Source organism: Carassius carassius, chromosome 31, assembly GCF_963082965.1.
Source record: "Carassius carassius chromosome 31, fCarCar2.1, whole genome shotgun sequence".
In the NCBI taxonomy this organism is placed as follows: domain Eukaryota; kingdom Metazoa; phylum Chordata; class Actinopteri; order Cypriniformes; family Cyprinidae; genus Carassius; species Carassius carassius.
In genome coordinates this window covers 8,665,888-8,723,560 of record NC_081785.1, presented here as the reverse complement: position 1 = coordinate 8,723,560, position 57,673 = coordinate 8,665,888, and the positions used below count along the sequence as shown (strand labels likewise).

General features: G+C 35.5%; 3 protein-coding genes across 6 annotated transcripts; 1 reads left to right on the top strand and 2 right to left on the bottom strand.

Annotated features, from left to right (window-relative positions):
• The first annotated feature begins 1,710 nt into the window (after positions 1-1,710).
• On the top strand, positions 1,711-21,908 carry LOC132111471 (lysophosphatidylserine lipase ABHD12-like). Of its 2 annotated transcripts, XM_059518804.1 has the most exons (14): positions 1,711-1,835; positions 2,891-3,050; positions 13,352-13,473; positions 14,845-14,950; positions 15,758-15,877; positions 16,316-16,346; positions 16,951-16,996; positions 17,097-17,226; positions 17,409-17,446; positions 19,210-19,289; positions 19,389-19,471; positions 19,888-19,966; positions 20,299-20,426; positions 21,497-21,908. In XM_059518804.1, the coding sequence occupies exons 2-14, from the start codon at positions 2,899-2,901 to the stop codon at positions 21,528-21,530; spliced, it is 1,149 nt and encodes a 382-aa protein (XP_059374787.1). In that variant the 5' UTR covers positions 1,711-1,835; positions 2,891-2,898; the 3' UTR covers positions 21,531-21,908. The 2 variants fall into 2 exon arrangements, with proteins under 2 accessions (XP_059374787.1, XP_059374786.1); XM_059518803.1 differs by lacking the exon at positions 1,711-1,835 and having other exon boundaries at positions 2,605-3,050.
• Positions 21,909-24,853: 2,945 nt separating this feature from the next.
• LOC132111470 (glycogen phosphorylase, brain form-like) lies at positions 24,854-35,753 on the bottom strand. The gene is made up of 20 exons (XM_059518802.1): positions 35,398-35,753; positions 33,566-33,667; positions 33,116-33,194; positions 32,929-33,032; positions 32,725-32,856; positions 32,188-32,299; positions 31,372-31,454; positions 30,752-30,895; positions 30,557-30,649; positions 29,749-29,895; positions 29,505-29,668; positions 29,073-29,187; positions 28,891-28,992; positions 28,625-28,772; positions 27,639-27,697; positions 27,122-27,263; positions 26,756-26,963; positions 26,338-26,472; positions 26,046-26,112; positions 24,854-25,597 (listed from the first exon to the last, which is right to left on the bottom strand). The coding sequence occupies exons 1-20, from the start codon at positions 35,638-35,640 to the stop codon at positions 25,445-25,447; spliced, it is 2,532 nt and encodes an 843-aa protein (XP_059374785.1). The 5' UTR covers positions 35,641-35,753; the 3' UTR covers positions 24,854-25,444.
• A 1,170-nt stretch (positions 35,754-36,923) lies between these two features.
• LOC132111469 (ectonucleoside triphosphate diphosphohydrolase 6-like) lies at positions 36,924-47,518 on the bottom strand. 3 transcript variants are annotated; one of them, XM_059518799.1, is made up of 14 exons: positions 47,200-47,518; positions 46,394-46,716; positions 45,183-45,259; positions 44,936-45,079; positions 44,432-44,507; positions 41,742-41,777; positions 41,472-41,560; positions 40,886-40,965; positions 39,896-39,960; positions 39,351-39,449; positions 38,924-39,064; positions 38,735-38,791; positions 37,727-37,842; positions 36,924-37,550 (listed from the first exon to the last, which is right to left on the bottom strand). In XM_059518799.1, the coding sequence occupies exons 1-14, from the start codon at positions 47,220-47,222 to the stop codon at positions 37,458-37,460; spliced, it is 1,419 nt and encodes a 472-aa protein (XP_059374782.1). In that variant the 5' UTR covers positions 47,223-47,518; the 3' UTR covers positions 36,924-37,457. The 3 variants fall into 3 exon arrangements, with proteins under 3 accessions (XP_059374782.1, XP_059374781.1, XP_059374784.1); XM_059518798.1 differs by having other exon boundaries at positions 39,351-39,452; positions 47,200-47,517; XM_059518801.1 differs by having other exon boundaries at positions 39,351-39,452; positions 46,394-46,720; positions 47,200-47,514.
• Between the last annotated feature and the right edge of the window lie 10,155 nt (positions 47,519-57,673).

Here is a 57,673-nt window from a genome sequence, read left to right as displayed (position 1 = left end):
GATGGGCATTGTAAGTTTTGATGGCTTAAATGAGTAAAATGTCAGTGTGAATGCAAATGTACTTTGTTAGTGTCACCATGAAAATGGCAGCATGCCTTTTTAATGCCTTATTTTTACAGCTCTGATTATAGGTTGGGTATTCAAACAAGTGAATGAGAAAACAATGAGCAGGCAATCAGGACTTCATAAAGCAGAGAGCAGCATGAGACAGATTAATGAGAGTGCGTCACACACAAACGCACTCAAGCAGCCTTTAGAAATGACTCTCATGCGTGTGACATATTAAAAGAGGGCTTGCACTTTGAGCGGAGATGTGAAAAGGATCAGAGGACCATTAACATGTAATTTAGAGCCCAATCTGACTGCTGTTTGCACAAAAGCAACAAAAATTCTGTCAGCATCAATGTGAGGAGAAGTTTTGCAAGTCACGTCGACCCTACAGAGCAGGAGAGGCTTCGACGGACGTGAAGGGCTCATACACCCACATGTCACACACAGTAGCATTCAGATGAACAACAGTAACTGCTTTTATTTTGAGTGTTAAAAACAGTCTCAATGAGAAGAGTGGCTTCAGGAGAGAAAAGCACTAGAGCTAATGGATGGGAGACATATTTTGCTTGTCAGACTGCAGTGTTAGATAAATAAACTAAAAAAAACTATAAATCATAAAATCATTCAAACTCTTTTTTTCAACTTGGTTCTGTTTTTTTTCTTTCTTTTTTTGGTGGGCTTACATAGAAACCAATTGTAGCCATTAGTAGAAGCAGTGTGAAGCTGATCACCATATGATATTGTACATTTGGTACATAATCATAAAAAAAGGTACCCTAAGCAGGGTGCAAATTACACAGTGACCCTATTAAAAATATTTTTTATGTTTTAAATAGGCCTGTCAATTGATTATTATTTTTTTAATCCATTTGATTACTTAATGTTCCAATTAATATAATTTCAAATTAATAAGATTAATTAATTAACATGCGCATCATGTGCCGATTAAAAAGACCCCCCCCCCCCCCCTTTAATTCGCATCCTGACCCTAAGGTACAAAAGCTACAAAGTATTTTTATTTTTTTTGCCAGCACAAAACTAACTTTGCAACAGTGACAGTGTTGTACCTTTTTTTGTTTATCTTGTTTGTGTTATAAAAGTCTTCCTTGACATTTTAAGTGTGAGATATTAAACCAAATCAAGCCAGACAGTTGAGCTACTGGTAAATATGTGAAAAGGCACAGAAGAGGTATGTCTTGAAAGTATTGTGTCGTTAAACGCCACACTTTTGGTGTGTAATTTTGTGAAAGTGGTCGGGTGAAAGGATTGCCCTGCTTCATTGTGAATCTGCAGACAGAAGTGATGGTATACTGCCACCTTTTGTCCAAAACAACTCAAAACAGAAAATGTAAGCCGTGCTGGTGTCCCAAAACTCTAATCTACCTGAAGTAGTAGTTTAATCTGTTACAACATGGGTAAAACATTTTCCATGTTATTATTTTTAATCCAATAACTTTATTTTTTTGTGTGTCATAATAAACACATTCAATTTTTAAATGCACATCTAAATAATACAGTATTTATAGTAATGTGTTTTCTTTGACATATACTTAACCAAAATAATTTAATAATCTTCATATACACCGTCATTCATTTGAAATAAATAAATAAATAAATGCCACTAGACAGTGGAAACAGAGATCTCATTCTTAGGACCTCTGGCTCCTTCCGCTTCATTTATTGTTGGGTTAGTCACGTGAGAGGAAATTCATGGAAAAACTCTGGGTAGTCCACGCGTCCTGTCAAAACAACACCTCTACAATGAAATCCATCAGAAAGAACAGGTTGGGCTTTATGATTCATATAATTACTGAATTCATGACAACAGCTTCATATGCATGGACTCGGATACTTATGTTTTTATTAGTTCGATCGTGCTGTCATGTTGACGCAAACGAGACTGTTTTGTACGTAATTCTTCTCTAATATGTGCATTTATATTTTAAACTTAAAACACCGTTTATTGAATCCCGTCGTAGTTTACCATGCACAGTGTGTGTTTGATTATTTTGATATGGACGAAGGTGCGACGGTTTTGCTGCTCGATAGTTAAACATGTTATTAGATTCTTAGCGCATCTTATACATTACACCAAAACAGACGAAACCTAAGACTTATTTGTTAAAACGTGACAAGACCACTTAGTCTTTTTGTCTATGGCACTGGGGCTGACATGTTTTAAGCATAGACTGTATAAAAAGGTTTTAAGTCACCGAGCGGCCTGAGCAAGTTGGTCTGTACGTACGGAAGTCTGTGTAGGACAAATTTGATGTTGCCAGATCTTTTTAAATAATTCACTCTATGTGCTTTGTAGAGCAACATAACATGAAAAAAGCGTGCAGCGCTCTCTGGCGCTAATGCTGCATACTTACACAGATGTAAAGAAAAAGTATATAAGATTAACGTTACATGTTACAAATGATCCGGTTAACCTACACTACACTGAACGAGAGAGGGCGCTACGACTCTTGTGATTGGCCGTTGGTGGAACAGAGCGGTATGTGATTGGCTGGTGCAGCGTCGGAGTGAACTGAGCGCTGTGTGTGATTGGTTAAGCGCAGGGACGGAAGGGGGAAAGGCTAAGCTGATCAGCTGGTCTCTGCAGAGATATCGGACTCCTGCAAAACAATTTAACGGTAGAGAAAGAAAGGTGCTCAATGTCACAATCGCCGGGAAGAGAAACACCGGATCACACACACACAGTCGCGGGAGCAAACGGATCCAGCTCTGCTGCAAGATTTTTTATAAGCATTGCCGTCTGATTCAGTGAGGATACGCTCGGGACTGCGGTATAATATCTACAGTCTCATCTGTGTGTGTTTACCTTTGCTGTTTCAAGTTTCAGTAATGCGAAAGCGAAAAGGCAGCGCAGACAATGACAGCTCGTTCACGGGTACAGTACTGGAAGATATCTCCGATCTAAAGCAGTGCCACGAAAAGACAGACACTGCTCCTGAGCCAGGAGGACCGGGGACCGCGATGGGGAGACGCTACAGGAGGTGAGGACTGCTGCTGCTCCTGCACATGTGCCACTGGTGCTCTATGCCTCTGTGTATGTTTTTACCAGTAGAAAGCTTACTCAAAACTTTTTTCAACCTGTACAGAGTCCAGTATTAAAAAAACAATCTGACCGTGTAATAACTTTTAAAAGTTCTACATTAGTTCAAAATCAGTTAATAGGTAAAAATGGCAGGAAACTGTTTACCTGCAAATAACATGATTACCTGGTTAAAAACCATGGTTCTGTGTTGATTTTAAGTTATGGGTTTTCATCATTATCTTATGTATTTTCAGCATCAAAGTCCAGTTTGATGCTTTTTAATATGATATTACATGCACTATTATCTGTCAACTCAAATCTTAGTTGGCTTTAAACTCTTTTGAGGCATGAAGCCACATAGATGATTCTCTATGATTGAATCAGAGTCCCACGTGACTCTCTTGAGACGCTAAGCAGTATTTAGGCTGTCCTGTCACAAAACTAGATCAGCAACTTCTGGGTGGGGTGTGAAGTGATTGTTTCAGTATGGCAGTGCTATGGCAGATGCTTGTAAGTCTGGGATATTTGTGCAAAGTTTAAAAATTATGTATAGAGACAAGGTTTTTGCGAATGATGATGTTGCATTTTTTTAGACATTGTTTTAGCTATGAATCAAATTCTATTTCTGATGGCAATCCTTGAAATATGGTTTTACATTACCGTTGTATATATATTTGAGGCACAATTGTGGCACAAGTATTGTTGTCTTTGGGAAGTTATTTCTATTTTTGTCACTAATCACAATCTTCACCATTTTGTTAATTGCATTGACCTTGTACATGGTAGCTCTTTTGCTTAAAATAGAGTATTCTGTTGAGTGGAAGAACCTGGAAAGCCAGATTTAAAGCCCATCATAGGTCCCTTACTCACAGGAGAGAGTTATTTTACTAATGCGTGCTTAAATGCTTCAGTGGATGCAAGGTGATATCTTTTTAGATTTCCTCAAAGCAGAGCTGAGTCATACAGTTTATGTTTTTCTGCTAAATTTAAAATAATGTAAGATTGCATCACTGTAGGAGGATGCATGGTGGGAATAGTCGTGTTCAGCTGTTGTCTAGGCATATCTCTGTACATGACTCACATTATCAGGCATAATATTAGGCCTTATGTGCAAATGTTCTAGAAATTTCTCCTGTTTGTTTGGTCTTGTGATGCCTGAGTTTTAAACAGTAAAAAAAATTAAGGTGTAGGCCTATGTGTAGTGGCGTCATTCTTCTCAGCCAGGACTTGCTCTGCAGATCAAAGTGTGAGGAAGATGGATGTTTTGGTCCAGCAATATGGTAGTAAAAAATTGTACACTCAGCAAAGAAACAATTAAGTACTGCCAGAACATGTTGCAAGTTGGGATCCTGGAGGATTTCCCACAGATCACAGCTTCTCAGCAGGTGCGTTGCAACCCCAAAATGCTTTTAAGATAACAGGATTGTATTAGGTTTCATGGTTGCGATGTCACATGAAAATACTATCTGGCTTTGAATGAATTGCCTGTGACCTTTGATCCTGGAGATCAGTTAGAGACCTGTGCCTCAAGTTTGCTATTGTTTCCTTGTTTCACTACTATTCAAAAGAATTTGGGGCATTAATACATTTTTTTTTTTACAAAGATTGAAAAATTTGATTTTTTTTAAGCAAGGACGCATTAAGTTGATAAAAAGTGATAGTAAAGGCATAGGAGATTTCTATTTCAAATACATGCAGTTCTTTTAAACTTTCCATTCATTAAATAATCCTGAAAACAAAATGTATCACAGCCTTCCACAAAAAAACAAACAAAAAAAAAACAGCAAAACATAACCAAAGGATCATGTGATACTGTAGACTGGATTAAATAACAAATAATAAATAAATAACATTTTAAAATGTATGCAAATAGAAAACAATTATTTTAAATAGTGATATTTGACTATATTTTTGATCAGATGAATGCATCCTTAGTAAGCATATGAGACTTATTTTTAATAAATGAGCTTGTAATGTTATATGGTCTGATTAATTTGATTTATAGTGTGATTTAGCTGTATGTGGAAACACTTACAGCTCTTAACTATAATAATGTTACGAACAATGATGTTATGTCAGGCAGTTGCAACTGAGCTGATGTTATGAAGGATTCCAGTATAACAAACCTGGAAAATGTCCTGTTTTAAAAGATGTTGTCTGCCAAATTAGCATGAAACACTAGCAGGAAATGGTACTGTAAACTTCTACCATCACATCTCATTTGAACTGTAATGCTATCTGATGGCACAGTAATCGGACTCTCCTCCGGTGCTGTATGGGTCTGGGGTATTGTGTGCTGGAGCCGGTCATGTGTCCGACACAAGAGCTGCCGCTTGTTAGTCTGGTTGCAGTGACCTTGACGTGGCAGGCCGGGTTCAAGGTGAAAAGGGTAGCTTTAGTTCACAAGATCTATGAAATGAAATTAGCTGAAATCCCCTGTAAAAATTGCACATGGATTTCAAAGTGAAAGACCCGATTAAACTGTTTAAGAGCACAGTGTTCTTTCCTGTGTTGACTTATTTGTTAATAGAAAGAGGAAATTTGGGTGTCAGTTTTTCTTCCAGGAAGATGGTAGTGATGATTAATTTTTTACTTTACTATTTAATGAAAATTCACCGTGTCTTTTTTTCTAAATGTTACTTATCTTATTGCGCATGATGAATTTTTACTTTATTTTTGACCTCATAAGTTATTTAAAAAGATATTAACTCGATCTTCTTGCGAAACGACAGACTTCTATCTCTCTCCTCTCTCTCCACCTTACATTTTTTATTTCCAGTCATCAGTTTTACCTGAATGTGACAATATGGAAGAAAAGATCGGTTGCTATTTCTGTTCCATCATGATTTTAAGAGCTGAAACACTGAAAAAGTCACAAAACGTCAGTTTGATTTGATGGGGTCTTTTAAAATAAATGTCTTGGTTGCATTCCCTTGTTCGTAAAGACATTCATCTAAAGGAGGTGTGGACTAGCCTTCAACCTAAATAATGAACCCCTGCTTCTCTCTAAACCATCAATTATTCACACTGCACATTTCAACCTGAAATTCTGGTCTGTTCTTGCGTCGTGCAAAAAATGAAGAACTGCATTGTGCATTTCTTGCAAAAAAAAAAAACACTTTTCAAAATCCCAACATTAGGTGAACCTGAAACCAACCTTTAAAAGCTTCTTTAAGACTGACTAGACATTGAGGCAGCAATCCCATTTCTTAATATTGAATATATGTAGTTTTGCAACTCCTCATTCTGGGTTGGTCAAATAGTGTTGGTGGTCCTTCCTGAGGCCATTTAAAGGAGCCTAATCTTGGGTCAAACAGAGCCATAACTAATTCTGGCATCTCTGTCAACACTTCTCTTCCGAGCTCCGCTGAAGGGTCAGAGACACTCAGTTTGGCGAGTGAAAGAAGAGAAGAGTGAAAGTGAAGACGGAAGGAGTGAGGGAGGAAGTAGAGAGCTTGAGATGTAGCACGCTTCTATCTCTTTTTCAGCCTTCGGAGTGCAGCGTCTACAGTTTCACATATCCTTCGTATATGTGTTTTGCTTGATCTCATCCCATTTGTGCTATCGTGTGGCATGCAATTCTTCATCAGCTGTTGTTTAAAGGAAATCAAAACTTGACACATTTACTTCCTTCAAAAAGTCCTTGTTCTTGTTTGTGGAGATTATTTGAAACTTTATGTTGTTTTCAGTTTCAGGTGCCGTTATAGAAAAGCTCATGCCTTGATTCATTTATTCCAAGAATCAAAGTATTCAGTAAGTGTGGAATTACCATCGTAAAGCTAGTTTCTTCTGAAAACACGTCACATTACTGAAGTTAAATGCATTATGAATGCCATTTAATTTTGTCTAATGAGGGAAGCTAGCAGATAACTTCCTGCATCATGTTACCAGAAGACAGGTTTTTTTTTTTTTTTTTGCTGTGCTAAAAGCAGGAAGCATTACAGTCCTCTTCCTACCCCAAGCTGTTTTACCAGACCTCGGTTTCTCAATGTCACCTCAGTATCTCTCAGAGAGTCCGGTCCGTCAGACCTGTCATAATCTATCAAATGTAGCTGTAGCTGCAGGTTTTTTAAAGTGCTCCTCTTTTCTCTACTTCCACTGTTTTCTTTTTTATGAACATATTCATGTTGCACAGATTTAAAGTCTGTCCAAATCTCATGTCTAGTCCTTTTTTTATATATATCTGTTCTGAAAATCGGACATTTTCTGAAATAAAGATTTCTTTAGTTTGTTGGGGTGCATTGAGGCATGTCTGGTTCACAATACATCATTAAGAAAAGCTATCTTTATGGACAAACATGTTGCCCTCTCCTTGTGGTGGCTTTGAATTCCAATGAAAAATGGATATATGTTTAGACAAAGGTCAGATGTCCAGATATTGTATGTGTATATGATTCACTGTAAAACCACAACTGGAAGTGGCTCAGAACAGATATAAAATAATCTGATCTTTTGTTGACATGTGCATTATCCAGTATAATGTAAAAAAGTATATATGTTCTTAACCCCCTCCACTTTGACTGCTAATCGATCATGGTCACTGATAGTGGTAGTATTTGGCAGTCAGTGCTCTATAACCATACCAGGATATTTAGGACATTGATCTAGACAGCTGCAGCTGAGATGTCTCATGCCACTTAGGGAGCTGTTGTCTGGTACCTGCAGACATGAGACGAGCCTTTGGTGTCTGACAGAGAAGGAAGAGACAAAAAGTTTTCCTGAGACATTTTCAAACTGACTTCTTAAGAATCGAGAGGAAGTGATCTAACTGGCTTTCAAGATCACTGTTTGAGGTTGGAGGAGGGGTTAAGCTGGTTTGATTTGGGCTTAGAAGATACGTTTGAATCTGAAGCCCACGAGATCCATCAAAAACAAGTCAGCCTGCATAACTTTCTTTTGTTCTGTGGAATACAAAAGAAGATTCATTGATAAATGTCTCAGTATTTTCTCAGTAGTGCTGTATTGTAGAATGGGTATGATGAAATGTTGTTCAGGTTGTTTCTTGCATACTTCAGTGTTCTTGTGTAGTTTTTAATCCTAAACTAGGTTTATCATTTCGGTACAGCAGGATGTAAGTACCTGTCTGCTCTGGTAATACACAATTATACATCTGTTCTTTGCCAAATACGGTGACCTGAAAATGACTCAATCATTTATTCATGTAGAATCAGACGTGCATTTAGGCTCTCACTTTTCCTGCATGGTTAATGCCCACTATATACAATTACACTAAAATGGCTAAATAATAGTCAAACAACTGCTTAGTTTTATTTTTTGAGCATTGCTGATATCACAGTAGATTTTAGATTGACCAAGAAATGTGGTAAGTGAGGAACTTTCTACTATGAATTCTCAATTAATAACTAATTAGTTATTAATAGGTTATTGGGTAACAGAGTTAATCTGCGACTTCTGAATAAACTAACTAGTGGTTTTTCAAGTTTAAAATCTCATCTCTATTTTAAGATGCATGCTCTTGACTTGGTGATTTCAGAGTGTGAAGTGTTGTGGTGTATGAGTGTTGGGGTGTGTAGGAGTAGTGTGTTGGAGGTTATCATTTTAAGAGAGTGGCATTCTGTCAAACGGAGAGACTGACACACACACACACACACACACACACACACACACAAATTGAAGTAAATTACTAAAGTGGTGCACTAGAACAGAACCAAAACTGTCTAATTACAGATCAGTAAGCAGTTAAAATATGAATCAATGCAGGGATTCATGATTCATGTTATGCTCTATATAATATACAAAAATGTAGAAATTACTGAGATACCGTATATTGTGATTCAGCCAAAAAGTACAGAGATGAATGTTATATGTGCATTATATATACATGTTGTGACACTTAATTTAATATATGAATAAGCTTTCTGTTATCCTATCTGTTAAATATATTTCTGTTTATATTTTTGGCCAAGATTTTCAGCCTATTTTTTTTTATTTCTTCCTGTCTTTTTGCTCCGTGCACTACTCAGAAACACTCTGTCCCAGTGCAGTCTGGACTCCTGATGTCCAGACAGCCGTAATAACGCCCATATGGCACTGGATCAGCATGACTTAACATATTAGTGTTACCCTGAAGGTGTTGAAGCTCTGGTTTGGATGTTCTGTGCAGACATGCACCTGCAAAAATGGTGTGTACAAGCAGAACTGCATCTTTTAACCTAACCAACCACATAGACAAATAAATGGCTAGTTCTAACGGATACTATTGCGTATATAATCAATAACATCAATAAATTTTGTACACACGGGCACACACACACAAACAGCTCCTTGTTAGTATTTGTGCAAGCACTGTTCAGTAATGAGTCTCTGAATAGTGCTGTTGTTGCACAATAGTCTTGCTCTTCATCACAGTCAACTTGCACTCTCACACACAAGCAAAACACGCACCACATGGACACACACACTCAGATCAAACCTTCTTTGACTCACTGCCAAGTGACCACACCGTCTTATCTCTGCAGGGAACACAAGATCAGCTGCCTGCTGCATTAATCACCTGGAATAAGTATAATATGGTTAGAGCTGTGGCTTATTGTTTATTTGCGTGCTGACACATTGATAGGTGGCTTCGAATTCTCCAATTTCTTCTTCCATCATTTCCTGTAATCCTTTCCATAAATGCAGAACAAAAATATTATTTTATTCAGGTTGTTCAAATTTGTTTACATTGTAAATTGAAATTCTAAACTGTCTTTGTTCTTCATACTAGCTAGTCGAGTGCAGAGGAAAGGTCGTAGTAGATGCCATTGTGGAATTGATCCAGGGTCAGCCGGATCAAACCGGATGCTCTGCTGCTTCCTGGATTATTGCTTTTTCTCTTTTTTTTTCACCCTGTCTGGGACATTCTCTCACTTCTTCATGTCCTGCCTTTGCTCACTCTCTCTCAGTTCTGCATTATTAATAGTTTTAGGAATATCCTTGAGGTTTCATATGACTGCATCTTTATGTATGCATTTACTGTGAAGAAGGTAAAATGTATTCATTATAAACGGAGCTGTTAAAAAATCTTTTTTTTTTTTTTTTTTTTTTTTTGAAAGAAGTCTATTATGCTCAACAAGAATGCATTTATTATATTAAAATATAATAACTGAAATATTAAATATTATTACAATCAACTGTTGTCTGTTTTAGTGTATTTTGAAATGCCATTAGTCTTGTGTCACATAATCCTTCAGAAATCATTTAAATATGCTAATTGTGTGCTGCTTTATATTCTTGTGGAAACGATAATGAAGTTTTACATATGTATAATGTGTATGAGAGAGCTTGCGTGTGTGTGTGTGTGTATGCGTGTTAGTATTTGAGTGTTTAAGTAATCCCCTGGTCATGAGTTGGGTAGGAAAATACCTTTCAGAGTTTAAGGAAATGAAACAAGCTCGATTAAAGCAGCTTTTCACCACAAACCTCCTAGAATCATAAAGTCACATTTTAAAGGGGTCAATTGATGTTGATAAAAAAGTACATTATTTTGTGTATTTGGTGTAATTTGTTTGTGGTTTATGGTAAAAAAAAAAAAAAACCGTATTTTCCAGATACTGTACATTTATTGTTTCTACTCTATGCCCCGTCTTTCTGAAACGAGTAGTTTTTTTTACAAAGCTCATCAGTCTGAAAAGCGAGGTGTGCTCTGATTGGCCAGCTATCCTATGCGTTGTGATTGGCCGAATGCCTCAAGCGTGTGACGGAAATGTTACGCCCCTTATCATACTGTGATGTGTGTCCCGGTCAAAACACCGGAACAACAAGACAAAAACAATAAAACCCATTACAGACGCATTTGTAGCATCCAGTGGGGACATGATTACAGATTACAATGACTTCTAATGTCTTTTTATGCATTGCGTTGTATTGCGCCATGAAAACATAAAAGTGAAAGTGAAGTGACATTCAGCCAAGTATGGTGACCCATACTCAGAATTCGTGCTCTGCATTTAACCCACCCAAAGTGCACACACACAGCAGTGAACACACACACACCCCTGGGGAGCAGTTGGGGTTCAGTGCCTTGCTCAAGGGCACCTAAGTCGTGGTATTGCCAGCCCGAGATTCGAACCCACAACCCTAGGGTTAGGAATCAAACTCTCTAATAACTAGGCCACGACTTCCCCTTAACCATGTCTGCATTTGTGATCGGAGAAACGACAAACAACAAGCTCTACTCTCAAAACTCACATTTGAATCATCAGTGACAAATCCTTTAAAAATGTAAACCTACTTACAGACTGTGACTCAGAACAGCCGACATTGTAGTCTTCTCTCCCAGGATCAGGAAATAGTCCTCCATAAAATGTGCTGCACACATCTGAATATTTGAGTTGTTGTATGTTGAACATACAACTTAACCACTGATTTCTAGTTGTGTCCTCTTTTGGAAGGCAAAACAAAGTAGTTTCTTTTTCATATTTGGATCTGACATGGCGCCGGGGGCAACAGCAAGGAATTAAAGTTAGTTGTTCATAAATGCGGAGTTATGCAAATCTTCCCACACAGTGACATAGACATGTGGGGGCATATTTAAAACAAGGTATTTTAGTAGGGCATGGACAAGTCTTAACTTTTATAAAGAATATCTCTTTGGATTTGAGACTAGTCTTTGCAACTTAAGGGATCGTATCTATTCACAAACAGCTTATAACACTCCAAAGAGAAAGGAAAACTTGAAATTGCATCATATGACCCCATTTAATTTGCATATAAGGCACACAAACACACAAAGTAGAGATCAGGGCTGTAAGTCAGACAGGGTGAGTTTGTTCCTCTTGCTTTCTCCTGTAATTTGAATCATGACACTTTATACTCCCTGGCACAATTTAGAGGTCACCGCTGGCCACTAATGCCACGTTTCCACCGAAATTACCCGGAACATTTGTACCAGGAACTTTTTTTCCCAGGAACTTTTTTCCCCCCAGACCTGTTGTTTTCTGCATTTCCACCGCGGTGTAAAGTACCGGGAAGATTAGGCAAATAGACTGGTGATGTAGGTCTGCGCGCGTTTCTCAATACAAAGTATGCTGATTTTGGACGTGCATCCTCGGTAGTTCAGACTTTGTGCATTCGACTCGGGAGTGTGATGTCCGCGACGACGCAGGTCTGGTAATTCTGCAAACAGCAGCGTACTTGATGACATCAGTCAGCTGATCATGGCTACTCCAATTTTCCTCTCTGTATATTTACAATAAAACGAAATAGGATATCAAATACCACTGCCTCCTTTCGTTTTCATTTAAACATAATAAATGAGCTGCAGAAATATACTAGTTCAGGGATATGTATATATTTATACAGCCATTACAATGAAACAAAATATTATATAAATTTGCCTTTTTTATTTTCATTGTCACATATAGATAAATTGAATACAGACCAAAGATAACCTGTTAGATTTACCCAAAACAAATTATATTTTATGTTTAACCACTAAAGAGAGATCAAAGCCAGCGTCACATATCAGAAGGTCTAGGCGAGGTGAGGCTGCTTCTCAGCGGATACATAAGCACTGAGCTCCTGCTGATCGCGTGGAGTTCACAGTCTCCGAGATCGGCGAAACACATTTTTAAATAGGTGCTGTCTTTATAAATAAACCACAGATTTGAGTTTTAAACAACTACATTCTCGCCTGAAATACTTTTAAAATTACATTTCATGACACAATAATAGTAATATTTAGAAAATGATCCGAATAAATGGTGGTTGAACTCAACCAATGCTGCGTGAACTCAACCAATCAGGATGTTTAGCGCCAAGTCCCGCCCCCGAAAGTTCCGGAACTTTGAAAAGTACCACCTCGCCAGCAGGGACTTTCTGAAGGGCATTTTTTTACCGGTACTTTATTTAGTTCCTGGTTCGTGCGGTGGAAACACACCGAGTACCAGGCCAAAGTCCCTAGTTCCTGGGTAAAGTTCCTGCGGTGGAAACGCGGCATAAGATGCTTACTGTCTGACCTCTGAGTGTGAGAGAGACCAAGAAAAGACAGGCCATGTTATGAGGATTGTTAACCCTTAGGTTCAAAAGAGAAGAGTATGTCCGAAAACATTCCTAAATTTTCCTAAAATTTAATTTAAGATTCCCTTAATATATGCTACAACTGTGTTTCATCCAATTAAATTTGAGACAATGTTGTTCTTAACCAATCATCGCAGGTCTTGTTGAATAGGACACAATACTATCTTTATTACTTTATCTACTATATGTGTGTTAAAGGAAAGCATGTTTAATGTAATCAGTTCTTGTCTGTGTCTGCAGGGGTGGTTTGATGTGGAGGCTGAAGAAGCTACTGATCTGTGTGCTGGGAATCTACATCGCCATCCCTGTTATCATCAAAGTCTGTCCATCAATACAAGCTAAATTAGTATTTTTAAACTTTGGTGAGTATTTTCAACCAGTCTTTTAGTCTAGTCTAGTCTTTGTGAACATCTGTGAGTTCTTTGTAAATATGTGAGTATTTAGCCCTGTCTTTGTTAAATTTGGTAAGTATTAAGCCTATCTTTGTAAACTTTCCATTTATTTACATTTTTAGAGTCTCTTTGTGATCTAGCCTGACCTGTTTAACCCTTTATATTTAGACCAATGCATTTTCCATTTGCATTTTGTTTATTCAAGCTAAACTGCCATGTAAGTTGTCAATATTTTGGATTGGATGCTACATTAGTTTCTGTTGATTTTTTAAAATTTAATATGGTAATATGGGTCAGTCTCCATAATCCTATGCTGCTGCAAAGGAAAGGACAAGCTTAGAGCAATTATCCTCAAGGGAAATGTAATATCCAAGGAGATTGTAACACTGCATTTTCCCTTGTGAAATATTCAGCATGCTCAGAACAACTCTTGCGAAACATTCAGTCACGCATGCTTTTGTAGTCATTTTTGATCAACATAAAGTCCCACAATCTCTACTTTGTTTTTAATTACTGATGCCTCAACACCTGTTTTGCAACATGTCTTTTGTTTAAATTGATGTCCATCACAGAACAGAGTCTGCTGGATATCATGCCATTTAATAAGACATTTTGAAACGTTGGAGTTTGAATCCATAGTCAGCCTTTCACTGAAACGACAAAACAAAGATATCATTCATCCATCAATCCAGATAAATGTCTACTCTGTTTGCCGCTCAGCCTCTCACACACCTCTCCGTCTTCTCAAATAATTCCTATGTCACATCATAGTTTCATTTCTCTGATATTAGTCACGTTCTGTTGTGTTTTGGGCTGATGTTAGCAGAAGCAGTATCAGCAGTGATTACATTGCTTCTGTCAGCTGATGTGTTTCTTCACACTTAGTTCTGCTACTGTTTTTCAGTCTGAGCTAATAATGCACAGAATGTGTGTAAAAGTGTGACTGTAAGCGTCCCTGTGTCTGCTTTCCTTAGAGAAAAATATGTTACTAAGGTCGGTGAACTTAAAGTCATCAGTCTCCTGAGAAAGCTTGTGGCACGCAGTTTCTTGCAGCAAAAACAGTCATGATTCAAATTTACATGACTTTTTTCAATTCTCAGACCAAACATGGCAGTATGAGGAATTGCAAAAACTTCTGTATGAAATTACTTACAAGCATATTTGTGAATGTTCAATAACTCTCTTATTCTTTCAAAATGTATCCGTATTAAAGAGACGAAAAATACTCACCCATTTTAAAATATCCTTAAAAATTATATATATCAATATCCTGTTTGACTCAGAAATATGTTGGATTCATTCAGTTTCATGTTAACTATTTTCTATGTTTCTCTCTTTCAGTGCGAGTGCCATATTTTATAGATCTGAAGAGACCACAGGATCAGGGCTTGAATCACACTCACAACTTTTACCTGCAGCCCGAGGAGGGAATCAACATTGGAGTGTGGTGAGAGCACAGACACAGACACAGACACAGCCTGGCCTACCTCCATCATCCATCTCTCTGCCTTATCTGTCTCTCTGACCTCAAGTTCTCAACCCTACAGATTTCTGTCCCTCTCTATCTGCCTTATGGCCATGGCTGTCTTTCTGAAGGGCATGGAAAAGTCCTGCACTTGTTGAAATGCAGCCTGTGGCCCAAAATGTGTAAATCCCTGTGGCTGCTGGCTATTGAGTGTGACTGTGTGTGTTTGACTTTTACTAAGTAACAGTGAACATATAAACATATAAACTTCCTGCCGCTGATGCTTTATGCAGTTTTCTATGCATAAATAAGCTGTGCCCTGGTCAGATTCAGTATTGAATAGAATCTTTGATGATTAAGTCTTGGGGAAGTGAACAAGCCATGAAAAGACTACACTACCATTCAAAAGTCTGGTGTCAGTCCGTTTTTTTTTCTTTTAAAATAAAAATAATAATAATACTTTTTAATTCCGGAAGGATACATTACACTTATCGAAAGTGACTTTAAAGCCATTTCTAATGTTACAAAAAAAGTCTATTTCAAACAAATGTTGTTCTTTTGTACTTTAAGAAGAATTCACAATATTACTGTTTTTACTTTATTTCGATGAATATGAGACAATTATTTCAAAAACATTTAAAAGGTTTACCAACCTCAAATTTTTGAACACTACCACATGTCATGTACATGTACTATTTTTCACCATTTCATGCGTAGGAAGCAGAAATCTAACAGCTGCATATCTCTTTTGTATATCATGTCATCTCTCTTTCCATCTGTCTCTCTCAGGCACACAGTACCTTCAGTGATGTGGAGGGAGGCTCAGGCAAAAGATGCTGAATGGTATGACAAAAGCTTCCAGTCCAGTCATCCTGTCATCCTCTACCTCCATGGCAACACTGGAACAAGGTACACAAACACTAAGGGACAAGAGATCAACATCACTTTATAAAACCAACTAAAACGATTCAGTGTGAGTTAAGACTGCAATGCACTACACTTACACTGCTTTATAGTCTGGAAGATCAGATCTGTGGATTTGACCAACAGTTGTGTAATGTATGATGTGCACCAACTATGATTCTGTCTAATCATTGGAGAACAAACCTGTTTAATATTTTGAACCAATTTTAGAAAGCGTATCACCTTCATTTATTATGCATTTACTAGCAACAAGGCGTGTATTTCTGTGTGAGTCTGTCATGTTCGGAATGATTTGAACATTAGTGTGTGATCCTCAGTCGGTTAGCGAATGGAGTCCAATTTTTCTTCTGTAACCATTTGTAATTTGACAAATTTGCAGTTCTCTGGTCATTTTACTTAAGTGTATTTTTGTGTTTGTTTCAGAGGAGGGGATCACAGAGTTCAGCTGTACAAGGTATAAGAAATAAGAGCAACTGCTTTGAATTTATACTATCATTCAAAAGTTTGGGGTCAGTAAGATTTTATAATTCTTTTTAAAATTTCACCCAAAGAGCGCACATCCAAAAAGCTGAAAGCTTTAACTCAAGTTACTCAACCACAAAAAATATGTTGTGATGTCTCGAGCCTAAAAGCTCTTCATCAGACAATGAACAAATACACAGCTCATCCCTCATATACAGCACAAACCTAAATCACATGATCACCCACATGACAAACCACAAAAAAACACACACAAGGGCAAAAAACTAAAATTACAAACACCAAGACAAAATATAATATCGCATATAGTGTAATAAATATTACATATAGTGTCATAATTAGAGAAAAGGACTCTTAGCCAAAAGGTATATTACTCAAAAGATGTGTTGGCTAATAATTAATCAAAGGATCCTGAAAAATGTATCACACTTTCCCAAAAATATTAAGCAGCACAACTGTGTTCAATATTTATAATATAAGAAATGTTTCTTAAGATTTGAAACCAGTGCTTGTCTTATTGTCCATTTGTCTATTTGAGTTAATGTTAGACACTTTTTTTTATATGCTTGTCTGTACAGGTTCTTTGTTCATTAGGCTACCATGTAGTCACATTCGATTATAGAGGTATGTTAAGCCTCAGTTTTAATGCATTATCCTATCATGCAATTCCAAATTCAATTCGCTGTCTTAGAGTGAACACCACATGTTTTTTTTTTTCGTGCAGGTTGGGGTGACTCTGAGGGAAGCCCTTCAGAGAAAGGCATGACATCAGACGCTCTCTTCGTCTACCAATGGATAAAGCAGCGGATTGGTCAGAAGCCCCTGTACATATGGGGTCACTCACTCGGCACAGGGTGAGATGAATTTGCCCAAGTCATCTGAAAGAACACTGTTGATGGTTTTTCTTTCTCTAGATGTAGATACTGTAATTCTTGGAATTAGATTTGAGCTTTTCTTTGATGTAAAGGAATTGATTGTGTAACTCCCTGTGGCATTTTTGAACTGCTGCTGATGCTGTACATTCCTGTTTTTCCAGAGTGGCCACTAACCTAGTGAGACGGCTCTGTGACAGGGGTATGTGGACATACATTCATGCATTTGTGTTTTCTTGGAATGTTGTGACTGAAACAAATAGTAGCCTGCAGTGTGAAACTACAAACCAAGCAGAAACTTCCAACAATGGCTTTATTCTTCAATTGCAACCAGCCATTTACAAATCACTGTGAATAAATGAATGAATGCTATGTCACCTAAGAAAAGCATAACCTTGTGGACTTGTCCCCACAAGGAAAAGGGACTAAATAATGATCAGGCTTTACACAGCCCTGGAAAATCATAAATATCCAAAAGTTTGACTTCAAGGCCTGGAAAAATTACATGTGTATATGTGTGTGTGTGTATATATAGACGATTTCAACGGCAACAACATAAACAAAAGTTACTGCGCATGCGCTCTTTTGTGGACCTAACTTAACTTCCAGTAGACTTCCAAATAGAATCAATAACAACAACCAAGTCCCTCTAGAGTAGATATTTTTTGATAACAAACAAAATATGTTTGCTGCGTGGATCAGGTGGACTTAATGAAAATGCAAATTCATTCTTTGCCAGCAGGAGATGTTTTAAAGCATAGACATAAAGGGCGAGAAATAGAGGTTTCCCCAGTAACAGCTGTAAACAAAGCAGAGGTGGTACGCTCACACGCTGCTTTATCAGGCATATAACACGCAAGTCTTCCTTCAGAAATACAGCAATATATAAACACCTGTGCCTCATTTTGATATTTAAACATATAAATGTAAGGAATTATTATTATTAAACGTGCAGTACGTAACGTTACTCATGTTTATTCAACGAAGCCTTTTTGAAAATCGATCAGTTTTAAAATTGTGGCGAGTCTCCAAAAATAAATTAATGTATGGGAAACACATCCCGCAGCACAACCACCTGACCCCAACTTCAGTGTACTCATCACCTTGACTTTAACTGCGTTTGTAGAAGGCACTGCAGCCAGACCGATATACACAACACAGACCGGAAGTTAACTTAAGTCCAGGCGCGTGCGCCCGATGAAACCGTCTATATATGTGTGTGTGTGTGTACGTGTGTGTGTGTGTCTCTCTCTCTCTCTCTCTCTCTCTCTCTCTCTCTCTCTCTCTCTCTCTCTCTCTCTATATATATATATATATATATATATATATATATATATATATATATATATATATATATATATATATATATATATATATATATATATATATATATATATATATATATATATATATATAATGTGTGTGTGTGTGTGTGTATATATATATTATATCGTTAAAAAATTTGGGGTCAGTACTATTTTTTTTTAAAGAAATTAACACCTCTATTCATTAAAGATGCATTAAAATTAACAAAGCGACGGTAAAGACAATTTTACAAAAGCACCAAATCCGCATGCTAAATTATAAGTCTTAAATTTTAATAATCAAAAAATAACTGTATATAAGTTATAAGAAATTCAAATTTGTGTGTAAACAACTAACGTTTTAATTTGGGTTTAAAATTAGTTGATAGAAGTTCGCTCATATTATGAACAATGAAGGTGAATTAAATATCCGTAAAGAAAGAGTTTATGAATCTAATGACCTTTTTTCGAGGTAAGCAATGACTGTGTTGATGTTTCAGAAATAGGCAACCTTTCATAGGCACTCGCTTTACTGGATTAAGACTGAACTAATTTAATCACCAAGCACTTCCAATAAGTCTTTAAGATGCGCAAGCCTGTAGTTGAGGCACTATTTTAAACATGAAGGAATGATGCAAGCTTTCTCCCACTGTGCTTGCAGGAACGCCCCCAGACTCCCTAATTTTAGAGTCGCCCTTTACCAACATCAGAGAGGAAGCCAAAAGCCATCCCTTCTCTATGGTGAGAAACCAACTTCCTGTTCAATCTCAAGGTGTCACATACTGCCATTGTGCAACAAATAAACATAACTAACTTTGAATATTTATGTTATTTGAACAGGTTTACAGATATCTACCAGGCTTTGACTGGTTCTTCCTGGATTCTATAGATGCAAATGACATTCGCTTTGCCAGTGACGAGAAGTAGGTTCTTTTATAGCCTTTTATTTCGTCCATTTCTCTGTAAGTTTACTTGTTTATCTACAAAGCCTGTTCTGTGTTTATATAGCACAGTGTCCTTGCAGCTGTGTTGAGATAATCATCCGGTCTCTATTCTGTAGCACTTTCACATGCTAGAGTCTTTGTCTTTCTCTGAGAACTTGCTTTAGAAACATACTTGATGTACATGTGTATAAATAAACCGCTTTAGTATTCAGTGGCATGTGGGCATTGATTCTTGAGTCATAGATGAAGTGATCATGTAATTCATTACACAATCCTCCAGTGCAAGGTCCCAGACTACAAAAAACAGACCTGTGTCCTGAATCCCTATAAGGAAGTGCTTATTTTGAGTTTTTGAGTATCTCAAACTACTGAATTGTATCTGTTTGTCTTGTTAGTGTCAACCACATATCCTGTCCGGTTCTGATCCTGCATGCTGAAGATGACACTGTTGTACCCTTCCAGCTGGGAAAGAAGGTATTACATCAGTGTCAGACAATAAGAGGGTTCATTTAAAACTGTAAAATGGATACTTCAGACTCGAAATTCTGATTGGATGAGCCATGTTCAAGGCTATTGTAAAAGCACATCATTTTATCACTTTTTACCTTTATCTGCCATTGTTGTCAGGCTAAGCAACAGATTATAACACTGAGAATATATGAATTATTAAACAACCTGTTACATGTCAAACAAAGTCATATATTGAAAAAGGTTACATTAAAACTGGTTTTTGTTTTACTGTCTGTGTATATATATATATTTTATTTTTTTTTATTTTTTTTTAAAGATCTGAATTTTTTTCACAGCTATATGATTTGGCAGCTCAGAGCAAGAGTCTGAAAGGTCATAAGGTTCAGTTCATCCCGTTCCCCAGCTCTCTGGGCTACAGACACAAGTTCATCTACAAGAGCCCACAGCTACCAAATATACTCAGGTGTGTACACTTTACAAACTGCTGCTATTTGTAGTTTTTCCCCACTGCTTAGTGCTGACCAAACAGTTTGGCTACATTCATCTTTTTATTCTATTGGATGAGAATACAAGCTATTTTTAGGATTGTGCCAGGTGGTGTAGTTTTTACATTCTGCTCCAGGTCCCTGAGAAACAGCTGTGGCGATAATAATTCAGACTGAAGTCACTGTCTGTATGGTACAGTTTGTGCTGATACTGAACATCAACCCTGTCTGAATACAGATATATGGTTTTATTTGAGATGGGGCTGTTGCTAATGATTTTTCAGGACGGCAACCCTGCACATTTCTTTAGGAGGAACACCAGAGGTCAAACATGTTGTCAACAAAACTGATGTGATCTAAATTATTTCTATGAAGTAACCTGAGATTTTAAGTACCAGTAATAAGGTTTAGTTTTATACGTAATATTATTAATTCAGTTTAATTATTGACTTATATTTGTCAAATAAGATATAATAAGAAAAATTGTACTACATTAAGTTTTAAATTAATAAAAAAATAAATATTAGCAATGTATTTTTTAAATTCTGTTAAAATATAAATATTATATATACCAAAATACATTTGGACAATGAGTCCACATGTGAATTATATGAATTTGCATTGGATAACAAAATATATTGTTGTATAAGACTTTTTCACAGAACTGCCTTGCTTTGACTTTTTTTTTTAATTACTTTTAAGCAACTGGTTGCAAGGTCATTTTTACTGGATATATTTAATATAGCTATTGTTTTAGAATTGGAAAAAATGCCAACTTTTTTGCCAAAAGTGTGCTTATTTTGTTTAATTACGTAAATACTTAAGGGCCACTATACACATTTAATGGAATTTATATTGATTTAAATACAGATTTTTATTGTTTATTTGAGCATTATATTTTCTATAAAAGTGTTGAAAACCCTGGTTAGGGAAACCCAGTGGTTGAGTTGAAATAATTTGTTTTGCACTTTGTTTGGAAATGAAACCTAATAGATCGTGATGGTGAGAAGTCTAAAATGTTGTTGTTCTCTTTGTCTCTCTCTCTTAGTGATTTTCTTAATGCGCCGCATCCTCACGTGTAATCAGGATTATTTCAGCCGACTGCCCACTCTCACACACTCTCAGTTAAACACACATACACAATGTACTAATGTGTTCATGCACACACAATCAAGGACTGAAGTTCTTCTGCATTCCTTTGTTAACTTAAAACCTACGGAGGGAGAAAGTCATTTGGAGTGTGTCAGGGCTGGGTGATTTCTTACACCGCTTCCTGGTGCTATGGTAACAGATCTGAAGGGGCAGCTGGAGCACAAAGTATGCAAAATAATATGCTGATATGCACTGAAATAATGCTTAAGTCAACAACCCTCTTCTAAGGACAGACACACTGATGAAGTTTTAGCGATGGCGCTCCGAAGACCACACAAGAATTACAGTCAAAGGGAAGAAGCAGGACTTGCTGACTGCAATTCACTCCTTTTTTTTTTTATGAACGTACAACAACAAACTTGTCGACAATATCATGGACTTTATATAAAGTCTGAAATGCACTCAATGTAAACAGCGAGTTGTTTTAGGTTGAACTTGAATTGTGTACAATAAAATGTATTTTCTTTTTTTTCTGTCTTTATTTTTCTCCCAATTGAAATAGTAATTTAAATTGCAGAATTTTATGCTGCCTTGGCATTAAAACTGATATTGTATGGGATGTATTGTGCTTATGCTGTTGTGTTTAGTTGATACTATTGCAACTCCGCTGCAATCAGAAACTGAATGTGCTTTTGAAATGACTTTTTTTTTTTTTTATAACTCTAAATCCACAGATGTTTCATTATTTTAATGCATTTTGTTGATCAATACTAGTTTGCATGCCTGTTACTGGAAAAAGATTGTTGCACAGTCAAAAGATAACAAAACTGTATGAGAAAACCTTTCCTTTTCTTGGTTATGTGGGTTATATATTTCCTTTGTCTTTTTGCCCTCTTTGCACATTCCAAAAAAAAAAAAAAATAGATAAAATAAATCAAATTAATTATTACCATATGCTGGATACCAAAATTGAAAACCTAAGTGACAAATATAAAAAAAAGACGATTTTTTTTCTATATTGCATTTAGTACCCAATTGATCTACTGTATTGTTCAAGATGTCTCTTATGCTCACCAAGGCTGCTTTATAATTGATCAGAAGTTCAGTAAAAACAGGAATATATATATATTTTGGTTTTTTTTTTAAAAAGGAAAAAAAATAATTACATTTAGAACTAACTTACATTCTAATTGAATATTTTAGTGTATCTTGCAATGTTTCATAATTGTGTATTTTAATTTGGTGGAATATGTGCAATGGATTTCAACATGCACAAAGTAAATGAGGCAATACTCAAGTCAAGGACTTTGATACCAAGATCCATGACTCTACGAAACTGAGCAATAATGACACATCTTTGGTTTGCTCTTACATCTCGTCATGTAAATATACTAACTATATCTTCTTCACTGTGCACTGACCATTTGATAATTCTTATCTGCATATTTCAAGTTATTTTCACTGTAATACAGACCCTTTAAGACTCCAAATCTGCTGTGTTGTTGCTCGGTGTGTCAGGTTGTATTTGTTTTATCTCAAATTTTTCTGCTTAATTATTTTTGTTAAGGGGAAATTATGTTAACAAGGTCATGTGTGCATGCAAGCTTTAATCGTAGATATAGGCTCTCTGCTGATTATTCTCAGGAAGAAATTGTATCACAATCATTTTTAATAAGTTTTCCTCTGTCAGTGTGTGACTGATGCACTGAAAGAAAAACATCAAAAATCTCTTCATAGTGAAGTAGATTTTTGTGTAGAACTATGTAGAAATGACATAGAAATTATCATTTTAGCCAGATCACCAGGTCCTAGAGAAGTGCAATAATATCATATAAAGCTGAAGGATAACCATATATAAGACCCCAACCCATATATACCTATATGTATATGAAGCGGCTCACTTCTATATTCCATTGTAATATTCCAAAAATGGACCACAGAATATTTGGACGTTATTGTTCTGAACACAGATTTGATTCTGCCATCTTTGATGTTGACCAAATTTTGCATATTTGAATTCAACGTGTGTGTGTATATATATATATATATATATATATATATTGTAATTAAATGAAATACTGCCCAGTTATTACAACAACTGTTACTTTTTGCAAACTGTACCAAATGGTTTACAATGTTTGTTTTCTTCTAAGCTGCTAAACCTTACTGGACACATGCACTGATGGAAGTACAGTATGTTTGTTTGTAAACAATAAAACGACTGGAAAAGAAATGATCACTTTCTGATATCAATTATTTACAAGGCTTTTATACAACATCAAAAAAATGTTTACAGCAGAAAAAAAATATAATAAAAAAATGACACATTTACACATTACTTTTCTTGTAAATATAATACCCTCACAAACTCCAATGACCGGTTGAATAATTTTACTAGACTGGGACAAAAGAATCCTGTTAAACTAGTTAAAGCAGTGCAAGGAAGCATGTATGTGAAGCTTGGGGTATTTTAACTGAATTAACATGCTGATAGGCCGTTTTGTTTACTGTGTACCAGGTTTAGGCAATACCTCATTCATGTGTACATTTTTACCACACCCAGCACCTGTTCAGGTCATTCGTTACTATTCTGACCGATATGATTATTGTGTTACCTGACAACAGCATTCAATCTTTGAAACAATCAACCTATTCTATTGCTCCAACATCCGATTAGAATTGCCTTTATTCATTTTAAGTCAACAGCATATTGGTTTTTTTTCAGCATTTTATTATTTGTTAACATGGTTTTAAAACCATCAATTGTATACAGTACTTGTGTAAAAGGTAGCAAGAAAACAAGGCCTCAGTACAATGGGTGAATGTTCAAAGTCACATCCATAAGCATACATTCAAGACAGACTGCAATCTGAAATGATGTTTAAAGAGCTGAAGCTCAAGGCAGGGCTTGCTTTATGAATCTCCATTTGCCAAAGTTAAAGGTGCTTTGTAAAATGAACCGATACAATGACACACATCTCGTGATTTGGTAATACAATGTGAATTGGTAAAGCAAAAAACTGAATCAGTGTCCACCCTGACAAAAAAAAGCAACTATAACACTAAAAGGACACACACTATGGATTCCCATGAGTTAGCATCAGCCAGCGGCCATAGATCCTCCATTCTCATTTTTTTTATGAATCATTTAAAAGGGATGTGTTCTTCTAGTGTTGTTAATATTGCACAGTATGCACACAAGGCACCCTTTAACCTGCTTCTGAAAATGATTTGGACACTGAACAACCACATCACACATCAGGAGAAATTACGTCAATGCTGTTTGCATATGTTATTTTTTTTTATTTATGTATTCTTTTTTAAGGCTGTTGTTTCTGACTGGTTATATCATGCATTTTAAAGCAAAAAGACTATTTCTACTGAATTCAAACAGAGAAAAGGTGGTTGGTGGTCAAATAGTCTGACATGCATTTAAGAAATATTTGAGAATGTGAATGATGGTAAAGTCTCCACTGGTTTTTAGTTGCTGATTACCTACATAAAATACTCAAAGGCTCTTGTTGGGTCCCACTGTGTTCTTGAAATCAGTTGCCCTTAAAGCATGATCTCTGTAACAATCTGACACAACAGCCACTCTCAAAAGTAAAACAAGGAATGCAACTGAAGTATAAAGAGTCTCATATGACCAACAAATTGAATTTGCATAATGGAACCATGATAATTGGACGTGCATGTGAAAGTAACAGTGATTTAAAGCATACTACAACGTAAGTGCACCTGGAAGAGTTCTGTGTTGTGGGTAGTCTAAAGTAATGAAGTTCAAGGAGGCTGAGAATGAGAGAGAAACCTGAATCTGAATCAGGTAAAGCCAGTCGAGGCACACCAGCACACTGGGAAAGACGGAGTCAGTGGACACCGTCAAACCATCACGTTGCTCACTCCCTCATTCACGTGGTTCATTGGGTGGAGGGATCTTGACATCAGATGGCTCTACGCCCCAAATCTCACGTGCGTACTCCGTGATGGTGCGGTCGCTAGAAAACTTTCCAGAAGCAGCAATGTTTCTGATGACCTTTTTGGTCCATTCTTTAGGATTCTAAAGAAAAGAGTGGGGAATTTTACACATAACAAAGGAAAGTCTAAATAAAATAAAAAACAGCAGCTATTGGAAACCAGCTGTGTTAACAGTTTTACAGACATGTCCATTCATCAAGGTCAGTTATACCTTTTGAGCAGTGATAGACTAAGTAACGTAAGACCAATCAAAATAGTGGTCCTTTTTGAGATTATATCACCCTCAGCTAACTATTAACGTGTTGGCGCCCCCTTGTGTCAGATACAGACATTTTCTGTTCTCAAATATTTTACGGTTTAATAATATATATTTAAAAATAGAATATGCCAAATCTATATAGATCATTTTTGTAAATGTAAATGTTTTATTACATATCACATTAGTAAAAAAATTTTTGCATTTAATGGAATAATTTTCAGTTATCAGGTATTACTATAATGGGCTCAGCTACTGAGAAGCCCTTACTCACCCTGTAGAGTTCATTAACTTTTTCTTGACAGCTGATATATGCTTCATAGTCTGCGAAAACCTTAAACCTGAGAGAGAAAAACAGAAGTCAGGCACCTCTTACTAAAGCAAAAAATAATTTGATAATTGTTGCATAAAACGGCTATGAATTACAAACATCAATATATTAGGGTACAATTAAAAATTAAAACCGTAGTAAGTATTCTCATTTATAAAAACAAATAAATTAGATATACCTGTATAAGCCACACAAGAAAATGCTAACTTTTTTTAAAGAGGTTGCATACACCCACCTGTCATGATTCATGAGCATGTTGACGATGTCTTTGAAGAGTTCAGGCTCTTTGGGGCTGAAGAATCCAGCGCTGATCTGATCCATCACCTGCTTCAGTTCAGGCAGACGCTCGTAGTATTCCCTGGCATTGTATCTGTATCACAAACAGTGCTGTTATTGTAGATTAAAACTAAAACCTAAAAAACCTCTTGCGCTTCAGTAAAGTAAAATATAGTATGTGCCGCATCAGAAAACATTTTAGAATTCGTTTTTTGTTGTTGATGATGTTTCGTTGACTGCACATTCCATGACCCACTAAAAAAAAAAAGTCTTGCGACCTACTTTTGGGTCGTGACCCACCAATTGAGAAACATTTCTCGAACCTATACCTTTCTTGTTTACCGTTTTATCCCATTTAAATCCATACGCTCTCTCACCCCTTTTTGTCCATGGCCTCCACATCCTCGACCCTCATGCCAAAGATGAACAGGTTTTCCTCTCCAGCTTCTTCTGCCATCTCCACATTAGCACCATCCATGGTGCCGATGGTCAGCGCGCCGTTAAGCATGAACTTCATGTTTCCTGTACCGGAGGCTTCTGTACCTGCCGTAGAGATTTGTTCGGACAGATCGGCAGCAGGGATCACTGAAGAACAGAGCATATGATACATTCAGTCAAATATCTGCATAATCCATTACATACAAAAAAATAAATAAATATAAAAACTTAATACACCTGATCAGATATTAGATTTTTTTTTTTTTTTTCTGGCTATACATTAACAGTTGTTTATGTTTACTCACCCTTCTCAGCTAAAGAGACTCTATAGTTCTCCAGGAAAATGACCTTGAGTCTGTCTCCCACCACAGGATCATGATTGACCACCTCCCCCACTGAGGTGAACAGTTTAATAATCATCTTTGCCATGTGATAGCCTGGTGCTGCCTGCAGGAGGCAGTGCAGGACAACACAAAATACCTTTTAGGACTCTTTTAAAGCGATGGTTCTCAATCTTTTTTAATTGAATGCCTCCCACTGTCCGGCACAAGATTCGAAGGCCCAAAGCAGCTTGCTTTCAATTAAGTTTGATTATTTCATTATATCTTATATTACATATTATATATAACTTCATATCATTTGAAGCCAACCTGTAGCCCCCCTAAGATATTTGCTGAGGCCCTCTAGTGGCTTGAGGACCCAAGCTTTAAAATGCTTCAAAAGCAGTTATGACCATGATCTGCATATCTATATAATAATAATAGTAATAATAATAACAATAATGATTTAAAAAGTGAACTGAATTAAATTGAAAGCACATACCTTTCCTCCAATCATAACTGTCCGGGGAACAAACTTCTTGTTTGGATCCTTTTTAATCCCTAGAAAGTGCAGAATAACACTCATTTGAGTTTTTTAAAAATGGAAACTCTATAATTCTGATAAACAAAAGAAATATTTTAATACAACTCTATAGCTATAGAAGAGACACCTATACAGGGGTGCAGGGTTTTTCAGTCTGGTTTTCATGAGAGCACCTGGAGATTTGGTTTGGGGCACTACACTGCATATAGTGGGAGCCATTAAATATAACTATAATAAAAAAAAAATTTTATAACCGTAATAATAGTATTACTGCACTGTATTTAGATTTTTTTTTATAAAATAACAAATAAATATATTTATAAGATCTTATAAGAAGATATATATATATATATATATATAAAGAGTATGAAATAAAAATAGTTATTTTTTAGTACATTTAAAAATACAATGCTAATATTTAAATGTTCTTACACACACACACACACAGATACATACATATAAACACATATACATATATATATATATATATATAAAGCAGATTGCATTGGCAAGTAAACCTATGCGCTGCTGGTTTTAGCGCTATCGAGAGAAGCACATCAGTGAATGAAATGCCACAGTTTTGCTGTTAAACAGCAGCACATAGTCTAGATTTATGCATTCAGTTCGAATGGAAATCTTATAAAGTATTTCAGTATTAGTTGATCTAAAATGGTGATTGTGCATTAATAGCCGTCAACCATGTGGGTGCACAAATGAGCGGCCTGAACTTATTTACCCAGTGCATTTTTTATTTTGGTCCCATATGTGCATCACTTATGTACACCCTGTCTTTATATCTAACTGAATAAAATAAACTACATCAGTAAAAGAAAAACCGATATTAATAAAAGTGCAAAATCTTTGGTCACTTCCTCTGTCTTCAGACTGATCAACTCGGTGTGAACATGTTTCTGTGTTTTTCTGTGTGTACATGTAATTCTTACTGTTGTATAAAGTGATGACATGAAGGCAGTTGAGCAGTTGTCTCTTGTACTCATGGATTCTTTTGACCTGGATGTCAAAGATGGACTCAGGGTTTATCTTTACTTTGTATTCACTCTCCAGATACGCTGCAAACTTCAGCTTATTCTCCTAAAATAAATAAATTACATGAACACGAAACCAAAAAAAGAGTTTGACTTATAAATAAATACCAAACACAGAAGATACATTTTTAAAAAAACAAAACACCACCAACAAAATTGTAGACCTGTTTCACGTTGGCCACATCCCGAATGAACTGTGCATCATTGACAAAGTCCAACAGTTTTCTTAGCTGGAAAAGATCTGTCAGGAATTCCTCACCAATTTTCTGAAAGGAAAAACAAGCATAAGACAGAAAGAAAACCTGTGGGGAAAAGCAAGCAAGAGCTACTTCTTTCAGAAGGTCACCTCAGCGATGATGTCAGCCAGGCCGGGGTTGCACAGCAGCAGCCAGCGACGAGGAGTGATGCCGTTTGTCTTGTTCTGGAACTTCTCTGGCTCGATGTCACAGAAGTCCTTAAATCTTAAACCACCAAAACATGTCTTAAGTGTCTCCAAGTTCTACAGTAAATATTGATCAGATCAATATACAATTGACCTAACTAGTACCTCTACACAGAACTCAATTTTGAAACCGATTTATATATAAATATATATGAATATAAATAAATACAATTTATATTTTTATTTTTATTATATTTATATTTATAATAAAATATATATATAGCTCCCTGGAAATAATTGTGATTACAAATTGTATTTGTAATAAATGTAATAAACGTAATTTGCATCATTCCTCTGTCAAATATTCTTGCATAATGACTGATGCACTCTACTCACACAGTGGTTTTGACGATGTCTGAGTGAATCCGTGCAACTCCATTAACAGCGTGTGACCCAACCACACAAAGGTGAGCCATGTTGATCCTCTTTGGGTTGCCCTCCTCGATAAGGGACATCCTGCACAAACGATCACTGTCTCCTGGATACAGCGCAGCTACTCTCTACAACAGAGACTCCATCAGACAAACCAGTTCATTTAACGACATGATGATCTTGAGGTGGAGTAAGTGAGAATCCTCACATCCAGATGTTGCTGGTTGATCTTGTAGATGATCTGCAGGTGTCGTGGCAGAAGTGTCTCAAACATGTGGATAGGCCAGCGCTCCAGAGCCTCGGGTAACACTGTGTGGTTTGTGTATGCACAAGTCTTTGTGGTGATCTCCCACGCCTACACACACACACTTACAGGTTTTCATGTTTTTTCGGGACATTCCATAGATGTAATGCTTTTTATACTGAATAACCATAACCATTTCTATCCTACACTAAACCTACCCCCCAAACAAAACCTTCTGCATTTTTAGATTAATTTTTTTTTTAATTCTGTATGATTTATAAGCTTGTTTCATCATGGGGACCAAAAACATGTCCCCACAAGGTCACAATTGACCTGTATTACTATTCTTGTGATGACATTTGGTCCTCATAATGTAGGGAATACCTGGTACACACACACACACTTTTATACTAATTTTGATAAATTCTATTTAAAAAAAATAAAAATAAAAAATAAACCATAAATGAATTGAAATCAACAAATGAAATACCAAAAAAAATATGCAAACATTTTCCTTTGTCGTTTTATTAGTTGGCTCGCTTTGTGAACAATACTTTTCTTTACATTAACATTGCTATATCTATTACGTCAGAATGACGAAGCAGAAAAATGTAGAACAACAGAACAACCAAGGAATTGGTTTGCCTTTCATTTCTGCCATAAAACATCCATATCTACTAATTTCAGTAAATGCATGTCTATGACCAATTGAGTTATTAGTAACTATTATTCCTTTATCTTAACACACAGTTGGACAGTCTGAACATCACACCTTTTCCCAGTCCAGCCGCTCTATATCCACCAGGATCCTCATGAGTTCAGGAATCGCCAGAGCTGGATGAGTATCATTCAACTGGATTGCCACCTGAGAGTTGTTTTGAAAGCATTATACTAGGTTGAATCGAACAAGAAATGTGTGTCAGATTTAAAAACTCCAACCAATTGAATGTCTTTAATGTATTATCACCTTTTCAGGGAAAGCTTCAAAAGAGGTGCGCACGGGATCCCTGCAGCCAAACTTTGAAGATTTAAAGCGTCTGATGATGTCCTGCAGAGTAGCAGCCACCACAAAGTATTCCTGCTTCAAACGGAGCTCCTTCCCTTCAAAAAACTAACACAGGAACATACACAGAAATTAATTAATATTAAAGGCATACACACTGAAAGCTTTACAAAAATACAAAACATTTCATTTTCGGTCTAGATCTTTCCACTAGAATTAAGCATGGTGTTTTCTGCCTGTATTATACAGTAGCTGTGTGAACAATATTAATATACACTAGTGTATCATGACATATCAGCCAACAGTGTTGCTGAGGACTCCATATTGTGGTTTCATACTTCCTCATTGCATTACACATATCTGTGGCACTACTGCATAATATTAAGAGTTTTCAGTCTGCTTAGGCCAGACAGCTATAGCATATGTTGCATACCAGTATCTACCTAGTCTAAAGATACACATGGCAATCAAAATGATATTTTAGTATCTAATACACATCACAAATTCTTGTGATGAATTCCATCAGGCACACACACAGACACCTCACCAAGTGTTTTATAGCACTGAAAGGTGTGTGTACTTACATTGTCATTAGGGTAGAGCACCCGGGAGATGTTCTCCGCCAGGTTTCGGTCCAGCACAGCCTGGATGTAATCTCCAACATTAACTACAATTAACCGAAAGCATTTCAAAATCATACTATATTTAGAAGTATACATTTTTTATAAATCAATGATGAACCAGATGGAATACTCCCAGCATGTACAGTAACGTTTTAGCCACACTACTTTTGTTTTCACATGTTAGTGGTCAGACCGTGATACATTTTCTTTTTCAGGATTTTTTTATATATTTTTTTGCTATGTGCTGTATTTACTAATCACTTTTGATCAATATAATGCATCCTTGCTGAATAAAATGTTTAACTTCTTAAAAAAAAAAAAAAAAAAGAAGTCACAACTAATACATTTGTACAGGACAATCTACACACTGGAAAATGACAGGTAAATTTAAGGAATGACTTTTACGAAAATATAACTGTCTATTAGAGAATGAGACCTTCAATGTTGAGGGCTGACAATCACAAAGGACCCTGTCAAAAGCAGGCGTATCTATGGGTAATGTTGGCCTGCTGCCAGCTGCTCTCCTGCACTGCACTGGAGAAGTGCAGTGATCTATTTAAATATTCTACTGTGTAGAAACCATTCTCCCAGGAAACAAGTTAAACTCAAGTACTCCATTCAAACCAGGACCACAGGCTTCAATTAATTTTAGTGGTACAGCTGAAATTGTACTAAAACATAGAGGTGTCATACTGGATAAGGACTCAATGTGTGTGTGTGTGTGTGTGAGTGTGTGAGTGAGTAAACACATGTGAGCTAATCATTCTGTGGACTCACATTCTTGTAGGTTGAAATCATTAGGAGCTTTGGCAGACCACAGTCTCATAGTATTCACAGTGTTGTTTTTATAACCAGGCACGGGAGTGTCATAAGGCATCGCAAGCACCACCTGCAAAAGAAAAGACAATAAGACATCAATTGATTCTTATTTTTTAATTCTTGGTTTTTGGTCAACCCAAGCCAGTGCTAAAATTGGTTATTGTACAAAAGTAAACTATCTTTTAAAACAATTAACATTAAACATTTCCATGAAATGATGACCTTGTGCCTAATGCAAAAAGTAAAGTTTGATTGGACGCACAAACTTATGTCTTTCCTTTCCCTTTCATCTTTCATCTGTTTTTACAGTATTTTGATCAAATAAATGCAGCCTTGGGGAGTCTTTATTCAAAAACATAAAAAATCTGTATGTGGTTGCATTTTATTATTTTAATTAGGCTATGGTTTTTTTTTTCTCTCCTGGGATTCTATCAGAACAGAATCATTTTAGCATTACAACCTATTATTCACTGAAATAGGTCAAGACTGACTGACCTGGGTATCAACCCACTTTGGTCCCTCATCTGCATGCTCCACTCGGCCATAGAAATGCACGGGCAGCATGTACTCTGGACGGGCCTTCTCCCAAGGGTTACCGTAACGCAGCCAATCGTCAGCTTCCTCGACCTAAAAAATTAAGTTGTTCCAGGGTTAAACGTTAAAACTTATATATAAACATATTTTTCAAATTCGGTTTACCTGCCAGCCATTGGTGATCTTCTGATTGAAGATGCCAAACTCATAGCGAATGCCATAACCATATGCCGCCAAACCCAGAGATGCCATGGAGTCCAGGAAACAAGCTGAGAGAGAACGCAGACAACAAACACCCATTATGATGGGGTCATATACTCTACTGGAAGGTGTAGGTTGCTTTTAAAGGTACCTGCAAGTCGCCCAAGACCTCCATTTCCCAGTCCTGCATCCTCCTCAATCTCCTCCAGCTCTTCCAAATCTAGTCCAAGCTGAAGATCAGCACAATCATGTCAAAAAAAAAAAAGCATCTTATTATAAAAACATACACAAACAACACAAATGTTCCATAACGGGCAACAAAATTTTTACTGATCATCTAAACTTCATAAAGTTTAATATTTCGACAACTTCAGTGTTTCACATTCAGAAAAGGAAGGGTTTAGAACATTTTGCAAGCCTGTAGCAATTGGTCTAAAGTACATCCTCAATGAGCTCTCTGTGGGTGAGCAGGGCAAAAAAACATCAGCTGTTTCTACAGATTCCGGATGTTTAGGTAATAGAGCTGTGGGCCAGTTCTGCAATTAAGTAACAAATGCTGTACTAGAATATTACATTTGCGGTCATAGGTGATGCACTTTACCTGGTAGATGGCCTCGTCACAAGCATTCTGCAGCCCAAGGTTTATCATGGTGTTCTGTAGAGTTCTGCCCATGTAGAACTCCAGAGACAAATAGTGGATGCGCTGCAAAAAAAAAAAAAAAAAATTTTACCCCGATAAAAGTGACTGCATGAGTGTTCAGAGACATCTGAAGCAGATCGTGTAGGCAGAAGACCATATAAAAACATGACAATATAAGCTAGAATGATTAGAAGATGCAAATGTATTTAAGTAATGGACTGACAATAAGCAAGTAATGGTAAACCAATATATTATTGTTTTTTCTAGAGTACATTTTCAAAGCAGAACAAGAGAGTAAAACACTGAGCTCTAAAAACTGTCACAATTATGCCATTTCAGAAATATCAATGGAATCATTTGTAATGCAATCACAAATGAATAAAAACACCACATTATCATACTTTCCCTCTTAACCAAGTCAAAATCATAATCTGGTCATGTCGCTTCTAGGTTGCTCAAGTACAACATGCTTAATTTGATCTCTTTGGCTTGGGATGAACTTTTCATAAGAGTCCATTCATAAGATGTCTGCACTGCGAGGAGTTTACAGCCTGCTGAAGGCCTCAAATCCACACTGAACAAGATTTGAGTACCACATTAATCAATAAATGCTTGCTTCAGTTTAACATGCTGAGATGGTCCTTAATCACAACATACTCTAGGTTTAAATAAAGTGACAGTGTTTTAATGAGGGTTTACTAGGGTTATGTTCCTGGAATTGCGTCACATATTGGTATGCTCAACCATATAAAGCTATCTGGTTCCATTTAGAGATATACTGTAGACTGGAGGAAAAAGCAGTTTTTACTGGCTCAAATGACTGCTGAAATAAAGTACTCAAATCTCTGGAAAGCAGTCAAGCGCTCTGAATTTTGGTCAGTACCCAGAACAATTTCCCCCAAACAGGACCATTTTTGTGCACTCTAAAATAAAATAAAAATTAATTAATTCCAAAAGGCCTAAAGTTCAGAAGATTCTCACGTAAGGCTGCTTTAACACAAAATACATGCCTAAATTTCATGTTCATCAACAAACATCAGGTTTTACAGAAACATGACTTTATAGTGGAAGATCCATTAGTGGAACCAAAAAAGACCGGAAGAAAAATCACTTTCAGCTTGTTACTCTCCAAAAAAAAAAAAAAAACACATCATAACCTCCCAAATCATAGTAAAGCACCAAGGTTACAGGAGTCTATTAATAGCCACTAGTGATTCTGCACATGGATCATGTCACTTAATTAGATAAGGCCTGTTATCTTCTACTGGGTTTGACAGTATAGTGTAATCTGTACTTGCTAGTGAGCACAGAAGATCAAGTGGTTGCAAAATACTTATGTTACTAAGGACGGCCTGATGTGACTAGGAACAGATCACACTTGCCACAAGAAGCACAAACTAACAACTGACTACCCCATGTCAATGGATGTCTGCGCAAAGAACATAAAGCACATTTAACTTTCCATATAAAACAGTGAAATTAATGAATGACTCACAATAAAAGATTTAACGGTCCATGTTATATTCACCATTAATATTCACTATGGTTTATGCATTTAATCTTAACAGAAGTCACCTGTATCACAATTCTGCAGTTATGCAATTTTGGAGCATCAAATTATTTATCCATTTATTCAAAAACGCATTTATGTCTACTATGCCGTTACAAATGTATGTAAAACAGGCCTACGTAATAATTCGATATTACATGCATTTTTGGATTTCCCACTATTGCACAAACATGCCACTTCATTCTTCCTGCCTGCACAGAGAAGAAGAGGAAGAGCTCCGTACCTTCGGGTCTTTCTCATAGTAATACTGCTGAGTGCGGATCCAGCGGCCCACCAGGTGATCCCGCACCGTGTGCGCCAGCGCGAAGTAATAATCCCGCGGGGTGGCCACATTGCGGTCCTTCACTAAGGTGAAGTGAAGATGCCTGTTGAAGCTTTTTTTGACTTCGGCAACATCCCCCAGTCCGGCTATACCTCGAACACTGATCTGCTTGCGCTTTTCATGGTCGGTTAAAGGTTTGGACATATTGACAACACGTTTAAAAAGCAAATAATGAAACTCTGGGCCCCTTGACTTCTTGTGAACAGGTTGGTGCGGTGAGCAAGTACTTTAAAAGCACTGTTCCCTAGAGACACACACCCCTTTATGTCAACTGGTCTGGAGAGAAAGTAGGCGGGGCTTTACAGGCTGTCTGTTTATTAGCAAGTGACGCTTTCGTGTTTCCGTCTTCATAGGCTGCGTGAGATGTCAATCATCTTTGCAACGCTAACGGGCTTCAGGTTTACGCACCAAAATTTTCTGTATAAACAACTTTGGCCAGGAACTGTTATATAATAGTATTGTCTCTTTTAACTCTAATAAAGATGACTTGTAAAGATTTACCCATTTCCTTACGTTTCATAAGAGCCGAGATTCCGTTACTTTTACAGACTTTTTATTCAGAGCGACAATTCCGGATTGATTTACATCCAGAATCTGTCCGTATATGGAACGAACCATAATTCAACCAATAGAAAACATTTAAAGTGAGAGGCGTATGATTTAGAAAGTAAATTCTGCACGTATGCATATTTATTAATGAATATATTTATTTATGAGTATGTATTTATGTACGAGTAGTTTACACGCAGTGGCAGCAGTGACAAACCATGCTTGATTTCCATCGATTTTTAAACATTTAAACTATTATTATTAAATTAATTTATATTATGCAAATTGTCTTTGAGTTTCGCGAAAGATGGCTTTAAATAATATATTTTATAGTCTCATATTGATTAATTACAGGTAATATTGGTACATTTACAAATTCATGAGTCAAGTGTTATCTTAATGCAATGCAATTATTTCATGGGTTTAGTTAGGAATTGCTGTGCTCTCAGGCAAAAGACATCTTTTCAATATATTCTTTACAATTATCTCTTTTCATTATATGGACAATGGCTTCCACTGCCACACTGAGATTACTGCTTATGCTTCCCAGAGACAGATATATTTATTCAGGTCCACAGAGGAAAAGAAAAATCATTTAGTAAATACTATATGGATTTGAAAATAAATCACTTTCTAAAAAACTTACTGTGAATCCTGTGAATAACACGGAGCAATATATTGTGACATTTGGGCTGCCCAAGCCCAACCCTTGCAGGCTTTAGTGTTGTGACACCTGCTGGTGCCAAGCAAGAGCAGCAGCATGTCTGAACAGGTGAAAGATGTGATGGGAGCGAGCACAAGGCAGACCACATCCAGCTGTGTCACTTTAAGACCTTTGTGTCCAATTGCACTTTCTCAATATTTCACACAGAGCAAAATTTTCAACATTCTCAGATTGTATTTTATATAAACATATTCGAAACGTCTAATAATGGGCACATTAAACAGCAAGTAAAAGTACATGGACATGACAGTAACAGCTCTGGTCTGTTTTTCTTCCCTCTGAGAGCAGATAATATTTAATACCAAACACATGATATTAAAACATACTGTATGTAATATATTAAACCAATCTCCAAGCTACAAAGTAATTAAATATAAAAATAGAAATAACTTCTTGTTACAAGCTTGAGGCAATCAAGTGTTTTTGATCAGTTTGAACCCTGACTAATATGATTCTGACATGCTGTAAACACCCAAACCAGTACATACATTTATCCTTCACACATAGCTTAACATACTAGTAAGAAAACAGAAACATTCAGAGGTATGTATAAAAACTCACATTTTGAATAAATTCAATGACAAAATGGCAAATACAATCAACGTTGATATTTTTCCCAGAGCATTAAAAGCAATTAATGCTTTACTGGGTTGTGGAGCGGTTCAAATGTTGCAAGTGTCTTATGTTTTCAGCACGTTCCATGTTTATGGAGTGACTCTATGCAATAGAAAGTGGCACCGAGGGCCCAGCTAGTCTCCACGTTATTTATTTGTCTTGCCAGCTGAAATTTAAACAGAATGACAGGGTTAAAGCAAATCACAGAATCACCCCTGACATTTGTTCTTCAAAACATTACAGATAAACACTGCTGCTAGTTAACGGTGTCCAAAAGTCACCACACACTAACTATTTCACAGTCCTATTTAGTCAGGAATCAAAAGCAAGAGTAGCACACACCTTCAGCTCTTTATCAGGCGGGAAGTCAAGTTCCTGAAGAAGTACAGAGATGTAGGTCAGATCCAAACACAGAAACGGAGACTCCTTTATTCCTCCGGCTGACATGTTATTGCACACTGGAGCAGAAGAGTTCATGATTTTTTTTTTTAAGCAAAAGTAAACGGAGTGGATTATTTTTTCAATTTATGCATTTACATTTATGCATTCGGCAGATGCTTTTTTCAAAGTGGCTGCATTCAAGGTCTTCATTTGCATTTGAGCAGCTCTAATAATCTAACATTATAGTAATAATGGCACCATGACATTAAATTTTTCCTGCAGCAAGTTTTATATATAATGCTCTCCAACGCTGCATTTATTTAATAAAAATACAGTGAAAACAGTGATATTGTGAAATAGTAGTAGAATTTATCATATCTGTATTCTATTTTAACATTTAACATGTTACGTGATCCTTCAAAATTTTATGAAATACATCAGTTAATCACGTCTTAATAAAACTGTTGTCCATTTATGTTAAAAACAGTACAGTGCAATAAAAATGTTTAACAATCACTGTAGTCTGACAAGGTAGGCATAGTAAGAGTTAAAGTAGGCAAAGGTGGTCCTCTTTTTAATATATTCCTATGTGTAAGGGTTGAATGCCCTAAATGGCACCTAGTAAAGACAACTTTATCATACCTAGATTGGAAATGCATTTTAAAAAATGAATGGATGAATTAAGAACATTCTTATACTAGGATTTATTTAATGAAACTTATTTTACATGACATTTATTCCACTCCGTTTGGTGCATGGGAAACACTTATTATTATTAATAATCTTGAAAACAGATGTGCTTATTAATATTTTTGTGGAAAGCCTGATCCCCCCCCCCCCAGGATTCCTTGATGAATGGAAAGTTTTGAAAAACTTTAAAAAAAATATATATATATATATATTTTCTTTTAAAAAAATTACTGATATTTGTCATATACTGACACAATAAAATCAGTCAATCACACTTACCTTTCTTGGCACCTTCAATGTAATCACTGACTCTGACAGTCCCCCCTATGCTTTCATCTGAGTCAGAGACACAGAAAGTTAATGTAATTTAGTAAACTAAAAAAAATAAAGTCTTATTATTTTCTTCACTTAAATCTGAAAAACATGTTTGAATGAAAGCTAATGACAGCAATCAAACTAATCTCATACCAATGAGGCCCAGATCCACAGCCCTGTCGTAGTAGTAGGAGAATGCGTAGAAGTCCATGTCTTTCACTCCCTCGATTTTTTTCACACGTTTGTAGATCATCTTTTCTACTTTTGTTAGGCAAGTCTCATAGATGGGCTCCCCTTAAAGAGAGCAAACACACAAGTGATGCTGTTTAAGCTGGATGATTGACACAAAATGTATTGTAATTAACAAATTAAATTAAACAGTTACATTATTATTTAATAATAATTTTTATCATAACTATTATGTACCTTAGAAAGCACCACTAAATAAATAATAAATTAATAAAAAAACCTTTTTTTCTAAAATATCATATTATAATGATAAAACTTCGGAGAGTGAAACTGAATGTACAGAAAGATGAACATACAAAAACCTAACCCAGCCAGACAGTATTTTCCATACCTGCTTTCTGTCCTTTAATAGTGTAGAGTACTTCAGCATGCTCCCACTGTCCAGAGTAATCTGGGGCGAGACATGGACTAACCAGCTCTTGGGGGACTGCTACTGAAAATAAAAACACACACACACACACAGCAACCAAATTAATTATTTATGGACATCACACTTTTTTTTACCAGTTCTATATTGCCACCTGGTGGTTAAACATAAAAACGGGTTTACACAAACACATGTATGTCTTCGCTTATAATAACATTACAGCCCACTCAGAGAGAAGCGGGATACACTTACACAATGGACAAAACTATAAACAAAGAAATCTGATTACATCTGTAGAGTAATAAATTAGAATCGGAGTAGTAAACTGCAGGCGGAAGCTATTGCACTGATGGCAGTTTTCCTCGCTGGCCTCAGCTAAATCCAGTGCAACAGCTGGCCACCAAGGAATTAATCTTCAGTGCATTATTAAGAGATTAGATAATGGCTTATTTATCAAGTGAATGAGGACTTTAAAAGCCAAAGATGAAGAGAGATTGTAGACCACATACAAGGCTGTCCTTTAGTCCCTCCCAACACAGCAAGTCTGGTTGACATCAACCCCAGGCCAAGATAACTACAGAGAAAAAGAACACACATTAATTGGATGAATATACAAAACAATTATTATTATTATTATTATTAATTTATTTTTATTTTATTAAATGTTTAATAGGAATTAATATATATACAGATATAACATAAATAAAAATTTATATTTCATATGAGTTATTGAGATATGAGAATTGCACACTTCTGAAGCAATACACAGATGACCTCACATACAATCCTCATCACCATCTTGCCTTTCAAATGTCAGTGAGTACAGACATTGGTTGGTCCCTGCAGGAGGGTTTGTTGTGTCCAATCTCCCTCCATGAATAACTAGTAATTCTAGTAATCTGGAGATGAGTCCCGAGATGGGATTGTAATTTGAGGCTTGTGTGATTACGCTCTAATCAGGAGAGCGAGGGGAGGCAAACACTTGTGCTGCCTGCACTAAACACTGAGCTCACATAACCTAGAAAGCCCTGTCCGAGCAGAGGAACCAACGGGTGGGGGTGTCAAACATGGGCCAGAGGTTTGACCCTATTGCTAGAGGATTGCAAGTCACATCACTGTACAGAAAAGCCACAGAGAAAGTTGAAGTTTTTAAACATATGGAGTAATATGGTGATACTGTATTTCTGAGTGCTGAAGATTATTAAATGGGATGGGATTAATGAAGACTAATCTGATGGCTGCATGATATTGCACTATATCAGTTATTGGCCGACAGGCTTCATCGTGTAGTGAATGCTTTTGGACACATTTTTATGCTTGTTTATTGCAAAATGAGTGACATTCTTAATTATGTCAGCTTGCACATTCTTAAAACAATATCGCACACCAGAAGTATCAGTATCAGATCAATATTCAGAAATTCAACATCTAATAATGCTTTATTCATTACATGATTTGCCACACAATTCTGATGCCAACCTAAGCCCCGGTCACTTTACCTGTGTGAGTAGAGAGTGTGACTGATGTTGAACATCTGAAACGATGTCACATAATCAATTGGCAAGGTCTGGATGGTTTTCTGCACAGGAACAAAACACAAACAATCAAATATTGATGCATTACAGGTTGCTTTCTTCTCTTCTACTTTCTAAGTAGAAATTTGGTAGAATGACAAATATTACTATTCTAATACTAATCTCATCACCACCTGCTTCAGCAAGTTTATTGTCAAGACTACATATTTAACACAATATCTGTCATCAACTATAACTATGCAGAAATCGGCAAAGCACTTCTCCTCTGAGCTCATGTTTGAAACTAAAGCACTCGGAGAAACGGAGTAATGACATTATAAATTGGTCCTCAATCCCCTGTACAAGACCTGACCTAGTTCAAGAGCAAGAATCTCTCGAACTCTCTCAGCCCAATGTACAACATCCGTTATGTATCGGATTAGCAGGACATTTGCGGATTAAATTAATGCATAGGATGGGAGACCATCAAGGTAGTTTGTTAGGAGTGACATGGCTTCATTAGAGGGGATTTAGAGCTATATGTGCACATATATGCATATACATAACTCACTTCATCCTGTAGAGCAAATGTGATCTGGGTCGAGCCCCCTCCTAAATCCAGCATGCCTACTGTGGGAGTGTCAGTACCATGAAGACCACCTGTGAGCGAGAGAGAGAGAGATTTTAAATAATTATATTAATATCAAACCAAACATTTTCAAGTAACAGTAAAGAAAAAAAAATGCATTAGGGCAGGGTAATAAATTTGTGTCCAAATTAATCTGTCATTGTTCTATCAGTTACGGCATGAAATATAATGTGACTACTAAGATTTTCTTACCTGCTAAAAAGTTGATGGTAATCCAAGCTGACATGCCTATGTTAATACAAATGTTCATTAGACTTAAGACTTTTAGAGACCTTTTTAAGACCTGTACCAATACAATTAATATCATATGAGCAGCGTAGGGCAATGTCTATGATTTCATATTAAACTGTAAAATGTCTGTAAATCATGACTTACAGTTCAGATACAGGTTTTCAAGTAATCAAAAGGCTATATAAAATAATGAACTTCACAATTGGGCATTTAAACATTTTTTAAGAAAAGGGATGTATCAAAAGTATCAACTATATAATTTAAACCATTATCATCAATCATTATTTAAATAGCATAAATATATATCTTAGAGCCTTAATCGTTTAGATTTGATGATCCATCGGTTCACATCGGTTCACATTTACAACTTATGTTTGCATAATTGGTCTGAGCAAAAACATCAAGACAGGCTTATTGAAATTGCATATAGCATTATCGTATATAGCTAAAAAAACGGACTTTATTTTAAGGGCCATGAAATAAATGATGACCAACATTATCAGTGTACCAAAGGTACATAAAAACATAGGTATATAAAAACATCATATGAGACCTTTAAAGTATAACAAATCTAAGCTATCGTACCATTACAAAGTTTAGGGTTGGTAAGATTTTTTTATGTTTTTGAAAGAAGTGTCTTATGCTCAAAAAGGCTGCAATTTATTAGATCAAAAACACTGTAAAATTGCTGTGCGGGCAAAGCTGAATTTTCAGAAGCCATTTTACTCCAGCCATCAGTCTCACATGTTTCTTCAGAAATCATTCTAATATGCTGATTTGCTGCCAAAGGAACATTTTTTATTATTATCAATGCTGAAAACAACTGCATTGCCCATTATTTAAGTGGAAACCAAGATACTTTTTTTTCTTTGATTAATAAAAGTATTTATTTCAAATAGAAACCTTTAGTAACATTATAAATGTCTTTGCTGTCACATTTGATTAATGTAATTAATTATCGCTGAATAAAAAAATTGTAATTTCTTTTTTTTTTTTTTTACAAATCTGACCAAAACGTTTGAACAGGAGTGTACAACATATGCTGGTGAATTTAGAGAGTTTAGCATTAACATCAAGTCAAGGGCCGACTGGATCACAAAGACACAGAATGAGTGCATCATTGGATCTTTATGCTAAAACTCTTATAAACTGTATGTTTGTTTTGAATGTAGGTTACTTCTTAACAAAGAATGGGGCTTTAGCACTCAGAAATAACCAAACTCGCTTAGTGTCTATAAACTCCAATCCCTGCTCTCTCCCTGACATATACTACTTAGGCACAGCATTAACAATAAGTCTGTATGATTCGCTGTGATGGACTAATCTGGTTGGGTAAGCTTGTGCGTCCAGGAGAGTTTAGACTCACACTGATAATAAGACTCAGATTATCCGGTTATGGGACCTGCAGAGTTTAAACATTCATTTTACAACAAAATCTCAAATACAAATTGCTGCCCATTAAGAAAAGCAACTAGTATGTCAACAAAAAAAGTATTATCAACTTGGCTATTGCAAAAAAACTAGTTTTTGTATCTTTAAAAAGGACTTTACTGCATAGCAAATTAATGGGTGCTAATCTGTTTGCTGAGATTATAGTGCACACGGGACATTATCCCCTGGGCTCATTATTACTTGCGTGAACTATTTTAAAGGATTGACTTAAAGTCCCATATATGCATTATCTATCTTTAAAATACACACAGCTCAAGCTATTACTGAAGAAAATTACAATTTACAACTTATATCTTCCTTCCAGAAGTGCAAATGCTTGACCGCAGTGACCAGAGGCTTTTGACGACTATGTACAGTAACATTTGCTGGTTTCACATTCATGGTGGACAGATTTGAGCATGGATCATAGCACAGCAAAACACTGCAAAATTACAATCATGGAAATGAGAAGCAACGTCATGTTTTGAACATTCAGGATGTGCTTCCTTAGGTTTCCGAATATAAACCCTAACATTTTAAAACACTGCTCTAACCAGCCCATACTACAAATTCATAATAAATTATAAATATCTTTTTGTTGTTTCTTTTCTTTCTTCTTTTTTTTTAGGTTTTACCATCTTTAGTAGCACTGGTATTTTAATGGGAAATATATTTACCACTCCACAGTGATATTTTAGTATTATTATATTATTTAATAACATTTTTAATTATTTTTTTATTTTCAGTTTTTGAGCTAAGTTTAAGTTTTAGTAATTGTGTTATGTACTTTCATCCTTTTTATATTGTTTAAAGATTTACATTTAATTATTTATTTATTTTTATTATTATTGTATTATTGTTTTGGTAATTTTAGTCGTTTTATTTCATTTAGTTGCCAATCCAACATTTATAATATACATTGTCATCTGTTTGAACTTTCAGGACGTGCTTCCTAGGTTTCCGAATATTTAAACAATAACTTAAAAATGTGCTGCCACTCAAAGCTTTTGTGGTTTGTTAGCTCAGACTGTAAAGTCTAAAAAGTGACCCTGGAATAGATTATTCCTTTCAAAATTCAATCCAAACAGATATCATTGGCTACACAGTGCTTAATTATCTAAATTATAAATTATAATCTATTGCAATTTTAAAAATTATTACTCTTTTTATTATGAAACTGACATTATTAACATATGGGACAGGAGTGATTAACACAATACCTTCATCTGTGCCATCCATGATTGACACACTGTCTGGTCTATACAGAAACAAGGATTCGCTAAACACCTCCCTCACCTGGAGCAAAGAGACTTTAGAGTTAACACAGCATGACATTACAGATACTGAAATAATTACCATATACTAAGTCGACTGGTTGAACACGAAATGCCTGAAGACATAGCTCTAGTCTCGATAACCTTTAACACACTTCTATAATATTTACTAAACCTTTAATGAATTTAAATAAATAATAGATGTTACTTCCCCCTTTACAGTTTACTGTTGATTTGGAACTTTGCATTGCAGCATTTCTAATGTTACCGTGTCATTTAGCATCTCCCAAATTGGGTTACAGTATTAAAACCTATGACAGATTAATAAATGTGAATGCAATTCAGACGCCATAATCGTATGCATTTAGTTAACTGAAAGCACTGGCCATGAGTACTAACTGTTTGAGGGTATATAGTGAATGTTCACTTGGCGGCTAATGGTTCTCTGACCTTGTCCAGCAGGATTGTGGCCTTCTCACCAGGCAGCAGTCTGAGCCCTGCTGTGGCTCGGAGTATGAGAGGGGAAGAACCCCATAATCTCTCAGGAACAGTGTCTTTAGCAACTTTTAACAGTTCCAAAAGTCCCTCCTTACTCTGTAAAACAACATTAATATCATCTTTAAACTCCACACAGAAAATATACTATCACAACCTTGAGGTTCACAATTATAAAACTTAATCACATTTTACTGGTTACCTTTTCTGGGTCATCAGCATATGCAGACAGTCCAGGTTTTATAGCTCTAAAAGTCTCATGGGCTAATTTGGGATCTTCTGTTAATACACAAAGACAAGCAGAAGAGACTTCTTTTCAAAAACATCTTTTAAAAACAAACTTTTGAAAGGTAATGTATATAACAGTACATTCATGTGTAACATTAATTGCAGTAGGTCTTCTCATGTTTGCATAATAAACAATATAAACAAATGTTTCAGCCTCTGATAAAATCCAACCATACTCTCCAGTTTGACCTTTAACCCATCAGGCTCAGCTATGATGTGTACATGCATGTATGTGCATGAGATAGTATGCCTAATGGCATAGACTATTTGCTGTCTATTATAATATGACAATCATAGGTTTAACAATAAAGGCTAAAGCAGCACTTAACTGATTTAGCTCAGAATTGGGATTTGATAACTATGGCATTAGACAAACAGTGTTGCACTAGGCAGTAAAACTAGTTTCTGTGGATAACGCCCACACAGTCAACATATCCATGGCTTTACTATAGCAACACTATGGTATTTGGCAGTAAGGTAACTTAATAAATAATTAGGTGAGAAAGCATTATGGTATTTCAATGACAGCCACAACTGTCAAAATATGGTTTGGCTACTAGTTTTCAAATATCAGTTTGTTTTATTTAAATAGTCAAATTTATCCAACAGGAAATACAAACATTTACCACAGTATTTCCACCAAAATACCATAGCTGTATTTATTGTTACTACTTTCTTACCATTTACCGATGACTTTATGGATTTTGGTGGGAAATATTACCATACTAATTTACCATAGAGCTATTTTATCATTATTTATAAACTATTACAGTCATTTCTGTGCTTTTGTCCTTTTTAATTATTATTTTTTTAATATTTCAATTTAGATTTTTTCTTTTAATTTATTTTCTTTTTATTTATTTTTATTTTATATATATTTTAGTAATTTTAGTAATTTTTTAATGTTTTATTTAATAACAATTACACTGCATGCTAATTTTTTTGTATATAGTGTACATATTTGAAGTTACCAGACTACATTTACAGAAGAAAGTTCTGAAGTCATTGTTATGAAAAAGCTTTTGTTATTTTGAACAGGCCGAAAATGCGGTCTTATTTGCAGTGTGTCCTTAAGTGGACTGAAATGGACAAGTGGACTCAAATACCTTTTAAATTTTAACATACCATTTGGCTCGATCTGAAATTTGAAAATGTGAATCCGGGTTCCAGTGCTTCCAGCATCAAACATAATGCCATACTGGAAATTATCACTGACCACCTGAGCTGAGGTCAACTGTTTATGGGTATCCATCCTATGCTGGGACATCTGGTCAGATACTGGTGGTTTGGAGTCGTCATAATGACGTTTGACGTAGGTGAGGTAGACCACCAGGCAGACCACAAACATAAAGATGAAAGCTAGCTTTGGGAACCTCATAATGGGAGCCAGAGGTGCATGATGTGGAGTCAATTTCCCAATGCAGCAGCAGGCTTCTCGACTCTCTCCACTACCTCCAAAACAACAACAACAAAACATCACAAAAAGGAGATTTAATTTGCTATAAAACTAGTCTGAAATATCACCCACCCAAGTGAAAACAATGTTGTCTGACTTACAAATAACAAACATTTACATGTTTAACAAATCCAAAACATATTTACATACCTGACAGTTCAAAATATAGCTATGTAAGGTATTCATTTAAGTGAATTGTCGATTTCCCGATATTTATCATCATTTTTTGACGCATTAAATCTGTTTGTGTCAATAAGCGCACACACACTAACGCTAAGTGAGAAAATGCAAACTAGAGATGCACCAAAACTGGTGTGGTGAGCATATTATTAATCCAAAATACTTACTTTATACTTTACTTTTACTTCATTTAAACTAACTTATGCTTCCTTCCTCAAGAACATAGTGTGAGAATGGATATCAATCAATCTCCGTATTATGAGTCAATGTAGTTATATATTTAAGACGGTTATACCTAGCTCTCTGTGGCGAGATCATACTCCTTCGAATGCGAGTCGTGTTTTCGGTGTCGATGAATACCCATTGTGATAATTTGCCATGATATTCCCTTTGAAATATCGTCAAAAGTCGTTCTTGTCTCGTTTTGATTACGTCAGTAACTTCCAGCGTGGAGGTGACGTGGAGCGAATAGCACGTCACACATTCCAATCAATATACTTCATTCGGAGGCTGCAGTTTCAAGTTTCGGGATCGCAATTCTAGGATCATATTTACTACTCGTTCCAATAGGTTTGTTCGACTTAAAGCGACGTTACATAGACTGATCGGTGTTTAACATCAAAAAGTACCGCGAGGACTGGAGAGCAGACGGCTCCGTAAGCTTTCGAAGCGCTCTCGCTGTAATGATACAAAGGCGCGCGCCCTCGTACACACCCAGCAGTGTACTGGCAGCAATGTTATAATGAACGACAGCGCTTATAAAATATAGGTTACAAATTACTTAATAATTTTTTTGAAGTTCAAATATTTTCGTTTGACAAATTCAGAATTATAGTTGATAATAATTGTCTTATATATTCATGAAGACACGCCTAAAAGTTATTTTGATTTTCAGTTTAGATTGTAAGAAAATACTTGGTTAATTGATACTTTTTTACCCAAAAAAGTCCTTTCGTTTTGAATGAGAAAAGTAGCCTAATTAAATCCCAGGGAAAGCGATTGGCCCTGAATTGCAGTATCTAAAAATGTTCCACTCACATATAATGGTTTTGATTATAATTTGAATCTGTTGATTTGCATTAGATCATTTGAGTCACATTTAATTGCACAAGAAAACAAAATATCAAAGTGGCATTAGTCTAAATATGTTTGTCTAAATTTTGAACAGTACATCTATTGTTTAATGATTTACAACCATACAATCTTCCATTAATGAAATAATTTGCTTGAAATGTGCCTGTCATATGAGCAACAAGTTCTGCACAAATTCTTTAAAGTTACCTTTGCCATTTTCAAGCCCCATTTCTACTGTTTAATGCTTTCCTCTTAAGCTCCTGAGACCCAGAGAGCCAATTAGCCTACACTTTCATTGTGCTGTTTTCAATATGGCACCAGCTGGTCTCTCCACCGCAAGGCCCTGTGAGTTTTGTTAAAGTTTACCAGGCTGTGGCAGCTACATGACCTGTGGCACATCTCCATTCATTACCTTAATTAACCATCATATTTAGGCCTGTTGTATGGTCCAGTCTGTGGTTCCCTCCTACACTTTCTCATGCAACATGTGATGCCCCCATCCGAGCATGAATTTAAGCCAATGAGTGACCCATAATGAGGGCAATGGAGATGGTTTTGATGATATTCATTTGACGCTTCCCATTGAGTGTGTCTGCGAGCACAGTGCAAGCTTGAAAGGACCATATGACACAAGGTCCAACAGGGGGTGAGGGGCAACGGCCCCCTTAATATTAGACCATTCTCACTTATCAAAAATCAGTGTGGGCGGACAGCTGTGGGGGGGAAGGGGATTATGGCCATCCCTCCAAACTGTTGCACTCTGACCACCCCCCTCAAAGAACAATGCATACATGACTTCCCCTACACTGTATAAAATAAACTGTTGAGAATACTTTAAAAAGTAAGGCAACAATAGATTTTTAGTTCTGCTCAATAAAGATACTTTGTTGAGCCAATGTAAATTTGTTTGTTCATGCAATGCTGATTTTCTTATTTTACTAATGGAAAAAATATTGTCACAGCAACTGAAACAAGCATTACTGTTGTTCCTGGAATAAAAATACAATGTTTAAAAAGTCACCACATTATCAAATTTATGTTTGTTTACAAATGACAAACGTGAAAGGATACGTTAGTCTAATAAGCAGACAACATTGTTTTTGTTTGAAAGACAACTTACGAGACTAAGATACTTAGGAAATGGATGTAAGTGGCTGAACTCTTCAAAACCAGACATACAAACCTAAAGAACGTTTACAACCGAACAAATGTTAAAAAGATGAGCTCTTTACATCACATTATAACAAATAACTGTGAATACAATTACATTAAAAAAAACTCTTAACACTAGCTTGCTCTATTCTTTTTCTATTCTATCTGTTTTCTTTTTATTTGCTACGTGTACTGCATTTAAGCTAACAGACTTGTTATAGCACTTATATATCATTGCTCTTTTGTTGTTTTTGATTGCTTCCATTGTCCTCATTTGTAAGTCGCTTTGGATAAAAGCGTCTGCTAAATGACTAAATGTAAATGTAAAGAATGGAGAGAGAGAAAAAAGGGAAGGAAGGTCAAGAAGTGCATGTATTGCTGATAAAAGGAGTTTTCAAAAAACTTCTGCTGTTCATTGTCTTTGTTTAGATGAAGAGACAGTGTTAGTTCTCCACCACAAGTCTTTCTGGGTAATTTATATTCCAGTGTGTTTGTCTGAACAAGTTTTCTTCAGTAACTACTTTTCCACTCACACACTTAAACTCCTCAATCAATCAGAGTTTTAATATGTGATTAAAAAAAAAAATCAGTGTAAATTATAAGATGACTTACTTGTTTTCACTTCCATAAATTGTACATTTAATAGTATTTTACTGTAAAAACAAAAACTGAACGGAACAATGATTATGTTTTTACTGCATTTTTATAATCTTTTACAATTAAAATTACTTTTTGTATGGTGCATGTAAGCTCCTTATAGCTTTCAGGCAATTTAATGTTTCATGGTCCCTTAATCACAAATTTTTAACAATGATGATTAAACCTGAGTCTTTAGACTCAGATGACGTAAAATGGGTGGAAATACAAAGACCATCACCGATAACCCCAAACACCCCTATTAAGGTGAAACATAATATTTCATAATTTCAAAACAAGTTCCCAAAATCCAGATGGATTTACTAGTCTAAATTAATTTAATCTAATAAATTTCCCTATATGCAAATGTTGCATGTTTGCATAGCAAATTTGCATATTTATCCTATACAAACGTATTTTTCTCTTAATTCATTGGCGTTCAATGGATCATGTAATAATGTGATCGCCTCTGTGTAAACGTCCTTCATTCTGATATTTATACCACTTGTACAAGTCTTTTAATTGTATTTCGTTATTATAAACTCTGTTTCATAATAGCATAGATAATTTTTTTCAGGTCTATACTCACACACAGAAAATAAGATATCTAAGATCTTCCTAGAATGAAACACTAGTCTAACCCTGCTCTGTTAATCTGAGAATAAAAGACCTAGGAACATTCAATATAACATTATATGTACTGTAACGGAATTAGTTATTGTTCCTTATTATCAGAGTGTTTTTTTTTTCAGGAAGCATAGCCGGGAATTCCCTGAAAATCCTATTGAACACACATTTTGATTTCATTTTTGTATCTTGTTTCTTTTCGTGTAGAAGGCAGTGTAAATAATCCAATGTGATTAGGCCATGTTTTTTTTTTTTTTTTTACTTTCACTTAAGGCTCTTAAGGATCTAACATTGTTGCTCTCTATGTAACAGAGTGAGCAGACGATTGACACAAGCAATTACAACCAAACTGTACCCCATATCTGAACATCAGAAACAGACCTCCTGGAAGAGTCACATTTTAACACACTGTTTATATGTCCCACGTGGACTGCATATACAATAACTATAGAGGATATATTGAAGAAATTAGACATTTCTTGCTGTCCAGATGTTCTTGTAATCCAACTGAAGATTTAAGAGATGTAATAGGAGTCATCGATTAACAATTATTCTAATATACTTATTGTGAATAAAATCCTGCTCTAAATCCTTCCTAATAATCCTTCTTATACAGAATCACGTGTATTACATGTATGTGAAAGAGTGTACATAGAGAGGGGGGGGGCAATCACATGGTATAGCCTGTCTTTCAGTATTTTCTGATTAAGGCAAAGTATTATAGATGTATTTAAAAATGATGAGAGATTTTTAACTAGAACCCATTCTGAAAGCATTGCAAAGCTTTTGACCACCAATACTTAATGCTGATTTAACGTTATGAGATTCTTCAAGCTCCTTTAATTGTTAATTATGAACTAAGAGTCAAGTCATGCAACAATCAAAAATCATCTTTATTGCTACGCAATTATATTTCACAGAATAATTAGGTGAACTATAGTTCATTCATTATTCATGACTGTTGAAAACCACACATTTAACCAACCTTACTTTTCTTGCAGATCAGTTTGAAAAAAAGAATATCTTTTAAAAGCTTCATCAAGATGCATTAACTTCTAGAAGTGTTCCTCGAAGTTGTATGTTGACAAAACTTTTATCTTCTTCCTTTTTTCTTCTTAAATTGGGTTTTTGTATGCAATCACAAAAAGGTCATTATGTATGTGAGGCAATTATAATCTTCTTTTGTTTTCAGACCAAATGTCGCATTTGGAAAAGTTCATAGTTACTGTAATAAGCATAATTCACCTTTTTTTGTGAGTCATTATGCAAGTGTGTCTTTCGCAGAGAATGTCAGAAAATTTTGCCTCCAATGTAAACTGTGAAATGTGCAAGATCTTTATAATAAAAAAAGAGTTTCTAATTAAAAAAAAAAAAAATTCAACTTAGATTATTTCCTTGATTTTAGGATAATTTTTTAAGTGTACCATGATATGATTTTCCAAAAAAAATAAAAAATAAATCAGTTTGTCCTTAGTGAAGGTAAAAGCCCTGAGATTTCCCCTGATGCTCTGCTGCACGTTAAAACCTCATCCATTTGTTATGGATGGCTTGTTCAAATCCAATTCTCATCCACCAACATTCTACCATTTATAGATGGAATATAAAAGGATAAAAGGGCTAATGCCTTTTGATTCATTATATAATGTTTTTTCTGAGAACAGACAAGGGAAATAATAATAATAATGGAATAATTTAAATACATTTACTTTAGTTAATGTGCTCTGCGTGGGCTTGGCTAATCTCAAAGAAATGTTCCGTAAATCACAAAAACAGGGAGAAACCCAACTAAAAGCATATCCTCTCTGAATCTCTCACCATCAATTACTTTAGTTTATTAGAGCAAAAATAAATGAGTAAAATAAAATAATGCACATAATCTGTCCTACTACCAAAATGCACTGACAACCTGAAACACAAGTTTAGTATGTAATAAATGCTGAGGAAACCCACATGAATAATAGACTGAATAAAGTCACCTCTAACATCTAACAGTATAATTATGTATTTGTTTAATTTATGATAAAATATGTATTTGATAAACTGCAATAAATGAGAAATAGTATTAATTAAAATTAATTTAGTATGCATTTGTCATAATGAATAAATGTTTTTCACACACCCAGTTTGTTAAATTCGTCTGTAATTAAAAAATTATGGTAATATCCTTCATTTCCTATTAGTCAACATTTTAAAAAACTTCACATATGCACTTTATAATTATAATTAAATTTTTGGCAATTATGAATTTCTGACTTTCATATATATTTCACAAAAATATGTATGAATATATATGCAAAAATCATGGTCTTTTCCATTTCCACACTTTTGTACGGCAGTGCATGTTGCTATAAGTGCATAACTCTCATTTCAGGGACTGGTATTAATCAAACAGATCCAGTGGTCTGTCCACTTTAACATCTCTTACAATATCATGCTTAACAACATGAAAGAAAACAATGCTTCTGGTATTTTTTAGCAACAGATTTGATGGCCTGTCCACTTTGACATCACTTTCTATACCAATTCCATGCTTTACAGTAAAAAAAAAACACTGCTTTGGTATTAGCAATAAAATATTATGAGGATTAGCTGTTCTTTGTTCTAAAATGAAAGGATGATTACTGTCACTGTCTAAAATCCCCTTCGCATGCACCAGAAAGCCAGCCGGCAGAGCTAAGATCAGCACTAAAGCATGTGATCTCAATTTTAACCAGAAATATAACAAAAACATATTTCTGTTTTATCATTGTAAGCCTTAAATAAAGTGTCCTTAACATAAGCATGTCACTGTGTTACAGCAACAGGAGAGGAGCTTTTACTGGAAAACCAGATTTGAATGAAAATGCATTCAGAGCTTGTTAAAGTCAGTAAATAATAAATTACATCAAGCAGCTCAAGTACTCAAGCCCTAAATCTTACAGCCCTCTCTCAAAGTCTCCCTTCTTTTGTTCAGCTCTGTTTGCCACCCCGTTGTCATTAACGCTCATTGAGCTCTGAACAGGAACCGTTTAATATCCGAATAACCTGGTCATTTCATTGTTTTGTCTTAACAGGGTATTATTACAGTAATGAGAGCGAAATCAAATCACTTAATGCGTTATGTAGGATGGCTCTCAGCAAGCAAAATATGAAGAATAATTTCATTAGTGACTTCAGAATTCAGATTCAAGCATTCTTATGAACAAAATGGACACACATTATAAATTACTGGTGTGTCCATTGAGTGTGTATTTTGAGTTTGCTCACACACATATAGTGGCCCCAAAAACTGCTTACTTATTATGCATGAATGTTATTGAGTCAGTTAACAAAATATTAATTCAAGAGGCATTAGAACAAGATAACACAAGCACAAATTTCAAGTGAAATATTTCACCAAAGTTATTATAAATTCATAGATATTGACAACAATGCAACAACATTTTGTTCGGGGTCTGCAAGATTTTTCAGTGTTTTTGAAAGAAGCCTCTTATGCTCACCAAATATGCTCTGTTTTATCATAAATACAGTAAAACAGTATTGTGAAATTTTATCACAATTTAAAATAACCTTTCTATTTAAATATACCTTAAAATATATCATTTTTTACCTCAATATCTAATTGAAAAGTTTAAAATATAATGGCTAATCTTTCAGTAGTCTGAAGTCTTCAGAAATTATATTGATATGCTGATTTGATTCTCAAGAAACATTAGTTATTATCAATGTTGAAAACAGTTGTGCTGCTTAATATTTTTGTGGAAATTGTGATACATTTTTACCTCAGGATTCTTTGATGAACATAAAGTTTGATTAATAAAAAACAGCATATATTTTTAAATAGATTTTTTTTAGTATTCATTCAATTTAATGCACCCTTGCTAAAAAAAAGAAGTTATTTCAGAAACCTTTGATCTGTAGTGTAGGTCTTGTAAACACCACTATATCCAGTATATTGAGTATTTCAATTTAAGTTTTGAAGCCTTGGCCCATGACATATCAACAAAATTATAATCACAACAGAATGTTCTTCAAGATAAAAATAAACAAATCAAAATCATAAATTGCCTGATCACCATCTTTCTAACAGCTGCAGAGGACGCCGGCTGCCTGTCATTGAGGGAGGGAGACAGACGGGTCTCTAACATAGCTACACCTTTAGACTGAGGGCTGAATGTCTGGAATTTATGGCAGCTTTCATTGGCCAAGGCCCTCCGATGAGGCCGTATGACCAACATGTCAAAAAACCAATAGCATCACATTTCGGGGCATGGAAATGTCACCACAATTCCAGGCATTTTCCAGGTGGAACGTTAAAGAAAGTGACACACACTCCTGAAGTGTTTCCAGTTTTTTTGTTAAAATAAAAACTTTGCTAATATAATTTACCACAGAATCACATTCTCTATGATTAGCTTGTGATTAATCATGAGAATTCTGATTAATCACGATTAAATTGCCTTAATCTTAATAGATTAACGTAATCTTTAATCTTTAAAACACAAATAGCCTATTCGTTATTCATGTAAACAATCATCTTATTACCTTAACAAATTTAAGGTCAAATAAATTATTGCTGTCCAACGATTAATCGCATCCAAAATAAAAGTTTACATAATATATGTGTGTGTACTGTGTATTTATTATGTATATATAAATACACACACATACAGCAGATATTTTGAAAATATTTATATGTATATTATATTATATTATATTTATATGTATATATTATATTTATATCCATAAAATGTATATTATATATAAACATATTTAAAATATAAACATTTTATAAACATTTTTTCTTAAATATATACAGCATTTGTCTGTATTTATATAAACACAGTATATACACACATACTATGTAAACAAAAACTTTTATTTTGGATGAAATTAATCACGCTTAATCATTTGACAGCACTAACACACACACACACACACACACATATATATATATATATATATATATACAGTACAGACCAAAAGTTTGGACACACCTTCTCATTCAAAGAGTTTTCTTTATTTTCATGACTATGAAAATTGTAGATTCACACTGAAGGCAACAAAACTATGAATTAACACATGTGGAATTATATGTGGAATTATATACATAACAAAAAGTGTGAAAAAACAGAAAATATGTCATATTCTAAGTTCCTCAAAGTAGCCACCTTTTGCTTTGATTACTGCTTTGCACACTCTTGGCATTCTCTTGATGAGCTTCAAGAGGTAGTCACCTGAAATGGTCTTCCAACAGTCTTGAAGGAGTTCCCCGAGAGATGCTTAGCACTTGTTGGCCCTTTTGCCTCCTGTCTGCGGTCCAGCTCACCCCTAAACCATCTCGATTGTGTTCAGGTCCGGTGACTGTGGAGGCCAGGTCATCTGGCGCAGCACCCCATCACTCTCCTTCTTGCTCAAATAGCCCTTGATGCCTTCAGTGTGACTCTACAATTTTCATAGTCATGAAAATAAAGAAAACTATTTGAATGAGAAGGTGTGTCCAAACTTTTGGTCTGTACTGTATATATATATATATATATATATATATATATATATATATATATATATATATATATATATATATATTATAAATTTACATTTATAATTTTCACTGGGTATATACAGTAGAACAAAATACCAATGAACAATGTTTGCTAATTGTCATGTTTTCTCCCAGTTTAATGAAAATTCCACTTAAATTTGTGCCTGTTTACCACAAAATTTTGATTTCGAAATGAAAGGACGGGATAATTCATTTGTTATCCATTGTGAATAAGTGTTTGCATTTTTTAAAACCGATTTTCTTCTTATTTTCCTTTTCTTCCTTTTTTTCAATCTGTTCTTAGCCTCATTTGGCCTAATCCTGCCTCCGCAGAGGGTGGGGTGGCTGTGGCGTGTGAGTGGATGGTGGCAAAGCAGGGTGAGAGGGACTCAGAGATGGGGACATGCGCTCTCCAGTGCTTATGCTGGATTATGGGTAATGGCACTTAACTGAGAAAATGAGCTGAATGTATAGTACATCGCCTCATAAATATGGGTTGTGGTTGGTTTAAATGCAAGAATTCATTTGCAACTCACCTATTTTTTATTTTTCTCTGCATACTTTATGTCAATGGTTATTCATTTTAAAATCGTCATCACTCCATGCCTCTTCCTTTTATATTCATTGTTAATTTCCCTCATATATTTTGTTCTTAAAAGGAATTTTGAGGCACTAGAACTTCAATCTAAAGGCAAATATAGTTATCTAGTCATTTTTTAAGAAAAAAATGCTTTTATATATATATATAGGGCTTAGAGTATGCGGATGAGGTGGATGGGATGGCCTCGGGGGAAAGGGAAACTTGTGCAATCATGGAGCTCTGCATCACATGTGACACACTGAAGCAAGACTGGGAGACATTGTGACAAGGGCTAGGAACTTTCAAGGCTGTCTCACTCCTCAAGGTTAGTTTTTGAATGTTAGCACTCAACATCTGCCACTCAGCACCAAACGCCACAGGTCTTAGGGAACTTCATCAAACCTCATGTTCCGCTAATTAATGGTTTTAATATTATTTTTTTAATTCCTTAAGATTTATTGTATCTTGCAACCCTCAGGTGATTTTATATTAAAAAATATATTATCTATTTATATCAATATAAATGTGAAAATATATTTCTTAACCCCTCCACATGACAATTATACAGTAACCTAACAGTTAAAGACAGATTACTTTCTGCCATTGAGCTGAAGGATGTTGAATTATAATCACAGCATCATCGTTGTGAGAAAAGATACTTGCAGATATAAGTTGGTCATCCATGTGCAAGTTTGCTCTTTCCTTTCCCCTCCACCCAGATGCCTCATAACATATGTGATTATTTTTAAGATGGACATAAAAAAGGACAATAGACGCTCCACTCCTTTAATAATCCCTTTGTCCGATTTTATATTATATATTATATATACTATTATTCAAATCAAAGGCAGATTTTGTTTTCATTGTTCTTTTATAATACTCTTATGATTTCTTGCGATCACTTTCAGAAAAGTCCTCTGCCAGTTAAAGCTAAACCCCTCCTCTCCATCCATTGGGGACAAGGGGTGCATTGAGTCAACTTAAATTCAGCTTTGCCAAATTTCTAATATGGCCAAAGTGTACACATGTTATTTAAATCTACATCTGTTTCTGCATCTTTAGTTCATCTGATCTTATGTTGCAAACTTTAAAGACATACCAAGTCTGTTTGCTTCCAGTTTGTGCCTGTAAAATATGAGGTTACTATGATCCATGAGAAGGGAACAGAATTTATTTCAT

Excerpts from the sequence above, each read along its gene's own strand:
- LOC132111471 (XM_059518804.1), top strand. The coding sequence starts at position 2,899 with ATGCGAAAGCGAAAAGGCAGCGCAGACAATGACAGCTCGTTCACGGGT. Across the intron at positions 17,447-19,209 it reads GAGACGGCTCTGTGACAGGG|GAACGCCCCCAGACTCCCTA; the intron begins GTATGTGGACAT and ends CTGTGCTTGCAG. Across the intron at positions 19,472-19,887 it reads CGCTTTGCCAGTGACGAGAA|TGTCAACCACATATCCTGTC; the intron begins GTAGGTTCTTTT and ends TTGTCTTGTTAG.
- LOC132111470 (XM_059518802.1), bottom strand. The coding sequence starts at position 35,640 with ATGTCCAAACCTTTAACCGACCATGAAAAGCGCAAGCAGATCAGTGTT. Across the intron at positions 28,773-28,890 it reads ATGTGGCCAACGTGAAACAG|GAGAATAAGCTGAAGTTTGC; the intron begins GTCTACAATTTT and ends TATTTATTTTAG. Across the intron at positions 25,598-26,045 it reads AAGTTAATGAACTCTACAGG|AATCCTAAAGAATGGACCAA; the intron begins GTGAGTAAGGGC and ends TCTTTTCTTTAG.
- LOC132111469 (XM_059518798.1), bottom strand. The coding sequence starts at position 47,222 with ATGATCTCGCCACAGAGAGCTAG. Across the intron at positions 45,080-45,182 it reads ATGCTGATGACCCAGAAAAG|AGTAAGGAGGGACTTTTGGA; the intron begins GTAACCAGTAAA and ends GTTGTTTTACAG. Across the intron at positions 40,966-41,471 it reads CATTTGCTCTACAGGATGAA|AAAACCATCCAGACCTTGCC; the intron begins GTGAGTTATGTA and ends GTTCCTGTGCAG.